The sequence below is a fragment of the Homalodisca vitripennis genome, chromosome 4, assembly GCF_021130785.1.
Source record: "Homalodisca vitripennis isolate AUS2020 chromosome 4, UT_GWSS_2.1, whole genome shotgun sequence".
Taxonomy (NCBI): Eukaryota; Metazoa; Arthropoda; class Insecta; order Hemiptera; family Cicadellidae; genus Homalodisca; species Homalodisca vitripennis.
In genome coordinates, this window is record NC_060210.1 from 606,317 (window position 1) to 678,405 (window position 72,089).

General features: G+C 35.5%; 3 protein-coding genes across 3 annotated transcripts; 2 read left to right on the forward strand and 1 right to left on the reverse strand.

Annotated features, from left to right (window-relative positions):
* Positions 1-1,327: 1,327 nt before the first annotated feature.
* On the forward strand, positions 1,328-1,765 carry LOC124361551. The gene has a single exon (XM_046815612.1). It carries the CDS (start codon positions 1,328-1,330, stop codon positions 1,763-1,765), a length of 438 nt encoding a protein of 145 aa, XP_046671568.1.
* Positions 1,766-4,068: 2,303 nt separating this feature from the next.
* Positions 4,069-38,201, forward strand: LOC124358879 (dedicator of cytokinesis protein 1-like; the record flags this gene model as incomplete). The annotated part of the gene is given in 14 exon segments (XM_046811114.1): positions 4,069-4,176; positions 4,178-4,243; positions 6,125-6,151; positions 6,154-6,377; positions 9,596-9,722; positions 12,283-12,489; positions 17,950-18,107; positions 18,942-19,059; positions 19,741-19,909; positions 22,380-22,567; positions 25,102-25,202; positions 26,283-26,417; positions 30,513-30,692; positions 32,409-38,201. Coding segments are annotated over 14 exon segments (2,016 nt in total), but the record flags the coding sequence as incomplete, so codon positions are not given.
* Positions 38,202-52,289: 14,088 nt separating this feature from the next.
* LOC124358880 (2-aminoethanethiol dioxygenase-like) lies at positions 52,290-53,532 on the reverse strand. The gene has a single exon (XM_046811115.1). It carries the CDS (start codon positions 53,384-53,386, stop codon positions 52,619-52,621), a length of 768 nt encoding a protein of 255 aa, XP_046667071.1. The 5' UTR covers positions 53,387-53,532; the 3' UTR covers positions 52,290-52,618.
* Between the last annotated feature and the right edge of the window lie 18,557 nt (positions 53,533-72,089).

The following is a 72,089-nucleotide window of genomic DNA, read 5'->3' on the forward strand; positions in this document are numbered from 1 at the left end:
CGCGGGAAAGTTCACCGATGTCATCTTACGGGCAACAACGCGGGAACCTGCGGTGCACGGTGGGGCTTGCACCGAGACATTGGTTTCGTCAGTGATGGGACTAATAAACCTCGGCCTGCGATAAGTCCATGCCGCGCAGGAGAATAAGGTGCAACAAGCAACCCGTTTATTGGTGGACAGACGAGATTGCGGATCTCCGTAGAGCCTGTTTAAGAACCAGAAGAGTTGCCATGAGAGCTAGAAATCCCGCAGACCGAGGTCGTAAGACGGAGGCCTATAAGGCTGTAAGAAAGACTCTCCGCCGGGCTATCAACCGGAGCAAGCATGACTGCTGGCGGAAACTCAGGGAGGACGTCGATTCCGATCCATGGGGTCTGGGGTACAAGATTGTAACCCGAAAAGATTGGCGCACGATCACCTCCATCCGTCATGGACGGCGCCACCATGGAGAAGGTTGTCCAGTCCCTGTTTCCAACTCATCCGCCGAGGCAAGAAGTCATATTCGATAGGGTGGAGGACATCCCGCTTTTCAGTAATGAGGAGCTGGAGACGGCTGTCCTCTCCCTGAAGAACAACAAGGCTCCTGGTCCAGATGGGATTCCGAGTGAAGCTCTTAAACAAGTTTTCCAAGTCAATCCAAGGATTCTATTAAAATATGTATAATGCTTGCCTTTCTGAAGCGGTGTTCCCGTCCCGGTGGAAAAGAGCCAGGCTTGTACTAATTAGCAAGGGGAAAGGTGACCCTGACCTGCCTTCGTCCTACAGGCCTTTGTGTATGTTGGACACAGCAGGGAAACTTTTTGAGAAGTTGATCCGCTCCCGACTGACATTAGCCGTGGAAGCTGTCGGGGATTTGTGCCCCCACCAGTACGGCTTCAGGAAGGGGCGGTCAACCATTGACGCAATTGAAGAGGTCCCGGAGAGCAGTTCAGATGGCTGAGAGTCATAGTCGGTACTCTCGTCGAGTTGTGCTTCTTGTTACGCTTGATGTCAAGAATGCTTTCAATTCGGCGAGATGGGCTGATATGTTAGATGCATTGCGGAACACCTTTCGCATCCCAGCGTACCTGCTCAGGCTCATCGAAGGACTATCTTCGAGCCCGACTCCTTATATACGACACTAAAGAAGGGACGCGGACAATGAATGTGACCTCCGGCGCCGCGCAGGGCTCAATCCTGGGTCCGGATCTCTGGAATGTCTCCTATGACAGCCTTCTGAGGTCCGAGATGCCGGATGAGACAGTTTTAGTTGGGTACGCCGATGACGTCGCAGCACTGATTGCCGCACGCAAACGTTGAGCTGGCCCAGCTGAAGCTGAACCAAGTCATGCGCGTCGTGAACAACTGGATGGAGGATCATGGGCTATCTCTTGCTTTGGCTAAGACAGAGATTGTAATCTTGACTAAGAAGAGGATTGACACTGTCGTTCCTCTTCGCGTGGGTGGGGTGACTGTCCAATCTACTCGTGCCGCCAAGTACCTTGGGGTTATGGTGGACAATAAGCTGACCTGGAGAGACCAAATTTTCCGTACTGCGGACAAGGCCGCTAAGGTAGTGCAATCCCTTAGTAGGCTAATGGCCAACGTCGGTGGTCCCAGGTCTAGCCGAAGACGGCTCCTCATGTCTGCAGTCCAGTCCGTCCTCCTGTACGGAGCTGAGGTGTGGGCAGATGCATTAAACAAGGAGGTGTATCGGATGCGGCTTGCTCGGGTGCAGCGACAAGCAGCTCTCAGAGGTCGCATCAGCATATCGTACAGTTTCTGAGCCTGCCGTCCTGGTGATTGCTGGAGTCATCCCGGTCAAACTTCTGGCTGAGGAGAGGAAAGCAATATACCAGCGAAAAGGCGAGATCGGCAAGGAACGTGCCACATCAGAAGAGCGCACCCGCACCTACCGGCAATGGCAGGAGTTGTGGGATCAAGAGACCCGAGGACGTTGGACAGCACGGCTGAATACCGATGGTACCAGCTCTGGGTGAAACGGCGACATGGTGAGGTGGACTATTACCTCACCCAGTTTTCTCACCGGTCATGGATATTTTCAGTCCTACCTTTTCTTGATGCGAAAGACCGGTTCACCGGACTGCATTTATTGCCCGGGTGTTCCCGATGATGCGGAGCATACATTCTTCCGCTGCCCACATTGGGAAAGGCCCCGACTTGACGCAACACGCACTCCTGGGTGTTTTTTCGGTGGACTCTGTCTGTCAAGTGATGCTGGAGGGTCAGGACAACTGGAACTGTGTGTCTCATTTTGTCCAGGGTATTCTCCGCGCTACCCCCCCCCCCCCCCACCCCCCCCCCCCCCCACCCCCCCCCCCCCCCACCCCCCCCCCCCCCCACCCCCCCCCCCCCCCACCCCCCCCCCCCCCCACCCCAAATATTGCTGAATTGGGTTCAGGAGGCAACACAGTTATAATTATTTTGAAAACAAAGTGAGGAAAAGACTAACAAATGTGAAGATCTTGTGATGAAATGTATGAGAAGAGATAAGACAAGTTCCCAAGCTGTTGATATTGTTAATCCTAATGATACTCCAGACTTTTTAAAATTGCGTCAAATTGGTGCAATCTCGCATATTAATTAAACATAGTCAATTTAATATAGGATGTTCATTTTAAACATCTGTATAAAGATACAGATGTTTACAGATGATACAGATCTTTGTTTTTTCCAAAGGGAAAAAACAAAGATTGGTGTTTTAATGAATGTTTTAAAAAAACTTTTTGTCTGATAAATGGATTATTTCACAATCAAACCCACTCTTACTTATGGTATGACCGTAGGTGCTTGCACACCTCAATCGCACGATTTTTCACAATTTTTATAGTAAAATTGTAGCAGGATATGATATCAACTTTGTGAAATACAATAACTAATATTTACTGCTGCTCTACGGTTTCAGAAACCTTATTTTATAGCGCTTCTTATACTTATTATTAGAACTGGTACAAGTACCAAGGTTTTAGATTGAGGAACTGGAATCTGACCCAGACATGATAAAGTATAACTAACTGATTCCTTTAAACATAACACTAGTCATATAGTATTCACAACGTCAGTGATGATTGAGAACAAATTCTGATTTTATAGAAAGGAGAGTTCCATAAATTCATGTTAAAACAGATTATATTGATATTGAGCAAGCTTTTGTTAATATTTTCTGTGGCAAAACCGTGATATTGTTAATTGATAAAAAATATCTTTATATACAGTTTTATAGTGTTATATAATTTGAATAGCAACCTGAGAAAAATATTACAATAAGGCACACAGGTTAGAAGTCAAAAATGGAGGTCAAAATACTGATTGGAGATGTGAGAGTTTGTTGCGAAAGAGGTGAGAGATATGGGAATGAGTAGAGAAAGACTTCTTCTTTACTTCCTAGAGAAAGAATGCAGGAAGTAAAAGTATGGTGGGGAAGACCATGTGCTAGACGACCTGTCACAAAGTTTAGAGTTGTATAGTGATGAATATTAAATAAATGGTCATTTATTTGTTAATATATAAAAATTCAATTACAATGCCTTTCAATACACAGTCTTTAGAATCTCCTGCAAGATACAGTCTGACAAAGAGTCAACAGTTAGATTTATATTAATCTATAAATTGAATTTATAATCAGCAAGAAATCTCATATGTCTATGCATGTAAATATCTTGGCTCCTAAGTCGCTAAACTCACTTTGGTCATTAACAGTTCTGTATGTTTGCAGATTACTGGGGCTAGACATGGTGGTCAGAGATGAACATGGAAACATACTGAATCCTGAGCAAACTTCCACCATACAGTTATATAAGCATCATGAGAAGGCATCAGAGAGAATACGAAAAGCTAACGTAAGTACCTGTATCTTTATTAATTTTCAATGGTTATAAAAAAAGAAAACTAGTACAATAACAACTAAATTAAACACAAGAGGTGTTTTAAAAATTATATTTTTAATCAATTTATTCAATGTTGGTAATATTCTACAGAATTGCATAAAACCACGTATTATTTTGTAGTCGGAGCCGATGAACAAGAAGGTTCCACGACCGTTAAGCCAACAACTGACGCACACGGCTGTTTGTGTCCATGCGCAACTTTGTGTGCAAAATGGCTGATGACGCTGAGCTCCTCATGACACTTTACGATGGCAAGGAGAATCGAGCATTTACCGAGAGCTACGTGGTAACGATGGAGTCGAGAGGGACTGGCTCGTGAGATAGACCAGATGCACAACTTACGTGTTCTGTTTACGGTTAGGTCATAGTGTCCTCTGTTAATGGTTCTCTGGAAATTAAATGTTTACTATACCTAATCGTGATTTAATTTTTTATTCATTTAAAATTAGATTTAGTGTAACAATTGCAAAGAACAATTTTATGTTACTAATTTTTCTATTTTTAAAGACATCAGTTTACCTTATCCTTTTGGTGATTTTAATATACATTACATTAATGACTTAATCCTTATATCACTGTGTGTTTCTGGCGGAAGTGCTTTGCAACAATATTCAATTTGTAACACCATTAAAGGTGCTATACCTTTTGTAACGTATAAATAACAATGGCAAAAGTCCGAAATCCTGTTATCCTTTCAAACCTCCCTTCGTCAATAACAAACTTTAAACGAAGAATATTTCATTGTTACCTAGTAATTTTGCTGTAACAGTATTATTTTGTTAAATTAGCGTAACTACATACCAGTGGCTAATAAATTAATTTCCTTCCATGAAAAAACATATAGTTTTGTGATTTCTTCTATGTTTTTTGTAGTAAAATATTTTTATACATTATAATTTTAAAGTCTTGTATATTATTGTTTATTTATTTTACTAAAAGAAGGCTATAATCTACTTAGTAATCCAGATTACTTTCATGGTGTATTTACAATTATATTTATCTATTAGGTATACTTCAATCAATAATCAACATATATACTTTTTATAACTCCAAGCTAATAAATAAATAAAATAAAACATGAAGAAAAAGAGAAATATAATTTGATGTAGGGCAACCATTTTTGTTTAAAAGACAATTTTGAGGTAAAGAATAAGACCAAATGAATCAAATATCATGATTTATAAAAAGAGTTATACATTTTTAAGTAAAAACATTGCAAAAAGTCAAAGTGCGAATACTAAAAAATACTAAATATATCTTAAAAACACAAGGCTATTTTAAAAAGATAAGAAGAGTTTCAGGGAAATAGGTATAATTTTTTATTTACTATGCCACATCTTCTACCATTTTAATTGGACAGAGTATTAAATGGGATTCCAGTATATATGCTCTCTTTAACTGAAAAATAAATATGTATTTTTATGTATAATATAGGTTGTAAAATTTCGAATGTTTGAAAAAGAAACTTCAAACCTCATGATAGAAAATGTTAGGAATAGAGGATAAATTTTTATACAAGTGTGATTACTAAGGAAATTCACATGTCTTTTTTTTACTGTATAACAGCTGTTGGCGTTATAGAGGTAGCAGATGTGTTGACAATGCACAAACATAAGCATTATGTATGGTAATATATGAAACTTCAAGCCAACTTTAGTTCTGTTACATTGGTTTTTTAATGATATTTCTTCATGATTTGATCAAAATATTTTATAGAATCTAATGAATTTATTTCCAAAATATTAAAAATAGTTTGCTGTATATTCTACAGTCACAAAATTCCATTATATTATAAATTAATCTGCCTGGGTCTACATATATAGATAATTATTAAAGTACTGTATTATCACATACTGTAGCTTTTAATTTATTTGGGTGCTTGTTGTTTATCATATATAGGAATTAAAACATTTAAGAAGCCTTTAACTAGTTGAAAATGATTTGTCATTTAAATTTAAACATGTTAGCACAAAAATAAGTAAACTTAATCTTAGTTAGGTATTCTAACATAGACCTTTAATTCTTTTCTAAATTATAAAGTGTATCTAAAATTAGTAGAAAGCTGTATCTGGTGAAAGTTAGTCCTATCCATGATACAAAGTAAAGCTTTCATGGTTAAAGAATAGTAATTTATTTTAAATTTAAGAAAGCTTTCCAAACAATTTCCATTGCATTTTATCAAGTTTAAGTCTAAAATATTCGTTTCTATTTATTTGATAGCAAGTGTCATGTTGTAGGACTTAGGTTCTCGGGATCTGGGTCGGGAGAGAGGGTGTACCTGGTGTGTTACGTGGTGAGGCTAGGAGGTATGGAAGTGAAAGAACCGGACAAAGACAACAAGAAACACTCCCGCCAGAGTGTCTCCAAGCCACCTCCGGTGATAGAAGTGTTGAGGCGGCCATATGGTGTGGCAGCCATGGACATCACTCTCTTTGTCGCCGGCAAGATGGAGACGGACGAGGACAAACATCACTTCTTGCCGTTTCTACCGTGAGTCATGCCATACTTTATGTATATATAAATCGAGGTGTGTCCAAAAAGTATTCAAACTTGACGTCTGGCATGAACTGATGTTACTCAGCGGCAACGGCAATCTGGTCCCCTTCAAAGTACTCCCTCCCCTCCACAAGCCCCTTCCTTACTCCAACGCTCCTCCCACTTCCGGAAACACTCCTTAAATTCATTTTGCGGAATGGCTAACAGGTCCTTCGTCACATTTTGTTTTATTTGTTCAACATCATCAAATCTTTTTCCTTTCTTTTTAATTTTGGAAATAGCCAGATGTCCACAAGGAGCTATGTCAGGACTGTAGGGAGGCTGTCGTAGTTGGTTGATGTCATGTTTGAACAAAAAACGCTGAATAAGATTTGAGGAATGAGCTGGCACGTTGTCGTGGTGCAGGATCCAGTCACGGCTTCTCCACAGTTCAGGTCGTTTCCTTCGCACTGCATCTCGTAGCCGCCTTAGGACCTCAAGATAATACTCCTTATTCACTGTCTGGCCTCTTGGAGCATATTCGTGATGAACAACGCCGTCCTGGTCAAAAAAAACTGTCAGCATTGTCTTGACATTGCTTTGACTTTGTCTTGCTTTTTTCGGCCGTTGCTCTTTGCAAGTTTTCCACTGTGAAGATTGAGCCTTTGTTTCAGGGTCGTAGCCATAAACCCATGACTCATCACTAGTAATAACTTTTTAAATAGCCCTGGGTCACTTTTTATCAAATCCAGATTGTCCTGTGCGATTTCAAGTGTGAGGAACAAATTTTGCTGAAACACAGTTTATTTTTAAATTTTCGTGTAAAATGTTACAGGCTGACGATTTTGGTATTCCTAAATCTTCTTCCAGCTCTTGGACAGTCAATCGACGGTTTTCATTAATTGCTGCACTAACACGTTCAACATTTTCAGCGTTTCTGGCTGTTGAAGGCCTGCCAGATCGGTCATCACTCTTCACTGATATGCGGCCATTTTTTAACCGTCTAAACCACTCTTTTATTTGTGTATTGCCCATAGACACGTCACCATAAACTTTCCGTATCATAGTAATCGTCTGTGATGCTGAATGGCCAAGTTTTTGGCCAAATTTACTGCAAATGCGCTGCTCAACACATTCAGTCATATTGAAATGCGACACACACACACAGCAGTACTGTACGGAACAGAGCGCTGTGACTCACTGAGTGACCGGATCGTATTCAATGCCTAATATGGGAAGGAGTAGGCTCGCCCCTCCTCTCCAATAACCGGTTCGAGCCGGTCCGTTAAGCCACGGCTGCCTACTGGTTGACGGTCGGATACTTTTTGGACAGACCTCGTGTGTGTGTATATATATATATATATATATATATTTATATTGAGATATATATATATTTATATTGAGATATATATATATATATATATATATATATATATAATATATATATATATATATATATATATATATATTATATATATTATATTTATATATAATTTATTATAATATATTTATTATATATATATATATATATATATATATATATAATATATATATATATTATAATATATATATATAATATATATAATATATATATATATATATATAATAATATATATATATAATATATATATATTATATATATATTATATATATATATATATATATATATATATATATATATATATATATATATATATATAATTTATTTAAACAAACATTGAATCGCAAAAATTTGTTCGTAGAGATCCGGGTTCGAGTCCCGGCGGAGCAAGTACTTTTTGCGATTCAATGTTTGTTTAAATAAATTAAATTCGGCTATTGCCATTTATACAAATTTAATGAATGTAAATATATATATATATATCTCAATATTTTCAAAATCCAAGAGTTGTATTCAAAAAGGCAACCAACATTAAACAGATGTTGGTCTGTACTGGTCCTATAAAAAAAGGTAAATAAGGAATCACAATCCTTTGGTTGTAAACCTTGCCAAAAACCTTATTATGGAACCTGTAAGATCATGTCTACAAGTAAAAATTTCAAAAGTAATATAACCAATCATGTATATCCTATCAAAGGAACTATCATCAGCTGTGACACTAAAAACCTTATTTATCAATTTGATTGTAACGTCTGTGAAAAACAGTATGTCGGCCAAACATCGAATCCTTTACTGACCATTGATTTTGACATTGTTCATAGCGACGTAGAAAAACCTTTAACCATTTAGAAAATTGTTATACCATCAAAGGTATAAATAAGATCCCTGAAAATTCAAACGAAAACCTTAATAGATTGAAATTGAAAAAAAGTGAAACTGCACACCAGTTGGTACTGCAGACAAGACATCCAAGGGATCTTAATTTAAGATAAATTTATTTTTTGTCTACTTAATCACACATGTTATGGACCATCAGCTGCTGATCTATTGTACTTATTTGTAATGTTTGTTGATTTCTTACCTTCTTTTTCTATAATTTTTTAAAATATTTGTATAATTTATATTTATCTGAAGAAGTGTACTTAGATACACGAAAATTTATAAATGTTTTGAACCATTATACCGTGGTTTATTTGTTGAAGAGAAAAACGTGTTTCTGTGAATATATATATATATATATATATATATATATATATATATATATATGTATTCAATTCGGTTCTATAAATGCATAAATGCTCAAATACAAACATTAAGTAAACTTCTTGATATAAATTTCCTTTAATATTTTGGCATTTGCTGTTCTCAAAAAGGATTAACAGAAAATAATAAAATAGTACATCAGAAAAACAAAATTAACATAAATAAATAGAAATTTACTTAAATAAATAAACAACAATTTTTGAACATTTGATTTAACAGCTAAGAGAAATATCATGAACAGAGAAAGATAAATAGAATTTGGAAAACAAATTAATACATAATGGATACAATTTATCGAATCATTTTTAATGCAGACCAAAGGGTACTTTAAATTTTAATATTAACTAATGTGCCTGTTGTAAATTTTCTTAGTAAATTTTGTTTACATCTTTGTCTACTTTGCAAATACCTTTCAGTGAATAATATTGTTCAAAATTTTGTTGATGGGCCTAATGTGTGTTGGGAAACCAATTTTGCATCCTGTTTCTTAGACGAACAACGATGATTATTCATTCTTATGTGCAAATATATAATGATAATTTGAAAAATGCCAAATTTCATTTGCCAATTAAACTATTTGTGTTGGCAGGTGTGAAAAAGACAATTTGGAAGGAACGCTGAAAAGAATATTGGCAAACAAAGAGTTAACCCAAAGAGATCACAAAGGACAAGGTCTCTATTGCAGTTTCAAAATGCTGCATGGCGATATCAAACAGGTAAGTCTCCTTTGTATTAGAACTAATGATTAATCAAACATGATTGTTGTAGGTTGTTGGGGTTTGTGTTTTGGTGGATTTTGGTTTTTAACAAACTACAATCAGTAATTAAAAACTGTTAAATACAATCATGAGTTTTAAATTGGTTGAAATGTATATCAAGGAATGTTAATTGTAATGGTACATAATTATCTCAGTGATTTAATTAACTAAACAATTTTATCATTATGATGAAATATTTTAGACTGAAATTAGTCAAAAAAGTTTCATTAAGGCCTGAAAGCCATTGTTGAGACTTGAAAACTGATAGCCTTCTACTGAATTAAATTGATTTTTTAGTGCGTTAATTTCTGTTATTGTTACTATTATTGTCAATAAATTTAATATTAATAATTAAGATCCAAAAATGGTTTTAGTAGTTTTTTTTTATAACATTATTCAACAGTAAAGTTAACATAATTTTACTAAGCTCCTTTGATTTGCAAATTAATAGTCTAGTGGAGGTGTTTTTGAATTGATGCTAAAACTTAATTCTTTGCACTCCGACGGCCCGAAATATCGGACATCGTTGTTTTGGCCAAAACCTCAGATGTCCGACATTTCGGACGTTTGCTGTTTAGGCCAAAACCTCGGACGTCCGAAATGTCGGACGTTTGGTAAATCCTTTATACTGGCTTTATAAATTATTCAAATGCGGTAAATTTGCGATATACGCAAGCTGGATAGTTGTTGGATGTAAAAACGTAGTAAACTTTATAACTATGGTGGTGATTTTGCAGTTTTACATTGTGTTGTAGAAGTTTGTCAACTTCACCTTTTTTCGTCAGCTGATTTGATCCCAACTTCAACAGCTGATCTCTTCATTGTTTTGTTTAATCTGAAAAGTTATTTCAGTCAATAAGGTTATGTTGACGATATGAGTGATATTTTTGTCAGTTCAGATTCGGAATCATCTGACGATCCCAAAAGTGAAAGTGAGGGAGGTATTACGGTACTTTGGGATTATACCGACCACACCCAGACATGAATCGTTATTTGACATTTTGCTTCTACTGATTACTAGATTAGCGTAGAACAATATTTCGTCAATATAAAACAGGAATTGTCTTATCGCAAACCCCTCCCCATCCTCAGACAGAGGTCAAAGTCGAGCGGTCTAGTAGATAACGTGATTGCAGAGTCTCGCCGCCCGTTCAGTTGGTGCGTCGCTTTGTTGTACTTCCTTGTTTTACCCCTACATTTCTCTAAACACAAAAATTCAACAAAAACAAACATTACAAAACAAAAACTAAACTCTTTATTGAAAAAAACACAAAACTGGTTTTTAATTTTATTTACGTTTTTTGCACGGTACATAATTGCCTTTCCATTACAATTCAATTTATATTTCTGATCAGCCCCTCTAGAATGTGATATTTTATTGATATGTACTATCTTGAGGCATGTTTTTCTTTCGTTGACATCAGCACGGGCTTCGAAGGGATGGCGGAGGAACTTGCATTTTGGGTGGCGGAGTGTGATCAAGAATAAAAACAAGTTTTATGTTTTTTTCAATAAAGAGTATAGTTTTTGTTTGTTTTTGTTGAATTTTGTGTTTGGAGAAATGTAGAGGTAAAACATGGAAGTATTACAAAGCGACGCACCAGCTGAATGGGCGGCGAGACTCTGCAATCACGTTATCTACTAGACCGCTCGACTTTGACCTCTGTCTGAGGATGGGGAGGGGTTTGCGATAAGACAATTCCTGTTTTATATTGACGAAATATTGTTCTACGCTAATCTAGTAATCAGTAGAAGCAAAATGTCAAATAACGATTCATGTCTGGGTGTGGTCGGTATAATCCCAAAGTACCAGTTTTTTATTCATTTATAGTGGTGCAATTGATTTTAGGTTGAAATAATTTTTTTTAATCTTAAAAGAACATTTTTGTCACAGCCCTTTAAGATACCATTTCTGAAGACAGAGACAAACAAAACAAGAAAAATAGAAACAAATTTGGATTATTCAATGAGGTGTACTAGAATTTAAAGCAGAATTGATGCCCAAACAAAAATTGTTGAAGATAAGGATTTGAACTTTTTGCAGCATGTACATGAAAGGTAAACTGGAGGGCATGCCATGTTTTTTATTATACAAATATCTGTTTTCCTTAATAAAAAATGTAATGTTCTTAAATTATATTCAATTATAAAAGTAAAATTTTTTTAAATTATGGATAAAATTCACACCATCCCTTGAAGCTAAAAATCAAGTACCGTACTGTGTAAAAACGACATTTTAAATCTTCAGCCACTTTTATTTGGTTCTGATAACAAAGTTGACCTAAATTTCCTACTCCAAATGCCTTAAATTCCTTGTGAAGAGACAAAAAAAATTTGTTCTACTGTTCCTGTTGTCAGGGGAGTTATATTAAGGGTCTGTGAATTTAAATTAAAGAAATAATTTTGCCACCCAAAAATCTGTTGCATTATCTGAGTAGGGACGGTTTGGATTGACTAGTTCCAGATAACTAATTAGCTGATAAATTGCTGCATGAGTACAGTCTGATGTGTGGTGTAGGTGCGGGAGGAGAACCCACACCTTGTGCTAGGACAGGTAGCTACAGCACGCAAGATGGGGTTCCCGGAAGTGATCCTGCCTGACAACGTAAGGAACGACCTTTACCTGACCTTGGTGAATGGGGAGTTCTCCAAGGGGAGCAAGTCTACGGACAAGAATGTTGAGGTTACCGTGCGAGTCTGCAGCGAGAAGGGGCAAGCTCTACAGGTACAGTATACCAGTTTATTTGGTACAGATCGGTATACCCGAACTGACGAAAACCAGCGTTGAATAATGTTTATATATAATGTGAGACAAAAGTGTGCCTAGGTATGTTTAACCATTTAGACCTAGACTAGGCTATATGAATACTGTAGCTAGATTAATGCAGGTTTGTATATCTTTTTTATTGGCGATCCATTGTTATTCAGACTCGCAACAACTCCTTCGTAGGGTTGGTAATCATCTTTTAAGATAACGCATCATCTGGATGTTAAGCAAAGCCTGGAGTAAGGTGACTGAGAAAACTGTTTCTGTTTTAAAAAAGCACCCAAAGACACAGAAATAAGTCTAGCTCAAAACTGGAGCAAAGTTAGCAACATACTGGGGGTCCAAGAAATGGAGTTTAAAGAATTTGTTGACTGATGATAATGTACCAGTAGATGATGATGATGATGATGATGTCTAACGGATGAAGATATTGTGGCTTCTGTTCAGCCCTCAAATCCTGAAGAAGATGAAGCAGCTGAAGATGATGGGGAGGATGCATGGTTGGAGAGTGATTGACATTGAACTGTCAACAAAATAGGGAAGAGAAGCTATTGATGTGTCAAAGATTTTTTCCAGAAGAAAAATTGTTTAAATGAAAGTGTAGTCAAAGCCATCGTCGAGTTAGATTCCACTCTGGGTGTGTTAACCAATCATGCAGATAAACAATAAAAAATTGACTACTTTTGCAATACTGGATTGCAATTTTTCCTTTTTTTTGAAATATTTATCTGTTATGTACAAGTTTCTAAAATCATATACAACTGATTTAATACATAATAAATACTGTATTTTAAAAATTGTGGGTGTATTTTGACCTAGGCCTACATTGAAAAATAGCTTCATTGACGTTCACAATGATTCGTATTACAAAGGTAGGCCTCAAAAATCTTTGTTTTATAGAGGTTCCCTCAGAGCGAGAAGAAACCTCTACAAGACGAATAATGGCAGTATTAAACCTTGATAAAACGAACTTCTTTATTAAGAATACTTTGATAAAACTAATTTTTTTAGTTGCCCTTGACATTCGTCTAAGCGAGGTTCAACTGTAATATTATGATTGTAACTAGTAATATTCTTGTAACTTAAGTTTTAATTTTACTTCAGTATGAACTATTCTTTGTTCTACACATAAGTGTGGATGGTTACAGAGTTATCATAATAGGACATGAACGTGCATTTTTGTATGAATAGCAGTATGCAACATAATAGGGTAAACAAGAAACTAAAACTCATTTTTACACTATTGTGTTATGAAAAAATATGTATAAAAACTATTTATGAATTTTTGAATTATGTCTTTTAAGAAGCCAAATTGCCTTGCTAGTAGAGTTTCACCATTTCTAGTTATAAGGTTAAATTAAAAATTAACATTTTTATTTCATGATTAGACATTTTTATTAAAACACAAGACAAAATTACACTGAGGACGGGCATCATACGGATAATTTAATTTAATCAGCACCTGCACTTGGCACGGCGCCTACGGGACCTGCTCCTCCTGCGGCTGTGCCGCCTGGAACGGCGACCGCTCCTATGGCGTCGCCTACCGTGTCCCCTGTGTCGCCTGTGACGACTGCTGTGCCTCCGCCTGGGTCCACACCTGCTTCGGTGGCGACGGCCGTGTCTGTGAGAACGACTCCTCCTTCGGCTCCTACTTCTACTCCCACATCGTGAACGATGTCTCCGCCCTCTGTGACTACTTCTGCTTCTCTTTCTCCGACTCCTCCCACAGTAAGCTGCTCTCAAGTCAAGGTCATCGTCGTCTTCTCGTTTCCTCTTTATATCGATATTTGGGATGGTCGGTGCTATCTTCAAGGCGTATCGTCCTCTTCTCGATTTGAGGATGCCGTATTCTGTCCCTCGCTCCAGGGCAGTGTAGATGCATTTTATCATTTTCTCATTGACTCCGTGATTGGCGGAAATAAACTTGATAATTTCCCTGGGTGTGAATCCTCGTTCAGTCCTGAGATGTTGGATGGCCTCCATCACGAGTTTGGCCGCTTTCACCGGTTTCCTTTCATTCATCATGTTAATTTACGTTTCTTACTGAAATTTCATTTCAATACATTAGATTTAGAGTGGGAAGTGGTACAAATTCACTTTTAACTTAATTTAATGCCATTGCTAGGATCCGGACAACAATGGGTACTACCTTTAAAATTAAATTTTTACTAGGAAAGAGTAGAAATAAAATATTTTGAATTTGTTACTATAGCTACAGTGAACTTGATATCTTTATTTTTACTCTAGACAACACACTCATGAATTTCTGTACATAATGAGCTCTCATTACTGGATTCCCTCAATTTTAATATATTGCACTATAAATATATTGTTTTTAGCAAAATATTCATTCGCATTTTGTATTATTCTCAGATCAAAAAGTTTAGATACCTGAGTTTGAATGTTAACCATAATTTAATCAGTAGATCTTCAATAATGGGAGTTACATTAAAATTTACCTTGTTTATTTCTGTGTTTAGACATATAAAGCAAAAAGTGTATAAACAATTACTTCCAGTTTTTATGTAATTTAAAAATAAAACAGTTAGTTATGGTACTATTATTTGACACTAATTATTCAAACTGCAATTTTAAAATTTATAACTGGAAAATTTTGATCTGAAAAAACCAAATATTTATTCAAGATAGTTACAAGTGTACTGTTTTTGAGTTTATAATTTTGATTTATATGAGAAAAGTTATTAAATTACTATCTTAACTTTTATTCTTAATCGGACAGTTCAAAGAGCTTGGCATTGGTCATATTTTGGACCTTCATCATATTTGTTGTGTAATTTTGTAAACCACTATTAATGAGTTTAAATTTTAACCCTGACAGTTAAGATTCCTACATTTGTCATTTTTATATGTTACAAAATGTGTAACACTGCATTTCGAGGAGAATCTATCCTCTTCATCAGGTGAGAAGACATGCATATTCATGTACAAAAGCTACAACATGTGGCAATAGACTGCCGCTAATAAAAAAAGAAAATGTTAACAAAAACAGATGAAACAACCAAAACCAGTTCTGCTTGGAGTCCAGACAGAAAGAAATGAACCCAGGCGTTGTCACTGCACAGAATGCTAGTCATGAACATGAAAAGTCAAGAACACAAACACATGTTACACCATCACACTTAAAAGTGGAACACTAACAAGAAAAATCAATGTCTGAATTTCCTGTGGTAGTGCTGCGTAGCATCTGAAACAATAAAACAGGAATGTGATGGTTGCAGAGGGGGAAGGGTAAAGACAGTTGCATTTGATCCTATGTTTTGGTCATAGAACTTAATGTCATAGTGTGTGTATTAATTTTTTTGGATGAGTATTTGATTATTAAAATCTTCATGTTCATTTCTAGTTTTGTCTTTTTTTAATATTAGTACCCGAAGGGGCATAACCACATCCAAAGATTAATGGTTAATCTTCTAATTTTATGTATGAAGTATCAATAAGTTTTGTTTAAAGAAATTATCCTCAGGGTGAATTATGTTGGCTTCATCCCATGTCATGTGATGATTTCCAGACCAGCAATGTTGAGCATTTGTAGGCTTCCACTAGCGCTTTTTTTTGTATTTTCTTTAATGTTCTCACATTAAGTAGTCTTTCTATTTTCTTATATATCCTTATTACAAGAACATGTTATACTTTAAACAGTTTTCTGAGTCCTGTGTGCCATTTTTAGTTTGGATTTTTATGAGATTGTCTAAGAGTGTTTTGTGTTCTGAAACCATTACTAATATTTTTTTTTCTGCCTACTCTTCTAATTTTCTCAGATAATTCCGGCACACAAAGGATTGACATGTATGTACATTTTTCTTTGTTTTCATCTTCTATTGTTTTTTCTATTGTTTCTGTTGCAATTATTTATGACTGACTGAGGGTATCCATTTTTTATAAGATCTGTTTCAACGTTTTTGATTTCTTCTTTTAAACCATCTTTGTTCAAGCATAAGCTCTTTGCTCTGTCACACAAAGAGAATGAGACTCCTTCTTTGACAGATTTTTGATGGTTCGTTTGAAAATTTAGATATTGGCCGATGTGTGTTTTCTTATAATAAACTGTTGTCATAAGGGCGTCCCTATCTCTTACTACACACACATCCAGAAACGGGAATTTGTTTTGGATTTCTAAGTCCATGGTAAGGCGAATGGAGGCAGAAATGCTGTTTATGTGGGACAAAAGTTCATTAAGTTCAGTGTCTCATGAGGGTAGACAATGAAAGTGTCATCTACGTATCTCCACCAGATCTTTGGTTTGAACAATAAAGGCACTGGCAAAAATGAATGATAGAATAGATACCATTGCCATTCCCAAAATTGCAATGATAGTAAATTTTACCCTCTGGTTCAAAATACTTTAAATGCATAGCTTTAACAGTTCCATTACGTGGTTAGGCAGTTTCGTTCTCTCATTTAGTATTTGATCTTCTTTTAGTTGAAATTCGATTTTTGGAGGATCTACTGGTGTCTGACATCCTGTGTATCGTTTGGTATCAGCTGGTAACCAGTGGGCAGACTGGGTTGATTTTTTTGATAATGAAAGTGAATTCTGTAAGGCAGTCAAAGTAGTAAACAGACTTTCAATACCAAAGGTAACGAGCATTAAAGTTAAATATTTTAAACTTGCTGAAACCAATCGTTAGTTATGCTGGCAGCCTGTAATAAAAAAGGCATCGGTCACTGTTAGTTATATTGGTTGTTGGTCGGATAAGCTTCAGCCAATTCTGATAAAGCTCCGCCCCTTTCAACTCACTTGTACAGGTGGATGTGTATCATTGGCAGTTACTGTTTAACATCTGTTGACTAAGATGGCTCTACACAGCAAGGCCAACATTTTTTGGAAATTTTAACTTTGTAAACAATTTTTTGACGATGTTTGTACAGGAAAACTTAGATATAGTTTGTTATAATAAATTACGAAATAAAGTAAATAGATTTAAAATTGTCTTCTTTGACCAGATCTGACTTAATTTGATTTAAAGCTTACTTAAACAAATGACGTTAATGTAGTTACAACTGTCATGGCAGGTCTGAATCCAATTTTTCAACATCAGTACTCCTTGAATTGAGAATGGATGAAATACTATTTTAGATTAATGTTTTGACTTTAGAATGGATAAAATACTATTTTAGATTAATGTTTTGAATTAAGAATGGGTGAAATACTATTTTAGATTAATGCTTTGAATTAAGATTGGATGGAATACTATTTTAGATTAATGTTTTGACTTTAGAATGGATGAAATACTATTTTAGATTAATGTTTTGAATTGAGAATGGATGAAATACTATTTTAAATTAATGTTTTAAGCTAATTATAAATCACTCGGACTGTTGGTCGGTAGCTAGAAGGTTATCTGCTGCCTCATCAATCACCAAAATAAACATTGAACCCAATATTTATGACAGGGTGTGATCATGCTGGGAGGAGGAGTGCAGTCTCAGAACGAGTACAGGTCTGTCATCTACTACCATGAGGACAAGCCAAGGTGGAGTGAGACGTTCAAGATAGCTGTCCCAATCGAAGACTTTAAGGGCTGTCATCTCCGATTTACTTTTAAACACAGGTAAGATAGCCTCTTAGTGGAAATAATATTGTATTTTATTTTTGAAAGTAAAGTAAAATGTACTTATTTATTAACTAGTGTTTTGTTTTTGTAGCATACAACAATAACAAATATATATCTTTAATATAGCCTTTAATAATAGCCTTTCAAATTAAATAAGGCAAGAACTTGGACTCCAGACAATAGAGAATCATCTTCTGGCGGATTCTTATTTATTCCCAAAGTACTCCATGGGATCTAAGTCTCAACACTGATGCTGGTTTCAGGTTGCCTTTATGATCCTTTCACCTTTCATATCCTTTATGATCCAGGAGAGTATTTTTTGGAGGATCTACTGGTGTATTATTCTGTTTGGTCTCAGTTGCTAACCAGTGAGCAGAGAGGGTTAACTTCTTTGATAATGAGAGTAAATTCTGTAGGAAAGTCAAAGTGGTATTGTGCGATTTTATTTAATTGACATACCTTTTTAATATTTTTACTTCTTTTACATTATAATTGACATATTTAATCTCAGAACCCCTCTGTTCAACTAGGGGCAGTACATTAAAGTCTTCAACTGTTCTGTTGTTCGTGACTCCTGCCTTTTGTCTCTCTTCCCAATAGATGGATTGGCAGGGTGTAGAAGTGTATGGAAATTCTGCTTGAAAGAAAACCATCCATTTTTGATAACAAACTTTCAAACAAAGAAGTGATAGGGAATTGTTCTTAAATAATGATGAATGAAACAAAATTATATTCAAGACGCAAGTATTATTTTTAAGATTAGACTCAAACAGTTTTAGAATAGGTTTATCTTTAGTTTACAATTTGCCCTTAGCTTTTGCTTGTTTTCAGGTCCTCAAACGAAACAAAAGATAAAAATGAGAAGCCCTTTGCTCTGAGCTATGTGAGACTCATGCAAGAGGACGGTACCACACTGCGTGACACACAACATGATTTACTTGTGTATAAAGTGAGTGTGCGATTAATATAAGGATATTATCAATCAAATGTGTTGTTGTGCTTTTTTTATTATTTTGTACTGTCAACAACCACTAATTGGTTACACCTTTTAAATGGAATATTTTTTGACAGTTCATGAACTACATAAGTATAGTATTACTACTATTCTATACCATTTCAAACAGAAAGAATTGCTGATTTCACTGGTAAAATTTGTTTTGCTATTTTGGCAACAGTGATGTCATAGTGACACGATAAACTTGCCAAAACGATCGTCTTCATCTAGCCTTTATAAAGTAGGTGTCTGTTTTGGTAGATTTATTCACAAAAGTTATTTATTTCATGAGCTAGTGTTAATAACTTAAATGAGTTTATTATGGATTGTTTTAAATCGGTATGTAGCGTTTTGTTAGTAATTTCATGCTTTTATCTGTGATATGTAGTAATTTGTAAACCTACATCAATCTAGGCTATTGTGCAGTGCAGTGAAAGTGTTTGGGAGCTACAATATTAGTGATATATGATGGGTATGGTTTATTATGTTGGTTTTATAGCTTTGTTTTTGGGCTCTCATTTCAATAATGTATTTAATTGTTGTGAGACAGTACATTTCTGATTTCCCTGATGAACATCTTCAAATATACATCTACTTGGAGGGTGCACATTTAAAGGAAACAAAATTATGTTGAAGGTTGACCACAAGAAATTCGATGCCAATGATGTCGGATACCTGAACCTCCCTTCCAAACGCAGTGAGCTCATTGAAGGTTCTAAACCCTCTCATGGCGGTCTGATCCTCACCAACAAGGACTCCTTTACAATACACACGAATGTCTGTTCCACCAAACTCACTCAGAATGGTAAGTCTTTTTATATCTTATTAGGAGGATAATGGTTGGTAAATCTGTTCCAAATTCACATTATACAAAAATAAAAATATAAAAACTATGAAAATCACCAGTATTTCTGGATCAACCCCCAGCACGCTGTTCTTACTTGTTTCATTATAATCAACATTGCAAAGTTTGTCACATAATTAAAGGCGTGTACAAGAAGGCTTGATGTTTATGTTAAAATGTCATATATTTCTATAACAATGAGTTTAAAGTTCATAATACTAATTATTTATTTCCTGTATTAGGTTCCTACATTTGTGACTAAATTACGAATAACTTTAGATGATTATTTAACACCGCTTAGATTTATATTATTTACAAGATCTGGCCAGAAAAGCATCCAACCTCCTTTTGATGGCCGATTATCACATGAACGACTGTCTCAGATCGGTTACGGGGCTGGACAGGGAACACAGGAATTCACTGTGGTCTGTCCGGTGAGTGAGAAACAGCACTCTACTTGTATGTTATTGCATGGGCGAACGTCACATGTCACTATGAACGAAGTCTTGAGCAAAGAGGTTACAGAAACTTGGCTATTCTGTTTCAGGGATAATATCTGTGATATATAAAGCTTTCAATGTCGAGTGTATGGGTTATGTAATGAGACAAAATAGTGGTGTAGGTGGTTCTAGAGGGAGCGATTCTAAGCCTGTAACGACTAGAAATCTAGAAACATGGTTCATTTTCTTATAAAATTTAATAAACTGCAAATTTTTAGGTGCCAAGATCTTCTTTCAGCTCCTGTACAGTCAATTGATGTTTTCATAGATTATTGCAATGTTTGAATGATCTCTGGCCGTTATAGGTCTGCCAGGTCACTCATCACTCAACTGTTGTCATCTTTGAATCTTCTAACAACTCTTTTCTTCTTCTTAACATCTCAAATTCTTCTAACAGCAAAACGCTTAAAAAGCCACTAAGTGCAGTTGTTACCTACAATTACTATAAAGTTTTGTTCTCTGACATGGATGATGATGAAGAAGAAGAATCCCAGAATATTGATATTGAGAATATTCAAGTTAAAGAACAAAACATTGTTACCAAAAAGAAATGGCGACTATGTTCAGATAGTCATGGAAGGGATATTGCTTGGAATACTAATAATCAAAACTCATTTGAGGCTCATTTATGTCAAACCTGGAGGAAAGAATGAAAAATTCTGAACATTCTAAACTTTAAAAATAAAATGGTGTGAATGAAGATGTTCTTGTTCTTACTGTATATGCGTAGCAAATGATGTTGCTAAAAACGAATCTGAAGTTGTGAATCTCTTAGTACGTACAAAAGATCTTGAAATGGCAAAATTGTACACAAGTAATGTAGTTTTAGTGGCCCTGCCTAATCGATATGACCTGGTAGAGCGGTCGTGTATTAATGAAGAGACTAGGAAAATCAATGAAATCCTGAAGCGACTCTTTTTATAAGTATCCTAATTTGTTATTAGTTGAAGCCAGTAAAGGAAGTAAACACTTGTGTACTAGACATGGTTTGCACCTTAGTGTTAGTGGTAAAATGTGGCTGCTTATGAGATAATACAAGGAGTAAGACAGAATCCAGACAAGCAACCCACATCATCCCTAACAATACAAGTGTCCATCAGTATCGTACTGAATCGCCAGTATTGCAGTCAGCCCAAACAAATGAAGCCAACATCTCGGGAAACTCACCATCCCCAGTCCCAATTTGCCACCTGCCCTCGCCACTGATAACAACACAGTAACCGACTTAATGCGATTTACATCTTTCATGTGAATATCCAGTAAATTAAAAATAAACTAGGCATGTTAAATATTTGGATAAATGAACTTAATATGACTATCGATATAAGAATTAATGGACATTGGCTTTTTGAAGAAGAATTACTTTTATATCCTCCAAGAGGTTTGTTAAGAGAGGTGGATACTCTCTTCCACATTCTCATGCAGAAATCTGATTTAGATGTTTAATTGCAGTTGACCTGTTGGGCCTGCTGAACTGGACGAGTCAGTCTGACACTCTTGCTGATAGTCTTAATGCACTCATGAAGGTGGTCAAGTTCCTGCAAGATGTCTTGGACGCTCGCTTCAACATTCTCATGCAGAACTCTAACTTAGATGTTTAATTGCAGTTGACCTGTTGGGTCTGCTGAACTGGACAAGTCCGCCTGATACTCTTGCTGATAGTCTTAATGCACTCATGAAGGTGGTCAGTTCCTGCAAGATGTCTTGGACGCTCGCTTCAACATTCTCATGCAGAACTCTAACTTAGATGTTTAATTGCAGTTGACCTGTTGGGTCTGCTGAACTGGACAAGTCAGCCTGATACTCTTGCTGATAGTCTCAATGCACTCATGAAAGTGGATGGAGAGGAGGTGGTCAAATTCCTACAAGATGTCTTGGGCGCTCTCTTCAACATTCTCATGCAGAACTCTAACTTAGATGTTTAATTGCAGTTGACCTGTTGGGTCTGCTGAACTGGACAAGTCAGCCTGATACTCTTGCTGATAGTCTCAATGCACTCATGAAAGTGGATGGAGAGGAGGTGGTCAAATTCCTGCAAGATGTCTTGGACGCTCTCTTCAACATTCTCATGCAGAACTCTGACTCAGACGTTTATGACAACATGGTCTTCGAGTGTTTGGTAACTTTAAATAATTACAATAGTCATTAAGATAAAAAATTTATTATTTTTATTTAATTTTGTAAATATAAATGTGATTTAATAAACCTAATAATGGGATGAATGTTACTGGTTGGTTCATCTCTACAAGAAGTGGGACTCTAAACAGTGGGATCGTACAAGAACCTTCAACAGGGAAAATCATGGGCATAGTTTTTTGGTACAGAAAATGCATACTTTTGATAGACTTTCTGTCACAAGGAATGACAATAAATGCGGAGGTATACTGTTAAACCTTATTGAAGCTTAGGCGTGCTATTCAAAACTGCCGGCGAGGCCTGCTCTCTAGTGGTATCATTCTGCTTCACAACAATGCTCGGTTTCACGTCGTGGTAAGAACAGACGCAGCTGGATAAGTTTTATTGGGAATTACTGGATCATCCACCATACATAACTTAGCATCAGGCTTTCATTATTTTTTCAAAACTTGAGGAATTTCTAGGTGGGAAGCACTTTGGAAATTATGACATGTTGAAAGAAACAGTTACTGACTGGTTTAATGGTTAGGAGGCAGAGTTCTTTGATGATGGGATCCAAAAGCTGGTCCTACTACATGAAAAATGTTTAAATGTTCATGGTGACTATGTAGAGAAGTGAGTCAAAATTCCAAGTGGTTTATGATGTTTTGTGGGTTAATTGTTGAGTCCATAATTTAGTTTGCGATACAATTTAAGTTCATAAGTTTTCCAGAAGTGGAATTAGTTGTTGAAAAAATCTTGAGAAGCCTTGAAAGCAAGGGTATATTATCTACCACCTGAATTGATCTGTCTAAAGCATTTAACAGTATATCTTATGATTTGATTTTAAGAAAACTGTTGTTATGGTATACAAGGTAAAGAGTTTTCCTTAATGGCCTCTTATCTAAATAATAGGAGGCAAATGGGGAGGCAAAACTCGCTTATACACTGTCATTTAATTCTCAGCCCGTGATGCAAGTATCTTAATATTATAATTGTAAATTCTATTTATTTTCAGTAATTGTATCTGTTTAACCCTTTGAGTGCCGCGGCGTTTTACTATATGGTACACATAAAATGCCAAGCGAAAATGCCTGATTTTGCAAGGGTCTGGTTAAAAATTCATAAAAAATTATTTTTTTGTATAATGTCCTGGTTTTTGTTTTTTTTTTGTAGATAAATATATTTTGTTAATAAATATAATACGTTGATTACTTATTTAGTGTTTTTTATACCAATAAAAAAAAAACATAAACAAAAACTATATGAGCAAAAACATTTTGTTTTTTATTTTGACACAACTTAGTTATTGAAATATTTTATTTTTTCACTTTGAGTTATTCTATATTATACTCCATTTAATTCTTTACAAAAAGACATCCAACAACTTTTTTATACTTATAAATAAAATTTTGAAATAAATATGAAAATATAAACCGCTACAAAACTAGAAATGTTCTAACCTAACCTAACACTGTATATTGTCTACACTGCTAATGCTTAAATCTAATGCCTGCAATACTAGGTCTTCATTGTCAGCAATGTTTTTACGACTCATTGCTTATAAATATCACTGAACAAACACAAAAAACGTAAAAACTATACAAATGTATTTAGTAAAGTACTAGCTGCTTACGATCACCGTAACTCACGGTCAAGTTATTGTTCTACTTACACACAAACTAGAACAACATACATAAACGAAATAATACGAAGATACTAACACCACAAAGCCATTTACACTTAAAAACTTTCAATATTTACAAACATTTGTGAAATAAACACCAGCGCAAACAAAACATGTGACGGCTCGTCCGTGTAGCTGTCGATTCTAAACTCGTGCTCTCTTTAAAACCGCTGTAAAATCAGAATCTAACCAGAATGCAACAAAACCTTCATCAAAAGTTATGTTGAAGCCTTTGAAATGCGTATGTATAGTCATTGAGCCAATTTAGATAAATACTATATAAAATATAAGCGTTACTGCAGAAGTCGCAAAAAGCGATTCTGGCATTTCTTGCATATAATGCAGGATCGCAAATAGCGATGCTTCGGCACTCAAAGGGTTAATTTTGTTTTTTTTATTTACTACTGTTGTTTGGGGAATAATTTTATTTCTCAACACCTTAAGTCTTAAAGCTGAAGATTTTTAGGTAACACTGTATGTAGTTGTTTTTATCTTCCTGTGTTTTATTTTTAATTGCTACATTATGTATTTATTTTGTTATTGTAAACCTTTTAATTTTAACACTTGTAAAATGTTTAGCTCCAGCTACAAATGCGTGAATAATTTAAAGGAAAATAATTTTAACTGTAATGTAGGTTTCATTAGTAATAATACTGCATACGTAGTAACATACAATACTAAACAGTAGATGTTTACTATGTTTTTGACAGTGTCAATTATTGAACCTTTGTGTATTCAATGACAATAAAGCTTCTGGATTCAATGCAAAAATCAAGAAGCTTTAGAACTAAGACTTGATGTGTGTTAAACTTTGATTTTATTTTTGCTAAATATGATTTTTTGTTTGTCAGCTGTACATCATCGGTCTGGTGTCTGATAGAAAGTATCAACACTTCCAGCCTGTTTTGGATCTCTACATTCAGGAGAGCTTTAGTGCGACTCTGGCATACAAGTTAGTGTTCTTTATGCATTGAACAGTGTTTTTTTGTTTACCCTTAAAACACCAAGCTACTTCAGAAGTTCATAATGACGACTTTTTTCCGGACATTTTTATTTGCCGTTTAATTTTCAATAATAATGGCAAAAAACCGTAATTGGTTTTTTACGTTATACGTCTAAGTATAGTGAGAAAAGTATGTAGGTTTTGCAATTTTGCACAAAAATTATTTAAATGTTTTTTAAACTTTTCTCTTTGTATCTAAAGAAATTATTTTACCTTCAATATTAAGCAGTTGTGCACCCGACAGGGTAACACGATTTACAAAAGCCCGACAGAGTACATGACGGCAGTTGTGAAAGTTCACGTGTATCTGTTCAGTTAAATGTTGTTAACGTGTTAATGAGCTACCGTTTTTTTAGATCACCCAGATTTTTTCCTCTTTTTGTTTTTAAATAAAGTGACAAAAACCCTAACCAAAAATAATAAAATATATTTTTTGCTTGAAAATTGTGTATTCATTATACTATTGACAAATTTATTAAAATATGAATCATCTGGATTTGTTATTGTCTGTGATAATTCACACAAAGAGCATAAGAAAAACTAAAATAACAACTAATAAAACTTGGTACAGCACTTAACATTATAGCATAAGATAATATGAAACACTTATGAACTAGAAACGAATATCACTAGTAACAGCTGATTGAAATAGATACATGTAGCCATTTTTTCTGTCAATGATTTAGAATCATAAATTTGTTTGAATAAAAATTTTCAAGCAACATCACCATGCTCTTTTGCGGATGTTTCTAGAACTACAGAAGTATTTAAAATTATTTATGCCCTGTGTTCCAAGGCGTAAATGATGTTACAAAAACCATATGTGCTGCGTGTAAAGGTGCATATGCTATGTTGTGGGATAATTGTTAATTGTAATTTATCTTGAGCATTAAAATAATATACAGTACTAATGTTATCAAGTTTCTGATTTAAATTTCTTAAATTTTAAAATATTATTAACACTTATATGTGAATATATAGAACTAACTAAAAAAGATAACTAACTGAATGAAGTATAAATGCTTACAGCAAACTGATAGTGGTACTGAAGCACCATGTAGACAATGCCAACTCTTCAGAAGACAAGGATCTACTGTTGAAGACGATGAAGTCACTGCAGTACATCATGAGGTTCATTGTACGATCTCGTATTCTCTTCTCAGAGTGAGTATTTGCTTCCACCTGCACATGCATTTATGATTCTATTACCTAATTATTCTGAGTAGATTTCACAATAATTGTAATTGTTTTACATGGGCTATCCAGAAAGTAGATTACGTTTTGATACAAACGAAACAAAGTGTCAGAAAAAAATTGTATTATATACATTTGAGAGTGACACTAAAATACTATTTTTCAACATAGTCATCATACAAATTTAAGCACTTATCATAGCGGTGATCTAGTTTTGAAATTCCAGTTGAGACTTAAACCAGGTAGTCCCACCCTCCCGCAGTTCCATGTCGTTATGTGTGCCTCCACTCCATAGACTGAAATTTCATTTCGCAATTATGTGTATTATCTAAGTCTCGCCTCCTGTAATGATTCAAATGTGTAACGAGTCCTCATCTTCTTCGTAAGTGTCTAAAAATATCAATGAAACATACATATGAGTTTTATGGGTTTTTGTTAAAATTTTCGGTAAACATCTTGCATAAAATTTATGGTAACCTAACTTCTGCGTTACAATTTCATGTAACAAACTCCTTGAAATTTGAGGAAAACTAAGTGAGAATTTTGTTATTGTGAATCGGCAGTCTTTTCTAATCCTCTCATTGATTTTAGACTATTTCATCAGGCACTATGCTGGGCCATCCACTTCGTTCATCATCATTCACTTTAGGCCATTTTTAAACCTACTCACATTGTTTCCATAAAATTCACAGAGTTGGCAATAAATCTCAATTGGTGCCAACAAAAACCGACCGTATTACCGACCGGACTTCACACCTCATGGGATTTTCATTTGCGTCACACATTTAAAATTCCTTTTGTTAAACAAAAAGGAGCAACAGTAACCTCTCACTATCACTGGATAGCTACTGCTCGACAGACTTGGGTCCCATGGCATCAGAGGCGTGCCACTTAAATGGCTTAGCTCATTTCTAAGTCATAGATCCCAAGTTGTCCAAATATCAAATCAATCGTCAAAACCAATAGAACTGAGGTACGGTGTTCCCCAGAGATCCATTCTCAGTCCTGTGCTTTTCCTGCTTTATGTCAACGACATAGGATCATCACTTCTGCATGGAGGACTAGTGCAGTATGCTGATGATACGACTCTCTGTTTTAGTGCAAGATCAAGTGAAGTGTTGGAACAACAGGCCTTTGTTGACATCAATAACTGTGTACAATACTTCCAAAGCCTCAATCTCACAACAAACTCCTCAAAATCCAACGTTTTAAATTTTGCTTTGCGCGATGTAGGCAACCATTGTGGATCTGCCGTCTTGTTAGCTGATTCCACACTGGAAGAAGTCCTGTCTTCAAAATTCCTAGGAATACACCTTGATCGAGGGTTGACTTGGAATGAACACATCAATCATGTTTGCGCAAAAATTTCCTCAGGCATTTATGTCTTGAGATCCTTAGCAAAATACTGCCCAAGTCAGGTACTGATAACGGCGTATTATGGCTTAATTTACCCCCATTTGTCTTACGGAATGGTCCTGTGGGGAGCGTGCGCAAGCTCTCAGTTTCAGAGAGCATTCAAACTCCAAAAAAAGCTATTCAAATAATTGCAAAAATAAAATTCAGAGAGTCGTGCAGGCAAGCTTTTAAGGAATTACAGCTGTTAACTCTCCCGTGTCTGTACATTTTAGAAACCACTTCGTTTTGTATGTATAAGTGTGTCTTAACCAGAGGCCGGGACATACATACGCATGAGACACGAGGTAGAGAATTACTACGAACTGCAAGCCACAGAACAGTGGTTTTTGAACACCTGCCCTCACAGGCAGGTGTTAATTTTATTAACAGACTGCCAAATTCAATAAAAAATTCCCTAACGCCCAAGGCGTTCAAAAGGCGCCTTAAACACCTCTTGGTGTCACAAGCATTTTATAATGCAGGGGAGTTTTTAGCATTTAACTGGGAGACCGCCCAATTACACGACTGATTCTGCTGTTTAAAGTGGGATATATTGGCGAAGGATGAAAGGTGCATAAGTGTAAAATTGTATGTGTAAATGAGAATTTTGTGGCTTGAATGTAAGAAATTTTAGATTAAAATTTATGACGTTTGCTATACATTGTAATATTGTCGCTGCAATAAAGCTAATTTGATTTGAACGGAGAAACGCTCTGATATCAAAATGGCCGTGATAGTCCTTCTCCTAGCGGCTACAGAAGGAAACATAATCTACTTTCTGGATAGCTCTCCTATTTATAAATGTATAGTGTTATTTATATTTTGTGAAAACTTCCAAGCATAGTACGAGGCATGTTTTTAAAGTAAGTACCGTTTTTAAATTACGCCGCTGCAGCACTGCAGTTGCTGTTAAGCGCATTTGCGTAGTGTAGCTACATCAGTTGGGAAGCCACAGACGCCATTTGATCGAGTCTTCGTTTGTTTACGTGATTTTAAAATGCCGCCGACTATTGAGAATCCCGCCGACTGTAAAGTGCGTGCTGTGATTCGTTTTCTCTGTGCTAAAGGCTTAAAAGCAATTGACATTCATCGTCAAATCAGTGAAGTTTATGGTGAAAACATTATGAGTGAAGGAATGGTGCGGAAATAGGTTAGGGCCTTCAAAGATGGCCACACAAACGTTCATGATGAGGAACGAAGTGGGCGACCTTCAGTCATTACCGATGATCTCATTCAAAAAGTGGACTGTAAAGTGAAAGAGAACAGACGGTTCACAATTTCGTCCTTAGCTGACAAATTTCCTGCTGTATCTAAAAGTGTTCTCTAAAAATTGTGTCCGAACGTTTAAATTATCAGAAACTGTGTTCACGGTGGGTACCGAAAATCTTGAATGATGAGCACAAAACCAAACGATTGGGCAGTGCATTGAGCTTTCTCGAGCGTTACAGTAACGAGGGCGATGATTTTTTAAGCCATATCGTTACAGGTGATGAAACGTGGGTAGCCTACGTTACACCAGAATCAAAACAACAGTCAATTGAATGGCAGCGTTCAACATCCCCTAGGAAAGTCAAATTCAAGCAAACAATTTTCTGCCCAGAAAATCATGTGCACTGTCTTTTGGGACAGACAGGGTGTGTTGTTGGTCAATTTTCTGCCTCGTGGTGAAACGATTAATGCAGCCGAGTACTGTGAAACTTTAAAAAAACTGTGCCGCACAATTAAAAACAAAAGGCGTGGCATGCTGAGTGCAGGCGTCGTTTTGCTCCACGATAATGCTCATCCACATTCAGCAAATCGAACGCAAGAGCTCATCACTTCATTTGGCTGGGAACAATTGGACCATGCTTCGGGATATAGTCCCGATCTAGCGGCTAGCGACTACCATTTGTTTCTGCACTTGAAGACAAGTGTGCAACAGTGGTTGTCCAGTCTGGCGGCAAGCTTCTTTGATGACGGCATACAAAAGCTGGTCCCAAGATACGACAAGTGCCTTAATAATAATGGAAATTGTGTAGAGAAGTAGAGGAAAGAATGCTCTTTCAGGTAAATAAAGTATTGTTTGAAAAATTAACTTGTTGATTTTTTTATATCTAAACGGTACTTACTTTAAAAACATGCCTCGTATATAACACTTTATCAAGGTCATGTAGTATTGAATCAAACACTAGATTATTGTAGAGACAATACTAAATAATTCAATATGTTGGTACTTTTAAGTCTTCATCCCATAGCACCAGTTACTACGGCTGTGAGAATATAGTGAAATTTAACCTCAGTCAAATAAAGTGCCTTGGAATCAATTGAATTGTTCTATGACATCTTAGATGGATATCTACCAATAATTGTACATTTCGATGTACCCATTTATAATAAATATTAAAAAAAATGTCTTTTATAAAAAATTAGATGGCAGATATTCAACAAGGCTTAGTATTTAAAGAGTTGTAACTCAGTAATAAAGCCTTTTGTTGAACAAGTTTAACAAAATATTTTACACCTCTTTTTAAAAACTTACCACGAACATTAAATACGCATAGTTAATGGACAATAGCATAAATATTGTAAAAATCACCTTAAAGACATGTAGATATAATACTAATAAGGTTGTATATTTGTGAGTTGTTTTCATGAGTTCGTGAATGTGTAATGTTCTGGGTACTGTGACAGACTGTACGAGGGCAAGGGCCAGCAGCAGTTTGAGTTGTCCTTGAAGCAACTGCTGCAGAGCATAGCTGTGATGATGTGTTACAACACGGACGCCACATTGTTGGTTCAAGGTGCCTGTCTCAAGTTCCTGCCTTCCACCATTCCAGACATCCTGCAGGTCTTCAGCTCCGTCCAGTTGAGGTTAGTTACTGTTCATCAGCATCAGTTGTAAGGGTCATTCATAATAAGCATAGTCATTGTTTATTACAGTGTTGTGTCTACTTCGTGTAAAATCTTAAAGTCCAATGACTAATTCGCGTGTATGAACTACAACAAATTTAATTTAAAAAAAAAAACATCGGTTATTACCAAAGAAATTTAATTTAGAAAACCTTGAATTATTACTAAACTAATTCAATTTTGAAAATCAGTGCTTGTTAATAACAAATTTAATTTTGTAAATCATCAGTTGTTATTGAACACATGGTATTTGTTTGTTGGTAAGCTTCAAAATAAAAACTTTATAGTTTACTTTTTATTATAAAAAATCAGAAACAGATTTTAAATTCAATACAAAATAATAAGTTGTTATCTACTATGCTTTAATGAGCTAAGCCTTGAAAATGGTCCTTGATAAAATGTTAAAATATAACGAATCTGAAACACAGTAATGGCAAACTCATAATTTCCAATAAAAATTAACATTTATATGAAATGTAGTTTTGAAATGTGTGAGGTCTATTCAGAACGTTTCCACCTGATGCTGCCAGGTGCGTACCAATTGTGTATATATTGGTGTGCTTGTGCTCAGCATGGTCTGTGATTAGTTTTTTGTTGAAAAAAAAACTTAAAACTACTAGAAATTCATCGGGAACTGATCAAAGTGTACGGGGACAATGTAATAACTGAAAATTGTCAGAAGTGGTGCATTCAGTTTTAAAATGGCATTACAAACGTCCATGATCAAAAGAACAGTGGACATCTGAGCATTGTGACTGATGATCTGGTCGCCATAGTTCACGAAAAGATTCGTGAAAACCACTGTTTCACAATAACCGGGCTTTCTCTATGTTTCCCACAAGTTTTACGGATAGCTGTCCAAAACAAGTGCTGAGGAAAATTTTCATCCAAAATTTTACTTTTGCATGACTATGTCTGACCTCACACAGCAAATTGTACGCAAGAATTCTTGAACTCGTTCAACTGCGAAGTTCTTCCTCATACCCCTGCAGTCCTGATCTTGCTCCAAGTGGTTTTTACTTGTGCTTGAAAATGAAGACCTGGCTAACAAGACAGCGTTTTGACAACAACAAGGAGCTCCAGGTACGCATCACTGAGTGACTGAGGTCACAGGTGGCAGATTTCTATGATACAGTAATTTCAATGCTTCTCCACCACTATTACGTGCCTAAACTTCTATGGTTATTACGTAGAAAAGTAGTATTTTAGTCCCTCTTTCACATGTAAGTAATACAATTCTTTCTTCTACTTGGATAAAAAAAAAAAAAAAAATCAAAACGTTCTTTACTTTTTATCTAGGTAGACAATTTAGTTGAGAATGTTTTAACAGCTGTAAATAAATAACTTCAATGTTAGAATATATACATATGGTTATTCAATTTCATGAAAATGTTAATTATTACTAAAATTACGAGTTTGTCATTGCTGTTCTAAAGTATTAGGAAATTTAAGCCATTACAATATTCAAATGATTTTATTTTATGAATCGAAATGCCTTTAATGAATATTGAAGAAAGTGGGGAGAGAATGACAAATGTCTGAGTAGCTGCAAGAATCACCTGTTTGAATAATACAGAATATTGATACTACCTCAGACCTTAGTACTCGATGAATCCCTTGAGTTTTAGTTCTCCCTGATCACACACAGTACACTAGATTCTCCCTGTAATGTTACAGCTCCTTGCTGATGGACCTGATAAACAAGATGCCTGCCCAGCGGCTGGCCAAGCAGAAGATGATGACGGTACGTGACATAGTGCACAGCCAGCTGTTTCTGGACAGTGACTGTCGTAGCGTGCTGCTACCGGCGATACTGGTGAGGATCCGGGAGCTGCTGGAAGCCCAGGATGAGGTGAGAGAGGAGCCTAGTCTCCTTGATAAATAAGGGATAAACTGTAGGATGTTGATGGAAAGTCTAATAAGATAATATTTTTCTTTTCTTTATTATAAAGTTTTAATTGGTTTCATTTTATCAATTTACAACGTAGTACAGTAGACCTCTGATTATCCAGCCTTATTATCTGCAACTAATAATAGACAGCAGAGTGGACTGTAGAAAAGCAACATAATCTGAAAGTAACATTAGCTTGACTTCTTCTTGAGATGGTACATGTCAAAGTCATTTTAACTATTTGTCTGGTGAGTATTTTCACAGTAGTCATGCCCTAAAAATTGTGTTTTGTTTTGCTAAATGGACAGGCTTTAATTTACAAAGTATAAAATGATTTTTATTTAATTAAAAGATTTTTAAAACAAACACCAAAAACACATTTAAAAGATAAATAAACCTTTGTTAATACTTTTATGTATATATACATACTTAGAAAATGCACAAAAAGATTTATTGACAGTTCAATAATGTGCACTTGTATCTTTAGAAGTCTTTAGTTGAGTGAAAGGGTCGGAAATATTCTGATTGAGATATATAGTGCAACTTCAAAATTATGGCACATCAATGGTATTTACCGGCACTGCTCCTAACTGACATGTTAGGTTGTTATTAGTATCATCATCACAGTAGTCACTTTTTTCATTCATCTAAATCTGTAATAAAGATTCTATAAAGTCACTAACTGCGCAAATATATATTCTGTAATCATTCACAGACCGTAAATATCTCGTCTATGAACTACATAAAAACTGGTTTAATAAGTAAGACAAAAATAAACAAACATTGAAATAATACCTTACCTGATTGAATTAGATATTTTACTTTTCTGAAACATATTACAAGCCACAGTGAACCAGCGAGAAATTATATAGAAAATAAGTCACAACCTCTGTTAGACACAATGGAAACTATGTATTAGTGTTTTAACCATTCAATATTGCATATGCGTTCAGGCAAACAGTTAAAACAGTAATGGAAATATTGTTTAGTGGTGTAGCAGATCCCACAGAGTGATTGGGGTTAACCGCTGTTGGTTCAAGGTGCACTCTTAAGAAATGTGCGGGGTTGACATAAAGAGCCCATTGCTCCTGTCTTACAAAACACAAGGCAACAACACCAAACTGAACTATCTACTGAATTTCATTTCATTTCATTGCATTATAGCGATTGGGGGTAAATTTTGTATATCAAACTTTACTCTTGTGCAGTTATTATTCATAGATTAAACGACTCGTAGGGACACGAGTGTTGTAAAATAAAGACAACTTGTCAAATACATCTCGATAACCCTGATTAGTAACATTTTTCAGCATATACTCATTTCATCCTAGTTTATATATTATTTTAGGATATTTTGAACTTGCACTGGATCAGCGCAGATAACTTGGGGAAAGAATAATCAAGTGGTCTACTGTACTTGAATTTTTGAAAATGTGATGGTTGCTTCCTGTAGTTATTTTACATGGTTCCGTGAAAAATTAAATTCGCAACATTAACATCAAGTACCCACCAAGAGGTATTGATATTTTTTTTTAAATGAATAAAATATGTTTCACTTGTGATTAAAAATGAAATTATTGGCACTTTTTGAATCCAAAATATTTTTTCTGATAAATATTAGTCTGCAATAAAACAACTGAACAAACATTTTTACAAAGCGATTATTTTTCTATAGTAAACTTAACCTTTGGCTGAGGAATAAACAAAAACAATGTAGAGCTCTTTTGGCGTTCTTCAACTCTCCTAGTATTTTGTCGAGCAGAGATACTGCAGGAAGTAAGCCAACACGTAAACACAGATTAAGGTCAATTTATTTTAGTGATGTATTTTGATCTACATGTTCTGTTGTGTGTGTGCTGTTATGATTCATTTGTGTTTGCACACTTTGTCAATAACCCAGTGAGTGTTGGTACCTGAATGTATGGCATGGTTGCCACTCACCGCAATCACAGAGACGCATGGACATATCTAGAGTAGTCTTAACACGGACCTGCGATATTGGATAGCTTTGTATCATTCACAAGCAGATCATCTACATTTTACACCTCATTCAGCTATTGACCTGTGAATGAAGTTCATTGTGAACATTTTTTGCGTGGTATGATACTTTTTAACAGTTTGTCAATGAACAGAAAGTGGAGGTAAAAGTTCAAAATTGTATTGTCTACAACAAAGTGATCCATGTGAAAGTGGATACTGGATGCTAAGGATTACAATAGCACATTAAAATTAAGTTATGATAAAATTTGTATTTCATTCATAAAAGAGAGGCAGCTGAATTTTTATATATTTTTAATTATATTTTGTACTAAATTTGTAGGTAAAAATAGAACCTTACAGCAAAAAGGTTTGTTTCAAAACTTGATTATATTATCTTGAAATATTTTAATGTCTTCTGTAAAAGCAGTATAACTTCAAAGAGATTGTGACAATAAGTAAGCATTTTACTGTCTTTAAATACATTTTTCTGCTTAAAATTAATTATTTTTTCTGTTTTTTAACTTGATTTGGACTTAATACGTAGGTTTAAAGGTTTTTTTTGAAGGGTGTTATTAGTTGTGTCATATTTTCTAGTGTGATCTCTAAAAGCATATATACTTCGAAAGAGTTATAAAACATTAACAAACGTCTAAAATGTTTAAGATACTTGTTGAGTACATCATATTTATAGCCAAGGTCAGAGAGTTGTCCATCTTATCAGTGAGAAAGTGGGGGACCGATTTGTGGTCTATATGAGCTGTATACGTAACACAGTTGTGATGGAATAATTTTACAGAAAATTTTTTTTTTTAATTCTTATGATAATGATCAGACATGTCTCTGGAGTAAGGCACTTCATAACATTGCAAGAGACATCATCATAAGGAAAGAGTTTACATGGTCATAATTTAAATTTAAATAAAATATATTTTTCAGCAATAATTATATTGCAACCAATTCTTGTTACAGTGCAAAATGCAAATTTACACAATTCTTTCCTCTGCAAATCTTTCATTCCGATAACCGCCTAAATATATGAGTTATTTGAAGGCGTCAATGCTTAAACATTTCTTAGGTTCTGATTACTGTCTGCGTTATTGTAAAATCTGTAACATCATAATTCAGGAGGTATGTACTGATAAAAGCAACATATTTAATTTTCCCACCAGAATTGTATTTACTGCCCACTTAGTCACTTAGTTCTATCTTCATGTATTACTAAGTATAATCATCAGCATAGATATGTGTTGAACAAAAGATCTAACTTTAAAAGCGGTAAATTGGTAAACCTTGTACTTTAGTTATAAAGTGTGAGGTATGATATTAACAATTTACTGTGTATATCAATAGAAATAACACCCAAAGATTGGAAACAAAACTGTACTTCCACAATAATATATCTGTAATATCTGCCTTGTCAGAGACATGTGAATGTTGTGTGTACAATCCTGACGAGATATCTAGTGCTCTGTCACTAACCTTTGTCTGTGTGTATGTGCTGCATGGACAGAGCTCCGAGGCACAGGTAATGTTGTCTGATAGTGCTACATTAGTAACACATTAACGAATGCTTTACTACAATTATACGTTTTTAGTGTGTACTTAATAACAGATACGTATTAAGGTAAGTGATTTGATAAAGTTCACATAAATTTGTATTTAAGCAGTATTTTTTGCAGTTGTACCATTTTACATGGATGGTTTAAGTGTTTTAATTGTCTTAATAAATATTTGAATTAAACAAAGTACTCAATGAAAGTTTTAACTATGGTCACCTTTCGTATTGTTTGGTTGATGTTTCTGTCTTATTAAGTATTAATTTAAATTATATATACGAATGAATAAACACAATTCAAACACAACACACCTTTTTTAGTCCTTAGAATTACTTAGCCAGTGTTGTGACTATCGTTAAATACAAAATACTGTTTACAGTCTTTAGAATTACTTAGCCAGTATCATGACTATCATCAAACACAACATACTCTAAGACATTTGGCAGAAAATCAGTATTTAAGGTATTATAGAGCATCAAAGATTCAGCACATATTTATTTATTTATTAAATATATCATTGCAATTTTTATTGTTTTATGACAATAACTTGGAAAACTGGTTTAATATTTTCAGTTAAGGACTTTTTGTGTACTAGAAACTTAGTATAAACATCTGTGTTTTGATGAGTCCATAACCTTCTTTAACATAAACAAATTAAATTAAACGTTTTAAAATAAAATATCCTCATGAACAGTTTCCAGTACGTATAATTGCACCTGTATGTTGTCCAACTTCTGTTATCTCCAAAAATCCTCAACCGCTCTACTCCTTTTCCTTAGCCTTCTTTCGCCATCTCTAACCAAATTTATACTAGGTCTTCATCTGTATTTCCTCTCTGCACTCTCCTCTTGTACATCCTCAGTTGTTTCCTGTTGATCCATTCCAGCAATGTTCTTCTTGATCCTCCTTTTGAACGTTATTTCTGCAAAAAAGTAATGTAAACTGTAAAACATAATTCTTAATCTATTTATGTCACTGGTTAAAACGTTCTGTGTACACTTTGAAATTGAGTGAAATACAAAACATGCTCACGCCATACAATATGTATTCTTCAAAAAATGGGCTCAACTGGACAAAAGGTGAGTGGTATTGTTTGCTTCATAGTACGTGTGAGTAAACCGAAACAGTGGGAACAGAGGTAAGTGTTGCTTGTTGTGCTCTTGTCTGTACGTGTGTGTGTGCACTCACCCGACATCACTCACCACTCACTACTCACTGCCCGTCACGCCACCTGCAAGCTTACTGTGTGTGTCTCCACTAATTAGGAATCTTAGTGCCGTGTTGTAGGCCTCGCAACACATCTTAATAACTGATGTTTAAATATTGAAGTACACCATTTAGAAATCAATGGCCTTCTTTTTCTGTGCCCTAGTAAATTTAAAAAGTTGTAATCTTTCTAAGCGTTTAACAAGAACAATTAACAAATAAATTACAAGTATTGTTATTCAATACAATAATTAAAATGCTTGTAAGATTATAATTTAAATTCTTATTCTCTCATTTGTTGTTAAAACTGGAAATTGTAGTAGCATGTTTAAATTATTCCCTGGAAGTGTAGATATTCCTGTTAAATAACCACCATAGACCAGAAAAAATTACTGTATTTAAAAAAGTTCTAAGTTTCCTTTTAGCAAAGATTTTCCATATTCTCTGAAAGTTTTTCATACTAAAAACGTTTTCACCCCAAAACGGTTATAAGTATATTGGTTGAGTGTCAGGAGTAGAGGTAGGACATATTATTTACATTTGTGACCTACACAATTAAACTGATGAAAGTATGTGTTTTTACCTCTTGCATCGGTAGTTCTTATTTTTACTTAGTAAATTGTCATCGTCGTTTGTTAAATTTTTAGTCACAGTCAATCGTGAGATAAAAAGATTTCTTGAAAAATCTATAATTTTTACGCTGTTATATTTCTTTTTGTAAAATCTTGTTTATGTTGAAACCTGAATAATCCATTAAAACTACTTATTTTGCATAAATTTAGATTTAACCATGCAGTATGTATTATAAAGAAGCTTGTCAATTTTTATGAATATTAAAACTAGTTTCCCCCCCCCCACCCCCCCCCCCCCCCACCCCCCCCCCCCCCCACCCCCCCCCCCCCCCACCCCCCCCCCCCCCCACCCCCCCCCCCCCCCACCCCCCCCAGTTCCCTAATTGTAAAGCTGGGGAGGACTTCTTTTACACTTACTAAACAACAGTAAATATAAAAGATTTGGCAGTGTCATAATTTTATACTCTCTAATAATAGAGGAACACAAGTTTCCTCTGTCTGATACATTTTTTATTGACCTAATCGCTTTTTTTTTTTGCCATATGAATGCTCTTTGTGCACTTAGTACTAGTTTTCCCCATAAAGTTACACCATATCTTAATTTGGCGATTGAAAAAGAGCATTATAAACTAATAACAATGTTTTCAATAGATACATAAATTTTCTTAACTTTCTTAGAAGATAAAACTATTCTAGATAGTTTTTTTACAAAGGTAATCAATATGATAGGCCCAATCCAACTTACTGTCCAAACAAATACCTAATAACTTAGCAGTTGAAGTACTCTCTTCTAATAATAGATTGTTTAAAGAAAAAACTATTTTCTCCGTCTTATTACTATTTACAACAAGAAATCAGAAAATCAGAAATTCTTTATTCATAATCATCAAGATTAGAATACATGTCAAGTTTTAAAAGACAAAAAATATCTTCTTCCTCATGAGTTGGGTCTTCATGCATTGTCCCTCCAATTGAAGAACTCTTCCATGCTGTAGAAGGGTCTTTCCTGGAGCCAGGTCCGGAGTTCCTTCTTCAGGTTCTGTGGGCTGTTGTCTTCAAGTCTTCAGAGCAGTGTGTGTTATATATCTTGATTCCAGCATAAGATGGTTTTTTTGCATAGGTGGCTGTTCTGTGTGCCGGAAGGTGGAAGTTGCCTGCATGTCTTGTGTTGTGTCCATGCAGATCTCTATGCCTTGTTAGGTCTCTAGTAACACAAAAGAGAACAGTTTCCAATATGTAAATGGAAAATAACTGTAAGAATCTTCAAATCCTTGAATGTATTTTCTACAACTTTCTCTTGGGCCTTGACCAGGTCATTATTCTGAGAGCCCCTCTTTTTGCAATTTCAGTAGGCGCTGCAGGTTGGCATTTGAAGTTCCCCCCCAAACAACTATTCCCATATTGTAAGTGGCTTTGGAAAAGGGCATGGTATGCTATTTTTGAAGCTTCTGGTGAACTGACTGCTGAGGTTCTTTTTATGGCAAATATGGCAGAGCTTAGTTTTTTGCACAGATTGTCTACATGATTTTTCCATGATAAATCACTATCAAGTGTTACACCTAGGTGTTTCAGCATGTTTACATTCTGAAGATCAGGGAGTGCTGTTGAGTCCTTTCTATTTCTTCCAAAATACATCTGTTTAGTTTTATTTTGATTAAAAACAAGGTCATTACTCATGCAGTATTGTTGTGCCATGTTGACAGATATGTATGTGTCAATTTCCAAATGTTCGTTATTATTACTGGCTAATAAGAGCACAGTGTCATCAGCATACATAATTGTTTCACTGTATGGTGTCATGTACTTTGGTAGGGTCATTTGTAAATAAAATAAATAGTACTGGCCCTAAGACTGATCCTTGTGGTATGCCTCTTCTTGTTGGTATTGGATCTGATCGCACAGTACTTTGTTTGCCCATGTTCATTTTTCTTCACCTCTACTACTTGGGTCCGTCCTTTCAGGTAGCTTTCGAACCATTTTAGGGCTGTTTTTATAATGCCTAGGCTTTTTAATTTAACCAAAATGAGATCGTGACCAAGGCAATCAAATGCCTTACTCAGGTCTAAGTATACGCTGGAGATGGTGTTGCCGGACTCTATGTTCTCTTACTATGAACTCTACCAGATCAGCAATTGCAGTTGTTGTTGACTTCCCTTTTGTAAAGCCATGTTGCTTGTCTGTCAAGAGGCCATTTTGTTGAAGGTGTGTGAGTAGTCTGGCAAGAACTATTTTCTCAATAATTTTTGAAGTAGTAGGTAGGAGAGAGATGGGTCTATAGTTGGCTGGTTCATCTTTCTTTCCTTGTTTGTGTTTGGGATATATTTTAGCAATTTTAAGTCTGGAGGGAAAGATGCCTTGGTTAAGGGACCTGTTACAGATAGCTAAAATTGGAGTCAGAAGAGTTCTTCCACAGATTTTGATGATTTTTGAAGATATGTCATCAATACCTGCTGATGATTTTGGTTTAATGGAATTTATAATTGTCTGTATTTCTTCAGTTTGTTGCAGGATGAAGGATAGATAGAGGGGTTGCAATTTCAGTGAGGTTCTCCTGCGAGTAGTTATGCCTCACTTGGTTCCTAAGTGTCTCTTCAGCAATTTTTGAAAAAAAGGAGTTAATATTATTTGCAATTTTTGTAGCATCTGTCACTTCCTGTTCACCAATTTTTAAGCATGTCATAGTTACTTCTGAAGTTTCATGTGTTGCTTTCCGTTCACTGTTTATGACATCCCATATTGCTTTGCTCTTGTTACTAGCCTGTGCAATGTGTTCAGTGCTTGCTTCACTTCTAAGTTGTTTAAGCTTCAAGTCATAGGTTTTCTTTTTCCTAGCAGCTTCAGCTTTGTCTTCCTGGTTTCCTGTCAATCTATAATTTTCTTGAGCTTTAAGAAATTCATCTTTCAGGACCTTTGTTTCTTCATTGTAGACCATCTTTATATGTGACCGTCGCTGGGTAATCTGCGACTTTCTGTATGGGCATGTACAGTCCAAAGCTCTTACAATGGTATTACTGAAGTTATTATATGCTTCGTCAACATTGTCAGTGTTTAAGACATTTTCCCAGTTTTCTGCAGCTACGAGATTTTTTAATTCAGAAAGATTTCTTTTATTCAGATGTCTGCGTTTTGTGAACGATTTGACTGAACACCTTTCAGGTAGCTCTATGGTACAAAATTGTCCCTGTGTGGTCTGATAGTCCAGTATGTGAAACATTTACAGTCACTTTGTTGGTCTCCAGGTTTGTACAGATAGCGTCTATTGAAGTCACAGAGTTGGCTGTTATGCGTGTTGGTGGGAGAGTCATTCTTGTTATGTTGTATGATGCTAGGAGTTGCAAGTGAGTTTGCTTCAAACCATTCTAATGCCATTTTTAATGTTTGATTTTCTTTGTCCATTAATTCATCTAAATGTTTTGTGCTGTTTAATCAGAGTAGTATCGTCAGCATATAACACTGACTTACATGTCACATTGAATGAGAAATCATTGACTGCCATTACAAATAAAAAAGGACCTAAGATCGAGCCTTGAGGCACACCTCTGGTAATATTCTTAAAGCTAGATTTATCATTACGTTGTACAACCATCTGTTTTCTGTCATTCAGATATGACCTTAGTAAATTAAGCTCATTATTTCTAATTCCATAACTGTGAAACTTATCCACTAAAATTTTTGTGATCTATACAATCAAAGGCTTTAGTTAAGTCAATTAACATAGCAGATGTTGTCATACGCTCTTCAAAACTCATTAGAATATTATCAATTACAGTCTCTACTGCTTTGATTGTATTTCCCCCTGGAATAAACCCAAATTGTTCTTGACAGTATACATTATTTTGGACAAAGTAAAAATGAAGTTGCTGTTTAATGTTTAATTCAAATATTTTACCAAGTATAGGTATTAAGGAGATTGGGCGGTAACTTGAGGGATTTGATTTGTCCCCTTTCTTGAATATTGGACACACTCTAGTTAGCTTTAATGCCTTTGGAAAAATCCCTTGCTCCAAACATCTTATTAAATAACCATGTAAGAGGTGTTACTATTCCTTCAATAACATTTTTTATGGTTTTATTCGAGAATCCATATATATCTACACTACTTGAATTACTTAATCTAGAGACACAGTTTAAAACTTCTTCTGCTTTAATCTCATGCCAATTAAAAGTTAGGTTTGTATCAATATTTTTATGTATAATATACTTATTAACTAGGTTTAAAGCTTTATTATCAGGTACACTTTTACTCTTATTAAGATTTAAACTACTCACAATATTAACAAAATAATCATTAAAGGTACTAGAATCTATAATACACTCTGAACTCTGGGCTGTTGAATTAGACTCTTTTTTAATTATCTCCCAAGCAGCTTTACACTTATTACTAGAGTTTTCTATGTAACATTCATTCTCCAACCGTTTGGCTTGATCTATTCGTATTTTTAAACAATCTTTTTGCTTTGATATAATCTTTTTTGTAGTCTGGTTCCTGGGCTGTACCTTTGCTAATTTTATATCTATCGTAGAGGGCTAATTTGTACTCATTGATTTGTTTTCAGCTCAGGTGTGAGCCATTTTAATTTTACCTTCTTTTGCTTATCCTTAACCTTAACATCTTTAACTTTACAATTTTTCTCAAAAGAAATCGTCAACAACTCCATAAAATAATCAAAGGCTTGTTCTACATCATTTAAAACAGTTTTAAAATACTCCAGTTTGTTTGAAAGTAAGTCATACTTAAAATTAAAAATTGCTCTATCACTCATATCTCTAATACATTTTTTTTCAAATTTAGGCTTATTTTTACATACATACATGTCGAAAAATTGAGCAAATACACCAGAATGATCAGATAAATGTGGTTCTATAACATTACAATTAGTTTTATTTCTACTGATTGATGTTACAATGTTGTCTAGACAAGCCTCGCCCCTAGTTGGCTCATTGTTTAACAAATACATGTTATGTGATCTTAAAATATTTAAAAACCACTTCACTTCTGGTTTATTTTGTCGTACATTAATATTGAAGTCTGAAGAAATTATATACTGTAAAATTATTGTATTTGTCATGTAAAAATAATACAAATAAATCAAGAGTATTTAAAAACTGTGGTACATTAGAGTCTGGCGTGCGATATAGAGTGACAGTTATTAACTTAAGTTTAGGCAAGAGAATACCTGCTACCTCAAAAAGGCCTGTTACACAAAAAGGTCTTAAATCAATTGTTTTAAATTCAATCTCTGGCTTAATATAAATAGAACATCCACCACCTCTTTTAGATAGATTATTCCTAGTAAAGGAATTAGCTAAAATAAAATTATTTTGGAATATACAAAGAAACTTCCTCGTCAAACAGCCAATGTTCATTCACCATGAAAATGTCACAATAAAAATCATTCAAAAATAGGTTTATTAAGTTTAATTTATTTCTAATTGACTGGGTGTTTAAATGTAAAATACTAAGAGGTGATGTTTGTAAGTTTGCTACATTATCTGGGTTGTTGATGCTTCCCGGTAGTTTCCCATAGAGGCCTCCAAGTTTCCTGCCAATTCCACGCCAAGCGACGAGGGCTGCTGCAGTTCAACGTTTGCCCTGTTCAGGGTGCTTCATGCCTTCATGCCTCTTCAGTGAAGAACCCTGAAGTTCTGCACCGCCCTGTTCAGTGTACTTCTCAGATAGTTCCTCTTCATTAAGGCTCAGCTCCATATTGACCAGAGCTTGGCTTTGTGCATTACTGCCCATCTTGTTTATTGCTTTTGATATTTTTTTCTGCTAGCCAAACTTTCCCCCTGTAGTTGTAGTGCATACCCTGTCGGGTGTGAAAATGCCTTTCTGCCTCACTTGCTTTTACCAGCGTGACGTTTGGATGCTGTCGACAAAGTTCTTCCAAAGAAATATTTGTTTTCCTAACCTCTTTATTTACACACGACCATGATTTCAGATCGTACCTATTTGGTAAGTCCACAAGTACAATATTTGTATGTTTATATTTGTTTAACGTACGAGTTAACCCCTCAAGGGCTTCGCTAGCCTCATTTCTGGCCACATCGTTTGTACCACATATTAGGATTAAGACATCATTCTTTTTCAAATTTATTGTCTCTAAGTTTTGTATCATTTAATATATCCTTGGTTCGACCTCTAGGCCTAACAAAACCACATGCATTATTCGACTTGCGCTTTTGGTTAATATGATATGCCAGGTCACGCCCATGGCTGTCGCCATAGATGTAGTATTCGGATTGTGAAACTTCTTTATCGCCCACATCTTCTTCCTCCTCCTCGTCAGCCACAGCCAAGGGTGAAAACCCATTTGTGCACTGTAAACCTTGAGGTGACTGTGGATGCTTGGGCCAGCCAGCTCCTCTTCTAGATTGTGTTATCCAGGGGGATGATGAACCTGAAAGGTCCATATTGGAATGTGATTGTTGTATGGCTGGGAAGCAACTCAAGCAGGTTCTCTTAGATGTTTGTATTTCTTGAATTTTATTTTCCAAACACCTGATTTCTTCCTGTAGGATTTTAGATGCTGTTCTTAAATTTTCACTTTCCAGCTTTTCCTTTTTTAATTCCTCCAGAATAATCTGCGTCTGATAGTCCTGTTGTGTCGTGGGATGCTTTTTTTTCTGTTCATTTAATTCTTTTAACTTGTTTCGCAATTCCCCATTTATTTTTTTTAGCTGTTTATTTTCTTTTCTTAATTCGTTTTCTGTTTCCTCTTCAATAATTGAGATGAGGTTCTCGTTATCTTCTTTTTCATTTTTAAGTTTTTTTTCTAAAGATTGTATTTGGCTTATTAGTTCTTTTTCTCTTTTATCAAATGATTTTTTTTGTGATTCAATGGTTTCTTCATCATGTCGTATCTTATCTTCGAGTTCTAGTACATAGAGAGAGCTATTGTTCTTCGCTATATGTAGTTCTTGTTTAAGTTCCTCATTTTCATGTATGATAGATTTGTTAATCTCATCGGCAAGAGAGGGAGAATTTACTTGATCAAAATTTTCTTCATTATTTTTAATTAATACACCTTTAGGGATTTCATTTGTTTGCATGTTATCTTGACAAGTTATACATTTCCACTCTCCCACGAAATCCTCCTTTTCCATAGTTTTCACATTGGATAAGGTCAAACTTACGCATTTAAAATGAAACCATTTGCTGCATAGGCCAGTACATAAGATTGCTGATGACCTTACATTAATTTCACAAATTCCACAAGGAAATTTTGCCATATTATTTCTGTGTGCCTAATGTGTGTCTTAAAAACTTTTGTACAAATAGTCAAATTTGTTTACAACAACAAAATAAAGCTTTAAATTAAAGCAAATTTATTTTTCAGTGGAGCAAAAAGATTACACTCCTAGAGGGAATTGAACCAGGTATCTCCCAATTAGAAGTACAGCACCCTTCTGAGCTATAGTAGTTGTTATCAGGGCAACAGATAAAGCCAGATAAGCTGTATCAGTACCCAGCTGTTTGGTGTCCAGATAACCTGCTTACACTGGAAAACCCCCAGTCCTATCTTATGAAAAATGAAAAAGTCAGAATCAGTTGTTGGTTGTTGTTAAATAGGGTTTCTTCCTTCAAATATAATCAAATAGCCAAAATTGAACTATAAAGTATGACTTTACTTAAAATACCTGCTACCAAAATGTGCTGCAGAAAGGTTAGTTTTAGGTTGTAACTTTAAATATTTGATGATTTAAATAATTTTAACTTAAAAACAGAAACTATTTGTTAACCACTTTAACACTGTCTTGATATACAATTTTACCAAAAAATCTTGACAGAATTCACTTTAAAATAAAAAGTTTAAACACTTTCAAATGAACTAGTTAAAACACCTATTGACACACCTATATCTTGACAAGACCTGTACGTAACTGTCTTGTAATTGCAGTTTATAAATGTGCAGGCATTTGAAAACTTTTATCTTTTACAGCGCCGTTTGGTGGCCAGTTATATCAATGAGCATATCGTATAAACCTTCTCCATGGAAAAATACACATACATTTGAATTTTCATAATGATCGGTCAAAATAGTTTCTGTGTCTATCGATGTCATATATACAAAAATTCTCCCACACACACACACACACACGCACACACACACGCACGCACGCACGCACACACACACACACTAAATAAGAAATACACAAACAATGTTTGTAATATTGTTTTTGTGATATGAATATAATGAAGTTATAATAGTTTTGTCTTTTTTAAAGCTCTACCCCAATTTTTACTACTTTGGTCATTCAAATTTGTGGATGATTAAAATTGTTTATCAGCTCATTGAGATTTTAATTATTTATATCCCACTGTACGTGTAAAAAAATGCATTTTATTGAGAGGTTAATGAGTAGAACATGTTTTTTTGTAATATATGAAATTGAAATATATATATATATAATTAAAAAAATAATATATGTATATAAAATATATATATATATATATATATATATATAATACATATATAAAATAATAGAAATACATTGGATGACAACTACAACCATATGTCAAATTTAGTCAAAATCATGACTTTTACTACAGAAAATTGAAGTTTTTAATCTTCTACCACCTTATAAATCGCTCTGTGGCATGAAAATGGTACAGTACAGGAAAGAAAGTAAAAATGTTAGATATGAGTCTTATTATGCTTATAATATTTTATAGGATATTTCAATATAATAATATTTACAAAACTCTTTTTCATAGTGTGTATTTTGTTAAAACATAATAAACATATTAAAATATTGTAGACGGATAAAAATATCACATTGAAATTTTAAATTGAACTGTTTGATAATAAGAATAAACATTAATAATGTAAAATTAAGTTTTGTACAATGGGTTATATTTGATATTTATCTTCGATAAAACTGTTCTGCCCAGCCATTTCTTTTACAATAACAGTATGGCTGATATCTGTTTAACTGTCTACGCAGGCTACAAGTATGTCTTGCTCCAGTTTCTCGTGTCACTCTTGGTCGTATCCAGCCTGTGGTATCCACTTTGTTACAGTTCATATTGTGTTCTGGGTTGAGAGAGTCGTCAAAGTCAAATTTGAACCCAATGAACCGTAAGAACTTAGTGGAGGCATAATGTTTTGCTAACTTCTTAGTCATGCCTCTCTTTATAGAGTAGAATGCGATCCCATTGATCCGCACACAGAAGAGGAATCCTTGGTTCCAGACAAAGTCCACCAGGCAGAAGTCAGGTTTGTTCCAGTGGTTGATGGAGCATATCTCGTACAACATCTGAGTTGGATTCCACTTCTTAACATCAAGGCGGGTACTGGTACAATTCAACATCAACAAGTTTTCTGTTCAGATAAAATGGCCCCTCTACATCATCCATAGGAGCTTTCTTTACTACTGGAACACAAGTATTAGTTTCACTTGCGTTTGGGACATCTTTTTTGTCATCTGTGATATCCAAAGATTGCATTTTAATTAACGATTCACTTATAAACTTATCAGTTTCACCTTCTTTGATTTTTTTGTTTGATAACATAAGTTTATTTATATTAAAGAAATCTTCATTGTGACAATTTTCAACATTTTCCAAAAAAAGTGAAGTTTTATCCTCCATACAAAATGTTCCATTTGCTTTTGTTTCAATGATTTGTTTGTTTTCCAAAAGTTGATGGACGATTTGCTCAACAGTCTTATCTATTTTGAGAAAATCGGTGTTGTTAATTTCCATGAGGTTTGGTATACCATCAACAAGAACTTGTTCAGTCTCCAAAGAGTTCTTTCGGGATTCACAAGTTGGATCATAGTTGTGTTCTAGACCTTTGGAGTCTGTTCTCTTATCGTGTTCTGATTTATTGTTACCCGAACTCTCACAATTCATCAACATTCTGTACCTTGCTTGTTGATAAAATAGTCACGTCCTCTTTTGATGTAAAATACCAATAATAATTTTTGCAACTATGATTAATTTCTTTTGTTTTTTTCCAAACAACTGTTACATAACCAATTGCAAATGCACATCAAAACCATATGACTGTTGAAATATGCTGAGTTATACACAATTATGGCTAAATTAGTCTAGTTTAAAATAAACACAAACAGTAATAATCTATTAAAGTTTTTTATAATCAGTTCAGTCTGAAGACTACATTTAATTCCTATCTTAAGGGACTTGATTTTATCTGTGAACTACCTGCTTGTTGGAACATTAATTTATTTAGCAGTTAATAATAGTATTAATTTGAAAATTAAAATGTTGTTTTGAAATTAGAATATCTGGCACTATGTTATATATCGATGGAAATTGTACCGATTGTATTAAATAATAATTCTAGGATAACTGGATTACCGGTGGAAGGAGTAGGCCCAGATGAATGATAAGGGCTGGACTGTACAAGAGGCTGCTATCGGCGAGGCACGCATCGCAGATGGCAGTGTTTGATAACGAAATTGAGAGGTGGGGTGAAGTAGACGTACCGTACCTCCATCTCAGTTCATCGGAAGTGATTGTAACGAGTAGAATAAATAGTGCTTAGAGTAAATCTTTTTGCTAATCGTCATCGAACCTGCGGGTAAGTGAACTTTTTAACTGGAGTCTAGTCAATATACATTCTTAGTTATTTTGGAATAATTTTGGGGATTGAAATATTGTAAAAATTAAATTAAATGGGAATTTAGGAACTTGTCATTTTGATCTGTGCAATATAAAACTTGTTGGTGCAGTGAGCACATGTATATAAAATTTTATGTAAAAATACTAAAAGAGTTTTGTGGTTGTTACAGATGCTTTCAGCAATTATTTGATTTATTAAAACTCTAACACTGAAGAATTTTTAAGTGTCTAACACTGAAGAATAATTTTTAAAGTAAAGTAAAGAAAATTAATAACAAAATAAAAATTGAATTTTGAAGATAAATTAAAGTGAAGAATTGCCAGATCAGATTAGAGTGTGAATGTTTGAAAATTGAATAAAAGACAAGCTGTAAGAACTTAGTACATTTTGGGAGTGAAGAATATATTACAAGTATGAATTTAAAAGTCATCAAGAAGTTTTTATTTTTATTTTAATTCCAGTTATTATTTTTAAGAAGAAGTTTTATTTTAGTTTGAACTTTATTTATTTCAGAAGATTTACTTTTATTTTTAAACCTTCACAAAAGTTTATTTTAAATTTCAATGCTAACCCCTCATGTGCCAGTAAAACGGTACAAAATAATCACGCTTACCGGGTATTCCCAAACACATATTTCATTGCTGCAGTACATAGATGTGTCAACAATACTGCCTTATTGCTTAAAAGAAATTGTTGCTAGCAGAACCTGTGTATTCTTGAAGAGTTTTGTTAAGAAATTTAATGTTAGAAAAATTCTCAAAATTGATCTTTTGGCTGTAAACCATGTAATAAACCACTTTGTGGTATTTGAACAATTATGAATACGAGTTTATAAAATAATTTCTTCAATAGCTGGTAAATTGTGCTGTATTTCCAACAATGCAATGTACCAGCTAACCTGTACGTTTTGTTCCAAGGACTACATTGGGAAAATCTCAAATTCACTGCAAGTAAGAATGACTGATCACTGTTTTTCTATAAATCACAAAGACAAAATAAAGCCAGTAGCATTACATGCTATTCACCATAAAGGTTTTGAATTAACTCAAATATATAATCAGGATTAAACCTTGTGAAAATAGCTATCGAAACTATGTGAATCTATGGAGTTATGAATTGGCACATCAACTCAAATTAAAATCTGAACAACCCTATAGACTCAAAATTCGCTAAATTATTGTTTTATACTTGAATTCTTAGGTTCTTATCTAGTAAATTTACCAAAATTAAAAATTCTATTATATTTATTTTATTTTAAAATTAACAACTTATCCAAATTTGTTTGAATGTAGAAACTTTTATTTACATTTTAGAAAGTTTGTTATCAGGTGTCTCTTTGTCTGTTTATTTATATTCATCCAGTATTATTTGTATACTTGAAAAAGTTGTAATAAAACAAAATATTGTGCAGATAATATTTGTGGGTTTCTTTTAAATTATTCTGATTGAACATATATATATATATATATATATATATATATATATGTACATATATATACATAGACACTACCATCTTACTTACTACACTTACCACAAAGGTCTCTCTAGACTTCTTAGAATCGGAAGTGATGTTGCTTCATATGTTGACTTCCTCAATAAGACTGTTGCATCATTCAGAAGAAAAGTGGCTTCCCTTGTAAAGACCTGAGTAGCAGCTTGCATCACACACAGGCGCACACACACAATCACGCACGTCACTCTAGGGGTAGACTTTAATAAGCGGCCTACACTCGTTGTTCGGTTGTCTTAACAAATTGTTCGATGTTTTTATCCGAAGGCATAATTCGATATTACAATTTATTTCACTTAGAACATGATTTCACCTTATTACTTATGGCAGTTTTAATGTAAACAATAAACAGCAAGAAGTAACTAATATTTTGAGCCTGAATATGGCAATGAATATGAGGAAAATATGAGATATTTCTCACAAGTGACGAGATTAGTTTAAGTGGCTTCAACTTGTACGTTTGTCTCCTGGTAACCCATGGGGAGAATTCTTTCCTCCATTTCACAGAAGCTGTTACTCATTGCTATCAAGCTGGCTAAGTTATAAATATTGTAAGGTTTATTTGATATATAAGTCCAGGCCTTGGATGGTTTTGTTGTTTAGTAATGTTAGTGCTAAATTTATGTTCTTAAAATTGCAATAAACAAGATTCTTCTTGTTACGGTAATTTACTATAACTCATATTGTGTATAATTTCTTCATATCGAAGTTGGATAATATATCGAACAATTCGACAAAAACAACCAAATAACGAGTGTAGGCTGTTTATTAAAGTCTCCCCCACTCTAGTATCCATGTAGCAGATCTAGTAATGTATTCAGAAGTGTTAATATTTATTTGTAATTGTTTAGATGTTTAAGATTGTTGTTGATTGTTTTTTATGTTTTTACATGTTTCTGATCATTTATCTTTTCTTGCATGTTGCTGGTGAAATATTCTTATTTTTGCATACAGTTATCTGTAATTTTTTGTATCACTTTGTTATTTGTTTCTTATCAGCAAATAACAAAGAAACAAACCAGTAATGTGTGTGTGCATCACACTTAATCATTGTTTTGTTGATTACTTATTTTAACACTGTTGGTTATTTTATTATATAAGTAAATATAATTAGTGTTTAGACTATACTCGTTAATACTCTTTTTTAACTTATTTAATTGTACTACTGGAAGAATAAATAAATACTGTTATAGTGCTATGTACAATATAAGTATGGTATGTCAACTGAAAACTTTTTGAGAAAAAGTATTATTTTGATAATTTGTAATGAACTAGACAGATTATGTATAGATTTCATTGCTTCGCAAACATGCAATTTTTTAACACTTACTAAAGCCATGAACCCTCCCTACAGTCACCAAAACAGTAAACATAGGCTCGTTACAAGAAATAATTTATGCAGATACATATATACGAAGAATAGGATTAGGAAGAATTCACAGTATTACAATACAGTTATCTAACATATAAAAGAGCAACTTCAAAGTCAAAGTTTAACTGAGAGCCTGTCTCGTCACAGTGAAATTTTGGTTTGGTTTTTACTGGTGGTTTACTCTCGTTATAGCATGCTAATGGTTTAAAACTCAGATGGACTATCGATAAATAACAACTGCATTACCTTGCAGGATGATGATAAAAATGTAGCCTAATTGGCCTATTAGCAAAGTTTGCTATTTATTACTAGCCTATAGAAAATTAATTAAAACATTTGATAATGTTTGTGTAGGCTTACAAGCTATATGCAGTATATGTTATAGTTATAGATAAACTTAAAATTATAATCTATATATATATAAAAATGAATGTTTGTGTGTTTGTCCTTAATGGAATTGTACACTATTTGACCGATCATTATGAAAATTTGAAAGTATGTGTACTTTTCGACGGAGAAGGTTTATATGCTATACTCATTTATAAAACTCACCACGAGGTGGCGCTGCAAAATATAAAAGTTTTCAAAGCGCCAGCACATTATAAACTGCAATTACGAGACAGTTACGTCTATTAATTTGCCAAAGACTATTTGAAGGCACTAAGTTAGGATATATGTTTGTCTTTATGATAAATATATGGTTGAACTTAAAGCTTGACTGTTAGACCGCTTTATAATAAAATACATGTACGTGCATGAACCAAAAGTGCAAATACACGGGCAAAGTTTAGGTAAAGCATGCGAAACCGCGGGAAACAGCTAGTATGAACTAAAAATTCAGCCCAGGAAAACGATTTGAGAAGATGCATTTTCAACAAATTATTTTGTAAACAGAAATTTAATACTTTTAAGGTGCCATACATGATGTATTCATTTTGGGTACAGTTTAACATTTAAATACCTTACTGATTATGCTTTAGCCTAAGCCTATTGATTATAGTCACATAACAAGTAAAATCACTTATATAGTAAGCACAATAACTTAGTAGTCAGATTATTATATCTGGATATGCTATCAATAATATCATTGTGAATTGTAGGCTAGATAGCCTAACACAGAATAATCACATTTTTAACCAAATTAAAACTAAATAACAGTTTTTTTTTATTGACTTAAGCCTAAATATTTAAAATCTAATTCTACTTCATTAAGGTCCTTGATAAGGTGCAGAATTACTCCAATAATCAGGAGGAGAGGGGATACGAACTAGTTGTTTTACAGGTCTCTTGTCTCCGTCTTGTTCAACAGCCACGTCACCATTTTCTTTGAAATAGCGACAAGGTCTAGGGCCCACTCCAGGGATGTCGGACCCATAAGGAGGAGCAAGTATGTCAACAAAAGCGGCTGGTCCATCTACACTATGGATTTCATGTAAATTACCTGTTATTGGAGATAATACACAAGAGGGACTTGTTTCATTAACATAAACATCTTGTTCTTTTCTTGCTAGCAAAGTCACTTGTTTGGACATAGTATCTTGAGATAAGACTATATCATCTGGATGCACAGAATTAAGTCCTTGTGGAATAGTGTCTTCCTTCAGTCCCTTTGTTCCTGTAACCATTGAGTAACTCTGAATGTGAACAGTCCCATGAACAACTTTTAAAATTCCATACATTAATGGGTGATCATGTAGAGGTAATCTTGCACCTCGTTTCAAAATAAAAATGCCAATGGTCAAATTTGGATCATCCAAGACCTGAATATAAGTTACTGGTGCATGTTCTTCTTCCATTCCATTTGGAATCGGGTGAAGTAAAGAAGAATCCAAATTTATATCGGCACTTGTTATTTTGTTTGTCAAACTTTTGAGTTTGGAAAAATTTTCTTCAAAGTTTGAGGAAACACCTGCCAGTTTTGAAAACGTTAGTATCGCCTGTCGTTTCACAATTTCAATCAGTGGAAAACTTGCCATTTCAACAACACTAAAATTTACCCACAAAATAAAATATATAAAACTATTTTAAACAAGTCAAATAAACACGCCTTGGTTGTCACATTTGTTATTATTTCTGAAAGTGACAGAACTACATCTGCAGACAGCAGCTAACCGAGCGTATCCATTTTTTCGTTGTCAGCTGATATTGCTGCACTAACAGTAAAATAGGAACTCTAAAAAGAGAGGATAGTTTAAAATGTAATAGTTATGTCTTAGAATGTACATATAATAGCCAAAGATTTGTTCATTGTACTAGCTGTTATTTTATTATGAAAAGGTGTATTAGTTACAGCCAGGGAGACATACGTCTTATTTTCACTTGAGTGATGTTTTAGTCCCACCCAACTATTCAAATTTATAACTGCAACTGTTAATTTGTTTGTAAAATTTGTGTTTCGAATAATTGCCATCGCAATCGGAGAAAACATCACCTAAGTGGAAATCTTACTAATTTTAACAATACTAAATTAAATCTGCAAAACAAGGGTTATGCAAATAAATTTTTATATGATTATAGTAAAAATATCTAGATAATCATAGTTTTCTTCTAAGAGTATTACTATAACAGTTCATCAGAACACTTCAATTCATTTTGTTATCAGATTGCACTGTGGCTGGACAGTGTTCTCTCGCTGGTTCTCCTTGGGTGAGAGCGTGGTTTTATCTTAAGAAAGTCGAACTCTATGATTGTAATGAACAGAGTGCAGTGGAAGATTTGATTTGCAACTCTGTAGAAAATAACACAATAGTTCGTTAAGGTGGGATTTACTACCATAGCATTCTTTTAGTGAAAATTTTTTAGAAAGACAAGAATAATCACAGTTTATTAAGATGACATTCAAACATTGAACTTCTTAGAATCAGACAATAGTACTGAAGTTCATGAATGAAGTATTAACTGAACTAGACAACTGGACCTAAGTTTCACAAAGTTGAAACTTTATGGTGAGCGCCTCAATTTTTGTATCGATAATATTTGTTATGGTAATTATAGTTAGCATATTTATTCATAAATAATATCACCAATAATACATTTTAACATGTTCCATTTGGAAACAGGTGCACTTAGTAATAGTCAAATAAATATACCAAACTAACAACTTCAAGATATGATTATTCGTAGTATAATTAAGGTAAAATATATCTTGTGTTTTATGAGTATAGCATAATATAAAATGGTATTGTATATAGTATACGCTTTTAAATCGGGGATTGTTTGACTGGTGATGTTTCTAGTGCCATCTCTGATTAGAATAGCAGTGGAACGGTCTGTAGGAACCACCGTGAAGTTAGCGTCACTTTATCGTCGTCCGTCTGTATTCCGTGCAACAATTTTGCAGTCAACAATCTGAAGGCGCTAACAAACATTCAAAATCTGAAATAATAGTATAAAAACTAATTATTAAAAAACGATCTTTCACAAAATCTACACAGTTAATCGTATTTATTACTTACCACAAAGAATTCCCGTTAATATACTTTAATTATACTTTAATATACCAACGTCGAAAATTAAATGCACCGTTAGACGGGGGCGTTCTCGTATAAAGTCGCTCCTGAGACTAAACCAAACAAGTGCCCGCAATGAAACTTTGTACACAGATGCTCTATAAGCTGAACTTTAATAATACCAACGTCAAATAGGTGGTGTCGGCCGTCAGAGGTCCTATCGTCAAAATTAAATGCACGGTTAGACGGGCGTTCTCGTATAAAAGTCACTCCTGAGACTTAAACCAAACAAGTGCCCGCAATGAAACTTTGTACACAGATGCTCTGTAAGCTGAACTTTAATATACCAACGTCAAAAAGGTGGTGTCGGCCGTCAGAGGTCCTAACGTCTAAATTAAATGCACCGTTAGACGGGGCGTTCTCGTATTAAAAAGTCGCTCCTGAGACTAAAACCAAACAAGTGCCCGCAATGAAACTTTGTACACAGATGCTCTGTAAGCTGAACTTTAATATACCAACGTCAAATAGGTGGTGTCGGCCGTCAGAGGTCCTATCGTCAAAATTAAATGCACGGTTAGACGGGCGTTCTCGTATAAAAGTCACTCCTGAGACTTAACCAAACAAGTGCCCGCAATGAAACTTTGTACACAGATGCTCTGTAAGCTGAACTTTAATATACCAACGTCAAAAAGGTGGTGTCGGCCGTCAGAGGTCCTAACGTCTAAATTAAATGCACCGTTAGACGGGGCGTTCTCGTATAAAAGTCGCTCCTGAGACTTAACCAAACAAGTGCCCGCAATGAAACTTTGTACACAGATGCTCTATAAAGCTGAACTTTAATATACCAACGTCAAATAGGTGGTGTCGGCCGTCAGAGGTCCTATCGTCAAAAATTAAATGCACGGTTAGACGGGCGTTCTCGTATAAAAGTCACTCCTGAGACTTAACCAAACAAGTGCCCGCAATGAAACTTTGTACACAGATGCTCTGTAAGCTGAAACTTTAATATACCAACGTCACAAAAAGGTGGTGTCGGCCGTCAGAGGTCCTAACGTCTAAATTAAATGCACCGTAGACGGGGCGTTCTCGTATAAAAGTCGCTCCTGAGACTAAACCAAAACAAGTGCCCGCAATGAAACTTTGTACACAGATGCTCTGTAAGCTGAACTTTAATATACCAACGTCAAATAGGTGGTGTCGGCCGTCAGAGGTCCTATCGTCAAAATTAAATGCACGGTTAGACGGGCGTTCTCGTATAAAAGTCCACTCCTGAGACTTAACCAAACAAGTGCCCGCAATGAAACTTTGTACACAGATGCTCTGTAAGCTGAACTTTAATATACCAACGTCAAAAAGGTGGTGTCGGCCGTCAGAGGTCCTATCGTCCGTAATTAAATGCATCGTTAGACGGGGCGTTCTCGTATAAAAGTCGCTCCTGAGACTAAACCCAAACAAGTGCCCGCAATGAAACTTTGTACACAGATGCTCTGTAAGCTGAACTTTAATATACCAACGTCAAATAGGTGTGTCGGCCGTCAGAGGTCCTATCGTCAAAATTAAATGCACGGTTTAGACGGGCGTTCTCGTATAAAAGTCACTCCTGAGACTTAACCAAACAAGTGCCCGCAATGAAACTTTGTACACAGATGCTCTGTAAGCTGAACTTTAATATACCAACGTCAAAAAGGTGGTGTCGGCCGTCAGAGGTCCTAACGTCTAAATTAAATGCACCGTTAGACGGGGCGTTCTCGTATAAAAGTCGCTCCTGAGACTTAACCAAACAAGTGCCCGCAATGAAACTTTGTACACAGATGCTCTATAAGCTGAACTTTAATATACCAACGTCAAAATAGGTGGTGTCGGCCGTCAGAGGTCCTATCGTCAAAATTAAATGCACGGTTAGACGGGCGTTCTCGTATAAAAGTCACTCCTGAGACTTAACCAAAACAAGTGCCCGCAATGAAACTTTGTACACAGATGCTCTGTAAGCTGAACTTTAATATACCAACGTCAAAAAGGTGGTGTCGGCCGTCAGAGTCCTATCGTCGAAATTAAATGCACCGTTAGACGGGGCGTTCTCGTATAAAAAGTCGCTCCTGAGACTAAACCAAACAAGTGCCCGCAATGAAACTTTGTACACAGATGCTCTGTAAGCTGAACTTTAATATACCAACGTCAAATAGGTGGTGTCGGCCGTCAGAGGTCCTATCGTCAAAATTAAATGCACGGTTAGACGGGCGTTCTCGTATAAAAGTCACTCCTGAGACTTAACCAAACAAGTGCCCGCAATGAAACTTTGTACACAGATGCTCTGTAAGCTGAACTTTAATATACCAACGTCAAAAAGGTGGTGTCGGCCGTCAGAGGTCCTATCGTCGAAATTAAGTGCACCGTTAGACGGGGCGTTCTCGTATAAAAGTCGCTCCTGAGACTAAACCAAACAAGTGCCCGCAATGAAACTTTGTACACAGATGCTCTGTAAGCTGAACTTTAATATACCAACGTCAAATAGGTGTGTCGGCCGTCAGAGGTCCTATCGTCAAAATTAAATGCACGGTTAGACGGGCGTTCTCGTATAAAAGTCACTCCTGAGACTTAACCAAACAAGTGCCCGCAATGAAACTTTGTACACAGATGCTCTGTAAGCTGAACTTTAATATACCAACGTCAAAAAGGTGGTGTCGGCCGTCAGAAGGTCCTATCGTCGAAATTAAATGCACCGTTAGACGGGGCGTTTCTCGTATAAAAGTCGCTCCTGAGACTAAACCAAACAAGTGCCCGCAATGAAACTTTGTACACAGATGCTCTGTAAGCTGCACTTTAATATACCAACGTCAAATAGGTGGTGTCGGCCGTCAGAGGTCCTATCGTCAAAATTAAATGCACGGTTAGACGGGCGTTCTCGTATAAAAGTCACTCCTGAGACTTAACCAAACAAGTGCCCGCAATGAAACTTTGTACACAGATGCTCTGTAAGCTGAACTTTAATATACCAACGTCAAAAAGGTGGTGTCGGCCGTCAGAGGTCCTATCGTCAAAATTAAATGCATCGTTAGACGGGGCGTTCTCGTATAAAAGTCGCTCCTGAGACTAAACCAAACAAGTGCCCGCAATGAAACTTTTGTACACAGATGCTCTGTAAGCTGAACTTTAATATACCAACGTCAAAAAGGTGGTGTCGGCCGTCAGAGGTCCTATCGTCGAAATTAAAATGCACCGTTAGAACGGGGCGTTCTCGTATAAAAGTCACTCCTGAGACTTAAACCAAACAAGTGCCCGCAATGAAACTTTGTACACAGATGCTCTGTAAGCTGAACTTTAATATACCAACGTCAAAAATGTGGTGTCGGCCGTCAGAGGTCCTATCGTCGAAATTAAATGCACCGTTAGACGGGGCGTTCTCGTATAAAAGTCGCTCCTGAGACTAAACCAAACAAGTGCCCGCAATGAATGAAAAACTTTTGTACACAGATGCTCTGTAAGCTGAACTTTAATATACCAACGTCAAAAAGGTGGTGTCGGCCGTCAGAGGTCCTATCGTCGAAATTAAATGCACCGTTAGACGGGGCGTTTCTCGTATAAAAGTCACTCCTGAGACTTAACCAAACAAGTGCCCGCAATGAAACTTTGTACACAGATGCTCTGTAAGCTGAACTTTAATATACCAACGTCAAAAATGTGGTGTCGGCCGTCAGAGGTCCTATCGTCGAAATTAAATGCACCGTTAGACGGGGCGTTCTCGTATAAAAGTCGCTCCTGAGACTAAACCAAACAAGTGCCCGCAATGAAACTTTGTACACATATGCTCTGTAAGCTGAACTTTAATATACCAACGTCAAATAGGTGGTGTCGGCCGTCAGAGGTCCTATCGTCGAAATTAAATGCACCGTTAGACGGGGCGTTCTCGTATAAAAGTCGCTCCTGAGACTAAACCAAACAAGTGCCCGCAATGAAACTTTGTACACAGATGCTCTGTAAGCTGAACTTTAATATACCAACGTCAAATAGGTGGTGTCGGCCGTCAGAGGTCCTATCGTCAAAATTAAATGCACGGTTAGACGGGCGTTCTCGTATAAAAGTCACTCCTGAGACTTAACCAAACAAGTGCCCGCAATGAAACTTTGTACACAGATGCTCTGTAAGCTGAACTTTAATATACCAACGTCAAAAAGGTGGTGTCGGCCGTCAGAGGTCCTATCGTCGAAATTAAATGCACCGTTAGACGGGGCGTTCTCGTATAAAAGTCGCTCCTGAGACTAAACCAAACAAGTGCCCGCAATGAAAACTTTGTACACAGATGCTCTGTAAGCTGCACTTTAATATACCAACGTCAAATAGGTGGTGTCGGCCGTCAGAGGTCCTATCGTCAAAATTAAATGCACGGTTAGACGGGCGTTCTCGTATAAAAGTCACACCTGAGACTTAACCAAACAAGTGCCCGCAATGAAACTTTGTACACAGATGCTTCTGTAAGCTGAACTTTAATATACCAACGTCAAAAAGGTGGTGTCGGCCGTCGGAGGTCCTATCGTCAAAATTAAATGCATCGTTAGACGGGGCGTTCTCGTATAAAAGTCGCTCCTGAGACTAAACCAAGCAAGTGCCCGCAATGAAACTTTGTACACAGATGCTCTGTAAGCTGAACTTTAATATACCAACGTCAAAAAGGTGGTGTCGGCCGTCAGAGGTCCTATCGTCGAAATTAAATGCACCGTTAGACGGGGCGTTCTCGTATAAAAAGTCACTCCTGAGACTTAACCAAACAAGTGCCCGCAATGAAACTTTGTACACAGATGCTCTGTAAGCTGAACTTTAATATACCAACGTCAAAAATGTGGTGTCGGCCGTCAGAGGTCCTATCGTCGAAATTAAATGCACCGTTAGACGGGGCGTTCTCGTATAAAAGTCGCTCCTGAGACTAAACCAAACAAGTGCCCGCAATGAAACTTTGTACACATATGCTCTGTAAGCTGAACTTTAATATACCAACGTCAAATAGGTGGTGTCGGCCGTCAGAGGTCCTATCGTCGAAATTAAATGCACCGTTAGACGGGGCGTTCTCGTATAAAAGTCGCTCCTGAGACTAAACCAAACAAGTGCCCGCAATGAAACTTTGTACACAGATGCTCTGTAAGCTGAAACTTTAATATACCAACGTCAAAAAGGTTGGTGTCGGCCGTCAGAGGTCCTATCGTCGAAATTAAATGCACCGTTAGACGGGGGCGTTCTCGTATAAAAGTCACTCCTGAGACTTAACCAAACAAGTGCCCGCAATGAAACTTTGTACACTGATGCTCTGTAAGCTGAACTTTAATATACCAACGTCAAAAAATGTGGTGTCGGGCCGTCAGAGGTCCTATCGTCGAAATTAAATGCACCGTTAGACGGGGCGTTCTCGTATAAAAGTCGCTCCTGAGACTAAACCAAACAAGTGCCCGCAATGAAACTTTGTACACATATGCTCTGTAAGCTGAACTTTAATATACCAACGTCAAAAAGGTGGGTGTCGGCCGTCAGAGGTCCTATCGTCTAAATTAAATGCACCGTTAGACGGGGCGTTCTCGTATAAAAGTTGCTCCTGAGACTTAACCAAACAAGTGCCCGCAATGAAACTTTGTACACAGATGCTCTATAAGCTGAACTTTAATATACCAACGTCAAATAGGTGGTGTCGGCCGTCAGAGGTCCTATCGTCGAAATTAAATGCACCGTTAGACGGGGCGTTCTCGTATAAAAGTCGCTCCTGAGACTAAACCAAACAAGTGCCCGCAATGAAACTTTGTACACAGATGCTCTGTAAGCTGAACTTTAATATACCAACGTCAAAAAAGGTGGTGTCGGCCGTCAGAGGGTCCTATCGTCGAAATTAAATGCACCGTTAGACGGGGCGTTCTCGTATAAAAGTCACTCCTGAGACTTAACCAAACAAGTGCCCGCAATGAAACTTTGTACACAGATGCTCTGTAAGCTGAAACTTTAATATACCAACGTCAAAAATGTGGTTGTCGGCCGTCAGAGGTCCTATCGTCGAAATTAAATGCACCGTAAGACGGGGCGTTCTCGTATAAAAGTCGCTCCTGAGACTAAACCAAACAAGTGCCCGCAATGAAAACTTTGTACACATATGCTCTGTAAGCTGAACTTTAATATACCAACGTCAAAAAGGTGGTGTCGGCCGTCAGAGGTCCTATCGTCGAAATTAAATGCACGGTTAGACGGGGCGTTCTCGTATAAAAGTCGCTCCTGAGACTAAACCAAACAAGTGCCCGCAATGAAACTTTGTACACAGATGCTCTGTAAGCTGAACTTTAATATACCAACGTCAAATAGGTGGTGTCGGCCGTCAGAGGTCCTATCGTCAAAATTAAATGCACGGTTAGACGGGCGTCGTTCTCGTATAAAAGTCACTCCTGAGACTTAACCAAACAAGTGCCCGCAATGAAACTTTGTACACAGATGCTCTGTAAGCTGAACTTTAATATACCAACGTCAAAAAGGTGGTGTCGGCCGTCAGAGGTCCTATCGTCGAAATTAAATGCACCGTTAGACGGGGCGTTCTCGTATAAAAGTCGCTCCTGAGACTAAACCAAACAAGTGCCCGCAATGAAACTTTGTACACAGATGCTCTGTAAGCTGAACTTTAATATACCAACGTCAAATAGGTGGTGTCGGCCGTCAGAGGTCCTATCGTCAAAATTAAATGCACGGTTAGACGGGCGTTCTCGTATAAAAGTCACTCCTGAGACTTAACCAAACAAGTGCCCGCAATGAAACTTTGTACACAGATGCTCTGTAAGCTGAACTTTAATATACCAACGTCAAAAAGGTGGTGTCGGCCGTCAGAGGTCCTAACGTCTAAATTAAATGCACCGTTAGACGGGGCGTTCTCGTATAAAAGTCGCTCCTGAGACTTAACCAAACAAGTGCCCGCAATGAAACTTTGTACACAGATGCTCTGTAAGCTGAACTTTAATATACCAACGTCAAATAGGTGGTGTCGGCCGTCAGAGGTCCTATCGTCAAAATTAAATGCACGGTTTAGACGGGCGTTCTCGTATAAAAGGTCACTCCTGAGACTTAACCAAACAAGTGCCCGCAATGAAACTTTGTACACAGATGCTCTGTAAGCTGAACTTTAATATACCAACGTCAAAAAGGTGGGTGTCGGCCGTCAGAGGTCCTATCGTTGAAATTAAATGCACGTTAGACGGGGCGTTCTCGTATAAAAGTCGCTCCTTGAGACTAAACCAAACAAGTGCCCGCAATGAAAACTTTGTACACAGATGCTCTGTAAGCTGAACTTTAATATACCAACGTCAAATAGGTGGTGTCGGGCCGTCAGAGGTCCTATCGTCAAAATTAAATGCACGGTTAGACGGGCGTTCTCGTATAAAAAAGTCACTCCTGAGACTTAACCAAACAAGTGCCCGCAATGAAACTTTGTACACAGATGCTCTGTAAGCTGAACTTTAATATACCAACGTCAAAAAGGTGGTGTCGGCCGTCAGAGGTCCTATCGTCGAAATTAAATGCACCGTTTAGACGGGGCGTTCTCGTATAAAAGTCGCTCCTGAGACTAAACCAAACAAGTGCCCGCAATGAAACTTTGTACACAGATGCTCTGTAAGCTGCTTATCCTTTGCCCGATATCGAATCACTTGTGTTAAAAATTGCTAAATTTGATACTTTCAGTTCATTGGATTTGTCTAGTGCTTATCATCAGATACCAATTCCAGAGCATGAAAAACAACTTACCGCTTTTGAAGCTAATGGGCAATTGTATCAGTTCAAACGCATTCCTTTTGGAGTAACCAACGGCGTGTCCCGCTTTCCAAAGGACTATAAATAAGATTATTTCAGAAGAAGGACTCGAAGGTACTTTCGCATATATTGATGATGTTACAATAGGAGGAATGGGTAAACAAGATCATGATAAAAATTTAGAAAAGTTTATGGCTGTGGCTAAGAAATACAATCTAACATTGAACCTGAAGAAATGTAAATTTGCTCAAGATACTATATCTATCCTTGGTTATCAAATCAAAATAGAACTATACGTCCGACCAGAGAGATTACAACCACTTTTGGACATGCCTCTGCCTCATGATGCTGCTTCTCTTAAACGAACACTTGGATTGTTATCATACTACTCCAAATGGATACCAAGGTTTTCTGACAAAATTAGAAGTTTGGTAAGCTGTAAGAATTTTCCTATTGAACCAACCTCCATTGCCGCTAGTGATTTTCAAAACATTAAGAAGGATATAGAAAGATCATTTTCTTGTGACTGTTGAACCGGAAAATCAATTGATAGTCGAAACTGATGCTTCAGGAGTTGCAATAGCTGCTACACTAAGCCAAAATGGACGTCCTGTTGCCTTCTTTTCTAGGACTTTGTCTGGAAGTGAAAAACAACACTCAACAGTAGAATAGAGAAGCACAGGCCATCGTAGAATCTATTAAGAAATGGAGACATTTTTTGTTAGGGAGACAATTTAATCTCTTAACTGATCAAAAAGCTTTGTCATTTATTTTTGAACCAAAAACATTCTAGCAGAATTAAAAACGACAAAATCATGCGCTGGCGACTAGAGCTTTCTCCTTTCTCGTACGACATTCAATATCGACCTGGTAAAGAAAACGTTTCTGCAGACGCACTCTCTCGGATCTGTAATGCATCTACGACTGACAACAAACTTTTTGAAATGCACCAGGCTCTTGTCATCCAGGAATAACGCGTTTCTATCACTGGGTACGCAGCAAGAATTTGCCATATTCTTTGAATGAGATCAAATCAATGACTTTTATCTTGTCCTATTTGTTCAGAGGTCAAACCTAGATTCCACAAACAAACCAACACATTGATAAAGGCCACTTCACCTTTTGAAAGACTCAATATTGATTTTAAAGGACCACTACCATCGTCAAGTAGAAATCGATATATGTTAAATATTATTGACGAGTACTCTCGCTTCCCCTTCTCTTACCCCTACAAAGAGATGACTTCGAGTACTGTGATAGAATGTTTGGAAAACTTGTTCTCTGTTTATGGGATACCAAATTACATCCATTCTGATAGAGGCAAATCATTTTTGTCTGATGAAATAAGGGCATATCTTCATCAAAAGGGGGATTGCTACAAGTTTAACCAGTCCATACAATCCTGCAGGAAATGGACAAATTGAGAGGTATAATGGAATTATATGGAAGACCGTTACACTGTCACTAAAATCCAAAGGACTGGACCAACGATACTGGAGTCTGTACTTCCAGAGTCTCTACATTCGATACGCTCTTTACTATGCACAGCTTACAAACTGCACTCCACACGAGAGAATGTTCATACATCCACGCCGATCAACTAAAGGTACTTCACTACCAGCATGGTTACTGCAACCTGGTCCAGTACTAACTAGGCGAAATGTAAGAAGCAGCAAATACGAACCACTAGTTGATGAAGTTGAATTAGTAGAAGCAAATCCACAATACGCTCTAATTCGTTACCCCAATGGAAGAGAAATCTACTGTTTCACTAAAACACTTAGCTCCCCGAGGTGATAAAAGTCTAATGGTGACAGACTTATCCAATTGGTCGGAAGTACAGGAGGTGGAGGATGAACATGAAGATGCATCACAAGGAAATAAGAAAGATTTTTCAAAAGACACTGAAGTTGAATCTGAACAGTTCAATCAAGAAAATAAAATAGTTTCTCCTCGAAGAGGATCAAGAATAAGAAGGATCCCTGAACGTTTCAATGACTACCTCTTAAATTCAGTGGGGGAGAATGTTATATAATTTTACTCCATGTAAACATAACTAGATCATATGTTAATTTAAAGAAGATATTAAGTAATTGTTTATACATTCTGATTGGAGTTTATACATTGAATATTTAAGGTTATCTAGTTGAATTTTGTTGATTAAAGCTTTAGTTTTGTAAAAAAGGTTTTCTTAGTTTCATTACAAAGACTGTACATTGCTTTTTTAGAAGTTTTATCAAACGCCCTATTTTTAAATTCGTTTTACTCTTTAAAAAGTCTGTGTTTTAAACCTGTTGGAAGTAGTTCTCAACGTTCGCGTTTGATAATCTATTAAATTCTTCACTTCCATGCATAAACAACATTAAGCCACTCCAAAAAGGTAACAGTGGCATTAAGTGGTTATGAACATAATCGAAGAATCCTGGACAGTAATAAATGTTTAATTCTTCGGTTGCTGGTTCATTTTTTCCTGATGGTGTGTAGGCTTGTCCGTAACAATTTGTTAGAATTGAACAATATCTGGTAAAAAAAGGGACTATCTAGCTTTGTTTTTCCACTCACATATTCATTATCTATGTCGTTAAGGTTTGAATTTTGAGGAATGTCTGATTTTGATATAACTAGGTCTTTATTTTCAAGTATCTGGTTCACTTTATCAATCTCATGTTTTGTAATAGAGTAATTCTTTTCACTGAGTGATATAGTTGCAAGCATTGTGTAGATCTCATCAGTCTCACTCACTGAATTGCATATTACCAGGAGACCCATCACTTTTCAGTATCATTTCCTTCACTCTCTTATTTAAAATATTTTCTTTTGAAGAGCCTGTCACTAACCATTTTCATGAAATGTGCACAGCATGCGTGTATTGTTATTTAGCTCTATACTGCTGCGGGTCACTCCTGTCCGTTACGATGTTGTAGCACATACGGAGATATTGCAAACAAATCCATCGAGTTCCAAGATATAACAATTCCTATCATCATAGCCCAACTCCAATCACAAAACAATACGTTTAATAAGTGGCCAATGTTGTTTACTTGATTTTCAAGCAGAAATAGGTACTTTGGGATTATACCGACCACACCCAGACATGAATCGTTATTTCACATTTCGTTTCTACTGATTACTAGATTAGCGTAGAACAATATTTCGTCAATATAAAACAGGAATTGTCTTATCGCAAACACCTCCCCATCCTCAGACAGAGGTCAAAGTCGAGCGTCTAGTAGATAACGTGATTGCAGAGTCTCGCCGCCCGTTCAGCTGGTGCATCGCTTTGTTGTACTTCCGTGTTTTACCTCTACATTTCTCCAAACACAAAAATTCAACAAAAACAAACATTTACCAAACTAAACTTTTTATTAAAAAAACACTCAAAACTTGTTTTTATTCTTGATCACATTCCGCCACCCAAAATGCGAGTGCCTCCGGCCATCAGCGCGGGCTTCGACAGCACCTTCGGTGCTGCCCCGCGCTGATGTCGACGAAAGAAAAACATCCCTCGAGATAGTACCTATCAGTAAAATATCAAATTTCTAGAGGGGCTAATCAGAAATATAAATTGAATTGTAATGGAAAGGCAATGATGTACCGTGCAAATCACGTGATGCCGCGCGGCCTGCCGTAATCAGGATTCTCGAGAAAGATAAGATAACACGACAACAATACCGATCACAATACCTGGAAATGCTTGTAAGTTTGTAATTTTGTAATTGAAGAGTTGTTTTTTTCGTTCTATCATGTTTGTTTCTATAAATTTCTATTTTTGTGTCCCTTCATACTGGTGGTGGTCGGTATAATCCCAAAGTACCCAGAAATTACTTATAAGTTGTAAATAAATCAGCTAGGGCGCTTATGTCCTGTACCTCAGACAACATTTCTATGACAGGTAAAATTTCACCATTAACATTAACAACCAATGCATAATACAAAATAGGTGTTTGTTATTAGATAAGACCACTTGTCTTGCAACCGAGCCTGTTGCATCAAAATAACCAGCTGGCACGTTTTTTACTTGCGATTACCTTTCTTTGCAGACCTGTAAACATATATACCTGGAAGGGTGAGGCTACTACCTTTCTTATATATTTCTCCTCCTCAGTGGATGAAACTGATTCGTTTTTGCCAGTAAAATTAGGTCTAACAAGTCGTTTGAGTGCAAGTCATCTTCTTTGAACGCTTCTGATCGACATTTTCTCAGCGTCATTAATGTTCTGACAGACTGCATATTAAGATCAATAGCAGCATCTATATTTATATGTTTCATATCTTCATTCTGTAACCGTTTTTGCTTGATCTAGTAACAACTTCTTTTTGTATATTTTACGTTCTCCTCCCCTCAGTTTGGTAAGACCTTTTCTTTCCAGTATGAATCGGGACAGACGTACCGCTGCTCGTTATTCTTACATCAACAATATCAGTTATTTCAACTTCAAATTTAAACTCTTTACATTTTTCCAGCTGCGCTTGAGCCACACCTTGCATATGTTACATATTTTAAATTTTCATTATGTCTTAGTCTACTATTTGTAAATATTAACCTGCAACTGATATTTGCTTGTTTTATTACAGCATTTCGGAGCCAAATTCTAAATGTGGCTGTATCAAATACACCGTATAACCATTACGTCGTCTATGTGACCAGTAACTCTTTTTTCTTCAACTGCAAATTTATTAGAGCACGACAAGGAATGTTTCCTTTTAGGTACTGCTATGTACGATTTTCCTGATTTTTCTGCAATATTTTCAATATTTTTTTTTAGGTATTCCTCATTGTTTGAACAATTAGCCGATACATTAATTTTTCCTTTTTGATGTAATATTTCCTTATTCATATTGTCAGTCTCATTGGTGACATATTCACTGTAAACATCTTTTGAACTATCGAATACTGACATCCATATTCTATCTCGATATAAAATTTCGTCCATTCTATCAAAAGGGTATTTTTTATCGTCATAATACTGGTAATGTCCACAGATGTCGTAGTTGTCACTACCTCTTTCTGATTCTCTTATTTCAATTTTTAATTCGTCCCCAAACTGTACTTAAGTGTATGATCATTTCATTGTCGCAAAACTTATACAAGCACTTTTTAAAAAACTAGAATTACGGGTTTTTTGATAGATCTGATTTGTTTCAGATTTTCTTTATATTTTATACATGTCATCAAAATCTGTCCACGTACACACTCCACCGACCCTACGATGACAGCCAATAAACTCTTTGACTAAATGTTCAAATCTCTGATCTTTTTTACACTCATTTTCCCACAAAATAACAGTGCTATGAATTGTATTGTTAATAAAGATTTCTGTTTTCGTTGATGTTTGTAAGTCCTGGTGGCTTGGTGATTTGCAATAAGTCAATGATTTCACACAGCCTCTGCTGTCTTTTAATCTATCAGCGAATGTTTCTCCTTTGCCTGTTATTTGCTTTATTCCAATATCTGACTCAGGTAATTGTGTTTAGAAACTTATTCCAAACATGCTTGAATTTTCTTGCATTATTTTTTTATTACTCCCTTTCCATCCTACCTTCTGACAATAGTGATTGTACACTTTATGATAAACGATCTTTTCCTTTTCCATTAGTTCTTCTTTTGTTATTTCATCACCGAGCGTGTTCAAAACACTGTTTAGTAATTCCGCATACTTCTCGTTTACTTTGTTCCGAGGAGATTGTTGGATGTCTTTTTCTGCTGTAACTTTTGTTATGAATTTTGAAAAGTTTTTTTCATACAATTTTATTAAGCAATAACATGTGTTTGTTACTGCAGTCCCCAAATATCAACAAAAGCAGCCTCTTTGAATAATGCGTGTCTTTCCTTACTACGTTTTTTTAATTTTTGGTTACAGCATCCTTTCTTGTTTAAAAACGCAATCAATTTTTCTCTAACACATCAGGATATGTTGAACTAGTCATCGATTTCTCTTTCAAATTGCAGACTCTGTAATGGAGTTTTTTTCTACATTTTTTAGGTTGATCAGACGAAATGTAACTGTTTTTCTGCGATGCCACTTTATGATTGGTAGTATCATGTCTGGTGTTAGATTTGTGGGGTTCATCGGAGACTTCCAACTCAAATAAATCTCTTTTTATTAGTAGATCTCATAATGGCCTTCTGACTCGTGACCTTTTTCTATTCCTTGAAATACAAAATCATATGTTGTATACACTTGATTGATATTAAAATTAGCAACCTTAAAGATAGTATCTTTCCCACAAATCCTTTGTTTAACATCTCTTTCTCTGTATACAGTTGCATTTCTCTTGTAAACCTCGCAAAAAAACTGTAATTTCAAATTCCGATCCATATATTCGCTTCTGTACATTTCCCATTAGGTTTGCATATTTTAGAGGAGAGTTAAATTCTTCTCCGAGCGTATATTGTATTCTCTCATAGTAATGCTGCCAGTTTGTTACTACGTGGTTCACTCAGCGAGAACAGAATAAGAATAAAAATAAAATAAAAAAATAAATTCAGGTTCATAATCTACAACTTTCCCGCTTACACACAATTTCTCTGGACCAATAAATAAAAAAAAAACTTCACTGAGTACTTTTTTCATGTCATGGTTTTGGTAAGGTTATTTTAAAACACACAAATTAATTACTATTTATGACAAATATTAAAATATAGCTACACCGGTCGCAAGAGTATGTATCAATTAGCAATAATGCAAAGTTTCAAAATTTTATTTCAATTCTAAATGTATAAAAACGCAGTTTAATTGAAGCGGGGTATTAAAATTGGTGCGTTTTCTAATGTGATTTTGCGTTTCTACAGCGGACCAAGATGGCCGCCATCGGCTCGCTTCCCTGAACTAGTCTTTAAACAGAATAGCCACTCTATCTTATTCTGTTCTCGCTGGGTTCACTATGCTCGTCCTAACTTCCGCGTGCCGATGTTGTGTACCCCACAACGCCATACTCATTGCCCGAAATAAACAATGACCGTCCCCTATAACCTTAACTCTTTCAAACACCTCCTAAAATAAATATTACTTATTTTATTATTATTATAACATAATACGCATTATTGATTACATATTACAATGGTCGCATCATATAAACTTGTTTTTGAAAATAAGCAAAAAACTGCTCATTTAGAAGATTAGGATAAGTTTTATAACAGAAATATGAAAAAAGTATATATTTTACTTATATCGCCTCCTTCATTTGGTCTTAGTGATTTATCTATTGTCCCCAGGACTATTCAGGCCAGTCTTCCAACCTCTTTTTATCTCAATAGCATCATTTAAAAGTCATTTTTAAATACTTACACATTATACAAAAATTTACACAACTATGAAACCTTTGTTAAAGTTAATGCAGGCCTACCTTGTCTCTGCTATTATATTCCATAATGGTAGTAGCGACACCACGCAACAAAGCCATGACAAAGTAGCAGATTTATCACCCAACAGGATTTAGTATAACTGACAAATCCTGAAAAAATATCGAAACATGTATCTTCGGGCCAGTAAGGAGGATAATGTGTTTAAGTTGTAAGCGTAAATACATGTGCATTGATTATTTTTAAACGATTACTTAATAAATGTTTTAAATTCAATAGTTCCATTTTTACTAAATTATTTTAATTCCATAATAATTACTTAAATAAATTTCAAATTGAATCACAGTTAAGTCACCGTAACTTATAATAAACTACTTTTATTTTGGATATGATAGATGGTGGTTAGCACTATAAGGTCAGATATTAATGCACAGCAAATAAATAAATTTGTTTGTAAAAGACTGGCCTCTGTATTCACTGTTTCTTAAATCCGCGCATGTATTTATGTTTTAATTGTCATATTATAAAAACACGTGCACACAAAAAAATAATATAATACCGTAATGCTCAGTTTAAATATGACTTTGAAATATTTTAAATGCATCAATAAATCCTACTTTAATAATAGGCGATATGAATGTCTGTACAATGAAAGAAATTGGATCGGGTCCAGAATATATTAATTTAATATCTTCCTTGCTGTGTACAGATAGGCATGGTAAGAACCAATATCGGTCGTTGTAATAATTTAATTTATGTTCATTACAGGTAATGTTTTGTCTAGAAAATCGTATTACACAAAATTAAACCATGTTTTGTAACTGGTATGAACAAAATAATTATTTTTCTGTAGAAAGGTTTAAAAACTAAAAAAAAGTTGTGTTAGATTACGTGTAACCACTGAGTTTTGAAATTAACTGTTAAGTATAAATCTCTTATTATATTTTCCGTTATTTGTAAAGTACGGAATGTTTATGTTAAAATTCAAACTTGTTGCTATTTGATAAATAAAATAATCAATTGAAGCCTACATCTGTTGTTTTCAGATGGATGATATACATAATTTCGATTTCACTATTAGTACGAAATGATAGACTTTATCTATTACGTCATAATTATGTATCATTAAAAATTTAATCGCGAGTGATAAGTATAAAATATTAATACCAATTTATCCATACCAGGTTAAAGTTTATAATATGTTTTAAAATTTTAAAATTTAATTACCTCAGATAACAGGATACAGAAGATCAAGTAGCACTCCGTGTGTGTTGAACTTTGCACTAATGCAAACAACGTTCACAGATCACAGCCAATCCAAGAATGGTGCCAAACATCCCTCAGGCATCGTTTTTATATTTATTTGACATATTGGAGATTTACAACGGGGAACAGAAGGAAGATGGTTCCTAGACTACTGTAGGGTTTTTCAGCAAAGTGTGAGGTCCAACTTTCTCCGGGGTTCAAAGGGCGCCGCCCGGTGTGTGCCGCCCTTGTGCCAGCAATTTTGAATAGAATTTATGATTCTTTGGCAAATCCCAATATTCACTTTGCCTAGTAGAAGCAAGGACATCGCTAACCTACCATACAAAAGCAAGGAATGCAAAATCAGAACTAGGCATTTTCCTCTCAATGTCTTCCAGGGACGTTACTTAAACTACAAGTTTTAAAAAAGATCTACAGGGTGATTCAAAAACTAAACGGCAATCTCTCGGGAGCTTATTCTATAGCTAAAAACAAGTAAAAAAGTTCATATAACCATATGCCCGGAAACGCTTCGTTAGCAAGTTACGCCTAGCGAAAAGATTTCGCCCGGATTTCAGAACCCTTGGTGAAGTCAGGCCGTATTAAAAATGGTAAAGGTAGTTACAAAGATACAAATTACGATTGTTTTTTATGTTTTTATATCTGACAAATTTATTAAAATTCGTCTCAGAGCTGTAAATGCAATACTTTCAGAGATATCTTACGTAAAACACAAGAATTGGTGCAAAGAAATAACACATTTTTGTGTTTAACGTAAGATTACTTCCATAAATGTTAAATAAAGGTCATTTTTTTCTTAAACAGATTTGTAGAACATTAATTCTGAAAAGATTCATGTGAAATTACTTAGGAAAAAATTAATAATAGGTATTGAAATTTAGCTTTATTTAAAAATAAAAC

Excerpts from the sequence above, each read along its gene's own strand:
- LOC124361551 (XM_046815612.1), top strand. The coding sequence starts at position 1,328 with ATGCGCGTCGTGAACAACTGGATGGAGGATCATGGGCTATCTCTTGCT.
- LOC124358880 (XM_046811115.1), bottom strand. The coding sequence starts at position 53,386 with ATGGCAAGTTTTCCACTGATTGAAATTGTGAAACGACAGGCGATACTA.